Here is a 72089-nt window from a genome sequence, read left to right as displayed (position 1 = left end):
AGGGTAGAGAAACAGGGGTGTAGAAAGTTGGAGAAAGTTTGGAGAAAGACGCATACACCCAGTAGTAAAAAGTTGTACTCGGAGGCCCTAGCTAAATATCACAAAAATATAAAACTGGCTAGGAAAAGTAGTCTTGCCTTACAACTTGCAGATGCAGGGAACTCCTCCAGAGAACTTTATAAAATTCTCCAATCATTTGTAAAACCTGTGGCCTGCGAAAGCCCTGATGATTTTACACAAGTTTTATGCAGTGATATCTCTGCATTCTTCGAAAACAAAATTTAGTCCATATACCAGAAAATAACACAATCTTCAAACTGTAAGAACAATGTTAACCCCTCCTCTTCTAAGAAACCAGAGAATGGCAGCAGTGGATTTACAACGATTCCGGAGGTCAGTTTGTCTGAGGTCACTGCTTTGTATAGTCATATTAAATCAGGATCTCCAAACGATCTCCTGCCCGCGAAGATGATAGTTTCTCTAGGGAGCCTGCTTTCTCAAGGCTTTCGTACATTAATTAATCTCTCTCTTAAGGAAGGACAAGTGCCCGGTGTCTGGAAAAAGGCGATTGTGAACCCTATTCGTAAAAACGCAGCGCTGCCATGGTCAGATTTGAACAACCTCCGCCCGATATCCCTCTTACCCCATCTGAGTAAGATGACTGAGAAACATGTCAATACGCACCTGTCTATATACATCGAGGCAGCGAACGGTCTGGACCTTCTCAATCTGGGTCCAGACCAAATCACAGCACCGAATCAGACTCTCCTCTCCGTGATGGATACCATCCGGATGGCACAGGATAGAGGAGGATCTATGATTCTGGTGCTGTTGGATTTGTCCGCTGCCTTTGACACTGTGTCACATGACATTCTTATCAGTCGTCTGAAGAGGGTAGGGATAGGCGGAACTGTTATGGCATGGCTAGAAAGTTTCATCACTGGCAGCTCACAAAGTGTTCGATTGGGCTCCCATTTTTCCATCTCTAGGGAGCTCACCAAGGGGGTTCCACAAGGCTCATGCCTAAGCCCCACATTGTTTAATGTGTATGTGGCCCCTTTGGCTGAAATTGTGAGAGAATATGGGTTCACACCAATATCATACGCAGACGACACTCAGCTGCTGTTTCCTTTTCAGACAATGACGCCAGCAGTTAAAAACTCCTTCGCTGCAAGGATGAGAGCTGTATCCCATTGGATGACCTCTAATTGCCTGTAATGCAATGTGGGCAAGATGGAGGTCATGCTTTTCGGAGAGGCCCGCTCTTATGGTCACCTGAGTGGTGGCCTCGCAAACTAGGCTCTGTCCCCTGTCCTAAAGAGATAGTAAAAAACGTGGGGGTTCGACTCGATCAATCCTTGACACTTAAAGATCAGGTTAATTAGGTAACTGGATCTTGTTTTAGGGTCATTGGCCTCCTGAGAAGGGTGTTCCCCTATCTAGCGGACTGCCATAGGAAAACCCTAGTCCAGGCATTGGTAATCAGTAGATTAGACTACTGTAATGGGCTGCTCATTTCTGCCAATGAGGAACAACTTGGTAGGCTACAGGTAGCCCAAAATACAGCTGCCAGACTGATCTTAAATGCTCCATCTAGATCCCCCTCTCGCCCTCTGTTGAACAAATTACACTGGTTGCCTATTCGCCAGAGGGTGAAATTCAAGATATGCTGTACAATTCATAAATGCCTGTCTGGTGCTGGTCCTAAGTACCTATCAGAAATGTTTAGACCTTATGAGCCAGGTCGTTCTCTGCATTCTCAGACCCAATCTTTGACAGGGAGGCTGAGCTCTTTCTTATAGAGGCCCTACCCTCTGGAACTCCCTGCCTCTCACCCTTAGGCAAAATCCCAATTTGGCCACCTTTAGGAAATGCTTAAAGACACATTTGTTCCTGACCATGTAGATATCTTTTCCCTGCCTGATGGTTTTTTTATTTGGATATAGCTTTGGTAAGAACACAAGCGCGGAGATACCCCTTCAGGGGTCGAATTCCTGCACTATATAAGCAAATAAAATAAAATAAAAATAATACATGTGCAAAGCTCGCAATAAAGTGACATATGCTAACATTCAATGAAGAAAGTACATGATTGGTCGGTAAAAAAAAACAAAAAAAACACATACTGTACAATTTCAAAAAACGTATGTGCAAAATTTGCAATAATAAAGTGCACTTTTCATCTTTCGATACGTGTGCAAACGTTTCGCTAATAAAGTGCTTGTAGATTTAGGACGCAGATTTACAATTCACAGTGTCGCTAGTATTCCATCATTAATGACCTTAAAACACATAGTAGGGCCAAAAAAAAGATGCCATCTTTCCCATTTACAGTAGCATAAGAACTATTTGTACTGCATATATATACAATAATCGATTTCCGTGCAGATATGCATTTTAAAATATATGTGGCTACATAAAAACATACATCTGGACTTTCTAGGTTAAACATTATCTGCATAGCTGTCTTAGTGGTTGGTACCTCATATTTTAAAAAGATGTGTTTTAGATACAATTTCCGAAAAGAACTATAAAATTTACAAAACAACAGAAAATGATAACTACTCTGCTTAGAAGAACCCTCACAAGGGCATAGGGAGGCACTGTGCTGCTTAATCAAAGGGAATGCCACTAAGTGATGCACAATGCCCAAGCGTAAGCGAGTTAATACAAAACGATGGGAGCTTCTTGTGACTACTGTTAGATATGATTGGAAGCCTTCGCTTATGCTATATTCCTGATACAGAGTAAAAGTGCTTTGTTTTGTGCATTTGGCGATCCTGGCGTTACTTTTATATTTTAAAAAGGATTCTTTAAGCTCTTTTTTAGATATGGAAGCAGCCAGCTCTGGTTCGTGAAAGGAGTCAAATTCATAAAGTGTTTTATACCAGTATTGGATATGTCTGCGCCATGGTATATGTGAACAATGGTCAAGTTTTATACAATCATTTATCATGTCCTGGGTAAATTTGGTTTCAATTTTTGACCAGATTGATCGCCATAATGTCAGCGGGCGAAGGGCTGTTAGATCCTTAACATAATTTAGGCCCACTTCTCTATGAATTACCTCAGTAGAGGCTGAAGCCGGGGCACAGAGCATGCGTTTCAGAAATGAGTTTTCCTCATTCTGAATTAGCTTACCATTGTGAGTGTGGTAACCCCATACGCCCGCCCCGTATAGGGCTGATGACAAACACCTAGAGTTATAGATTGACACCATCTCCTTGATTCTGTGGCCCCCTAGTTTGGCAGCAAATCTAAAAACACTGTTAGTGTTCCTGACCATTTTAAAATGTACACTTTCTTGTTCATTGGCCCACCTTCCATCTCCAGAAAATGTAATGCCAAGGTAACAGAACTTTTTGACAGTTTGTAATTTCTCCCCATCTAAATAAAAAGTCCTATTTTGTCTGGTCTTCTTTCCAGTGGCGTAACGAACCTTGAGGGGGCCCCCCCTGCAGGATACGTGAAGGGGCCCCCTCCGGACTCAATCTAGAGCTCCCCAGTAGAAGTGCGGTGCTGACGGGCCCCCTGGAGGGTGAATACCACGCCCCTGCTTCTTTCCACATGACATTACAAATGTTTTACCTTTATTAATTAACAATTTCCCGCTAGTTATGAAAGTCTGGAATTTGTTAATAAGGCTTTAGAGACCGTTTTGAGTGCGGGACAGGAGGACCGTGTTGTCCGCGTATAAGAGTATTGGGATGGGGTTGCCATTAATAATAGGGGCATCCGCTGGGGTTGATCTAAGAATTTGGTCAATTTGATTTATAAATAGAGAAAATAAAAGGGGTGCTAAAACCCATCCTTGCTGAATGCCTCTATTAATCTTAAAAATGGGGGTACATTCATCAGCAGTTCCAAATCTGACTTTACTGGACAAGTTTTCGTAGAGTCTTGCCAAGAAATGGATAATCTCTGTCGGTGCTCCCATTTCTAATAAAACCGGCCATAAAAGAGAATGTTGAACGAAATCAAATGCAGAACTTAAATCGGCGAAACATAAAAATAAATTACCTTCCTTAGCTTTTGTGTATTTACTGATAATGAGCTCGAGATTTACACACTGCTCCATCGTTCCCATCCCCCTTCTGAACCCGTACTGTACTGGTGATAAGATGGTGTTTTCCTCAGCCCAGGTTTCCAATCTCTCTAAGAGGACTCTACTTAGGACCTTAATTGACAAGTCCAGAAGGGAGATGGGCCGATAATTGCATGCCTCTGACCTTGAGCCCTTCGTAAATAGGGGAACAATATTCGACTGGCCCCATGGCAACTTGTCTTCAATTGCAGCATTAAATAGGCGTGTCAATATGGGTGCCCATATATTAATCTCGTGCTTATAGAGGTCCACTGGTACCCCGTCGGGGCCCGGGGGTTTACCGCCCTTGGTCTTTTTTAGTTCCTCATATACCTCAGTCAAACTGATAGATAACTGCTTTATCTGCCAGTTCGATTTGTTTTCCGTAATTATATCTAAAATCAACCCATCTGAGTTAAAAATCCTAGAAAAATGAGCTATCCATGCGCTACAGCTTACATGGGAGGTAATTTCAGGGAAATTTTAATTCTTTAGGAATGGACAGTTGATGGTCTCCCAGAATAACTTGTTATTTGTTTGTGGCCGCCGCCATGTCCAGGTTAGACCAAGCCTCATTTTGTAATTCTTTTTTCCGAGTCGCCAAAGAGACCTTATAGTTATGGTGCTCCTCCCTGATTTTTGCTATATCTCTTGGTTTGACATCTAGGTGTCTGTCGAAATAGGGCCTTGAAAGAATCCATGGTCACTATATTGAACCCATAGTAAAACTAAGGCAAATTTGCTCAGAGAGGTAATGAGTTCCTACAAATCCTTCAAAGCAGTGTCAATGCTGCTTGGAAAACCGTGGTCATACCGTCGGTCACGCGGTGAATAATATTCACAAGTAATTTCCTTCAATTAGTCTAGAGGAAAAAAAGGGCAGAAAGGAGGGGACAATCAGTGCTAGGATCCAGATCATGCATCTAAGGTCAATGGAGTGGATAAAATACAGTGCCTAACTAAAACTGGCATGCCGCAAGAAGAACGCCTGATTAAAAACAGGGGGACTCATTCTCAGGAGAGATAATTCCGACAATCCAGTCAATTGTGAGCGGGGTGAACGCATCAAGCAGTTTAACATTAGAACAGTGCTTAAATCGAAGGGCATGGGCGACAGAAGGCTAAGTAAGTGCCACGCGCGGTGTTATTCATGCAGATAATAGGCATGAGGTGAATTTGTAAAGTGCTCGCTACGGGCTGCAGAGTGAGGCAGCTTGCACATAGTCAATGTTAGTGTGGCTGACGCAAAAGCCGCAGGTCCGTGTTTAGTGATGGTCCAAGCAATTACGGTGTCATTAGACATGCATAGAGCGGGATGTTGAGAAATTACTAAACATTTGAGCGAAGGTGACGTGACAGATTGTTAACCCAACCCGAAATTAAGACAACTAACAGCGTGCTACTATTTGAGAGACGAGCAGACATGAGTTACAATGGGCTTGCTGTATGTTACAAACAGAAGTAATGTGGAAAGTGGATTAAGGAAACGACAATGGCCCGTGCTATCAAGAGTGAGAGATGTCCTACCAAAATAATGCAAAGACTGAACATGACTTAATTTAACTTAACAGGGTAAGTCTAGTCACAAACCCCGAGTTCAATCGAACAAAGCTAATGTGGTAGACTTGAGAGCTGACACAGCACTTACCCTCGTTGGTCAAGCGTTCCTCTTCGAAAGGGGAGAGCAAACCGCTAGTCCATGAGCCCTATTTATGTTATGCAGGAAACGCCAGCAGCCGCGTGACGTCTCTCGTGCGGCGGCAGCTAAATACCTGTTGGTACTGAAGTCTGACTTAGCAATATAAGAAAGACTCAGGAATACATATTGCTATTGTTAAAAGAGTGTATCGGCTACAATTCTTCCTGACACTCCTCACTTGAAGCCTGGTAAATAATCGCAAAACTGGGTAAAACACGCATTGGTGCTGCGGATGCTGTAGAGATTGACAACAACAAATTCACACATATGTGAGCCCAAAATTACGGACATCTATACAGTTACTTCAATAAACATGGATTGCAAAAACATAGTTCCTCGTACACATAAGAGGCAACTACTCGCAGAGCTGCATCCACATAGTAGAAATGCTAGCGGAGAACATATCAAACTGACAGAGACACTCTTACAGTAATGCGAGCCCTATGATAATATTAACATTTATGGAAGTGCTTGGATGAATACCATTACACTATGCAAACCAAATGGTAGATTAGTGTTAAGAAGTTAGATGTCATGAATACACAAGTGGTATTGGACATGTGCAGGTACTACATTCAAATCATGCTCATGAATGTCTAATTCAACACGCAGCAAAAGGCATAGTTCATTTTAGACAAACAGTACATCCCAACCTATGATGGAGAAGTTAGAAGTGTGCAGTGTTAGGAGTATTAACATCATGGTTAATAAGGACCTGGTTACATATTAAGAAATGCCAGTTGGGCATTACTGGGGTCTAATTAATTCAAGCCATTGGCAATGGTGTCAAGACGTGCCATCCATTTTGATTCTCTAATAGTTAGGATTGAGGCAATACTTTCCCCTCTTGGTCACAGTTCAGCTTTTTCAATCACCAACCAATGCATTTGATCAGGACTGTGTCCCATCTGTGTGTTCAACTAGGGGCACACCTACGACGGAGCAACGGAACCTACTTTGATGGAACTGGCCCAGACTATCTGCACAGTCTACTTACAATACATCGCCCTACCCGGAATCTTAGATCTTCGGGTACGATGATGTTTAAAATTCCTAAAATAACCAGAGCCAAGATGGGTGGCTCCTCGTTCAGATACCTGGCTGCAAAAGGTTGGAACAAACTCCCCATCGAGATGCGGATGGAACCTTCTGAAACAAGATTCCGAGGAAAACTGAAAACTCTCCTCTTACCCCGTATCTGATCCCCTTCTCTCCTCCCTGGCCCTGTTCTTTTCCCCCTGCATTCACTCCTCCAGGTTCCTTTGCAGTTTTCAGCGCGGGGACACTCTGTTTTGAGTAACCAGGCGCTCTACAAATGGCTTCTATATTTGATGTTGCAATAGCCAGGCTTTAATTTTCTGTTGTGTCTGGCCAACATAAAGGGACCCGCATGGGCAGACTATCCCATAAATCACATTAGTGGAGTTATAATTGGTGAAGGAATGTGCCACCATACCTATATGTACACACCCCCTCACTGATTCATAGGTCTACACACACATCCACTCAGTCACCCATATAGCCACTCTTACACCAATTCCCTCGCTAATACAGCCCCTGATATATCTACTCATATAGCTACTCACACACTGTCAGTTACCTGTGGAGCTACTCACATACCTACTCACTCACCCATAGAGCCAATCACACAGCCATTGACTCACCTATATAGTTATAAACACCAACTCACCTATTTATACAGCTATTAATACATACTCCCTCACCTATACAATTTACTGACACAAGGGCACACTCACTCATACAGCCACTCTCGCAAACAGCTACTCACACAGTCACTTATACACTCCAACACTCACCTGTACACCTTTCACATATGATGTTACTCACTCATATACCACTGACACATCCATTCACTTACTGACACAGCCATACGCAACGCACACACCCATACAGCCCCTCATAGATGTACTCACAAACTCATACAGCCACTGATTCACCCACTCATTCATCCAAGTAGGCAGTCACACACCCCGTCCCCAAACCACAGAGACACTCATACACCCATATAGAGACTCAGACAACCAATCAATAACCCATACAACCAGTCATGTACCTACTCACCAAACCATACAGCCACTTACACAACAACTGACAGACTGATATAGATATTCACACAACCTATTCATTCATCCATACATTCACTGAGACACATATATTCACTCACTAGTACAGTCATTCACACACCCACTAAAACGTTCATACAGGCACCCATACAGTCATATATTTATCAATACACCTTGGTGTATATATATTTAACACTCATAAATGTTTTGGAGACACTCATAGTCATGAGTTGAAATCATCAGTGATGTAATTTGAGATGTCAATAATGCCCTGGACAGGATCTACTTATTCCTCGCCGGCAAAACACAGCAAGTCAGATTAACTCCCTTGCCTTCAGAACGGATATATGACGTTACCACGCGTACTTTTAGCACGCATACCATTACCACGGATTTTTTACAACGCAGGTCATGTGACAACGGATACCCTTACAACGCAATACACTACAACGCACATACTATTACAATGCATACCATTACAATGTAAGTATAGGTAAGTATATATATATTTTTTTAAAATATTTTGGTAATATTTAATTTAATTATTCATTATCAAATTATAAATAATTATTTTTAAAATATTTTATTTAATTTTTCATTATTTAAACATTAAATAATTATATTAATAAAATTATTTTTAATTGTAATTTTTTTGAATATATATTAAAAATACCCCTGTACCCCAAAACCCATACCCAGCCCTAAAACCTAAAAATACCCCTGTACCCCAAAACCCATATCCAGCCCTAAAACCTAAAAATACCCCTGTACCCCAAAACCCAAACCCAGCCCTAAAACCTAAAAATACCCCTGTACCCCAAAACCCAAACCCAGCCCTAAAACCTAAAAATACCCCTGTACCCCAAAACCCAAACCCAGCCCTAAAACCTAAAAATACCTCTGTACCCCAAAACCCAAACCCAGCCCTAAAACCTAAAAATACCCCTGTACCCCAAAACCCAAACCCAGCCCTAAAACCAAAAAATACCCCTGTACCCCAAAACCCAAACCCAACCCTAAAACCTAAAAATACCCCTGTACCCCAAAACCCAAACCCAACCCTAAAACCTAAAAATACCCCTGTACCCCAAAACCCATACCCAGCCCTAAAACCTAAAAATACCCCTGTACCCCAAAACCCAAACCCAGCCCTAAAACCTAAAAATACCCCTGTACCCCAAAACCCATACCCAGCCCTAAAACCTAAAAATACCCCAAAACCCAAACCCAACCCTAAAACCTAAAAATACCCTTGTACCCCAAAACCCAAACCAAACCCTAAAACCTAAAAATACCCCTGTACCCCAAAACCCATACCCAGCCCTAAAACCTAAAAATACCCCTGTACCCCAAAACCCAAACCCAGCCCTAAAACCTAAAAATACCCCTGTACCCCAAAACCCAAACCCAGCCCTAAAACCTAAAAATACCCCTGTACCCCAAAACCCAAACCCAACCCTAAAACCTAAAAATACCCCTGTACCCCAATACCCAAACCCAATACCCCAATACCTACCTTTAAACTTACGATGTAATGGTATGCGTTGTAATAGTACCTGAGTTGTAAAAAAAAGCGTGGTAAAGGTATCCGTGGTAATGGATCCTGCGTGGTAATGGATCCGTGGTAACGGTACTGCGTGCTAAAAAATCCGTGGTAACAGTTACATACCCTTCAGAACCTACAGAGATTAGCTGCAGACTGCCCCAAGGCTGCTGCCTGAGCCCCACCCTCTTCAACATCCACATGGCCCCTCTTGCAGCCATCATCAGAAACCATGGACTCAATATCATCTCTTACGCTGATGACACCCAGCTGATCCTTTCCCTAACCAACGAACCTTTAACTGCCAGAACTAACTTCAACTGTGGGATGAAGGCAGTGGCCACTTGGATTAAAGATAGCTGCCTCAAGCTCAACCTGGACTGAAGTACTAATCCTAGGACCCACCCCATCAGCCTGGGATAACTCTTGTTGGCCTACCACTCTGGGAACCCCTCCCACCAGGGGAGGCCCACACAGGTAACCTTGGCACCATACCAGACTCAATGAACCACCAGATCAATGCTGTATCCTCATCCTGTTTCCACACGCTGCTCAGAAAGACATTCAGATGGATCCCCACAGAACCCATAATGATAGTCACCCTGCACTCATCACCAGCAGACTAGACTACGGCAATGCACTCTAAATTGGAAAAAGGCCACTGTCAGACTGGTCCTTAACTTCCCCTACCACAGCCACATCACTCAACAACGCTGTCAGCTCCATTGGCTCCCAGTCAAGATGAGAATCCCCTTCAGGATCCTCACACTTGCCTATAACGCTCTCCATGATGCAGGACTAGCATATCTGAACCAACGCCTCTCTTTCAGCGCACCCGTCTGACAGCTTCGATCCACCCAAATTGCCTACAGATACACAAAACCAGAACCAGAGAAAGATCCTTCTCCTACCTTGTCGCCAAGACCTATAACACCCTTCCCCTCCACCTCAGTCAATCACCGTCAGACCACCATTGTGGTGGTCTGAATGCCGGCAGACAAGTAGGTGAATAAAAAAAACCTCTTTCTCTGCCTTTCTACCACCCTGTCCATGGCGGGGACCCCACAATGAGCAGCTCACCAGAAAGACAGGTCATAATATGCATGGCTGCATTGCCAACCACCACTTTCCTCACTTTCGCCCCGTTGGGGTCCAGGAACCTGGTGGTGGCAGCGGTCTTGTATCAGGCTGGTGGCAGTCTGACCCTCAATCTTGTAATGAGGTGGTCAGACCACCAAGGTTGCGGTGGTCAGACGGCCACCACGGACACAGTAGTCTTGGAACTGCCATAATGAGAATCAGGCGCTAAGTCCTTCATGAAAAATAATAGCCACTGTAGTGCGCCTTCTTCCAGAAACTGATATTTGTCCAGCTTTGATGTTTGTAATTTCAGCCTTCAATTTACATCCTTCTGCTCTACATCATTGTAACATTAATAGTAAGTATTTCCTGCTTCTCCTTAAGTGCAATGTAGCCATAACATCTGATCTTCAATTTAGGCAGGCACTATTTTGGTTAGCCTTTTTGACCTATCCGTCAAAAGGCACAGTTTTGGAATCTTGTACAAAAATCACTCAGAATTGATTTGAGTGGCAGATGTAAAAGAGCAGTCTTCACATTCATTATTTGTGTGCAACTCATTCCAAAAAAGTCATCAATATTTACTTCTTATTATTCTAAAACTCCAAGGATGACCATATTAAATTCTGTTGCCTCTTGTTGAGTGTTGAGAGTAAATACTACAGATCCACTACATAACTCTGGTAGGTTTTGAATGCCTGAAGCACAATGTACTACAGTCCTAGCACTATGTAAACTTTGGAGCAAATAACACAGTGCAAAACACAATCGGCTCTCTGCTTTTTTTTTTAATTGCATTTATTTCATGTGGTAAATGCAAGAGTACATTGAGAACAACATTAGCAAAGCAGTTAACACCATTAGTGTATTCCAATTGGTAACCTACAATATCTCCCACATTTTTCACTTTTTTCTTCTTTACATCTTCTTCCTTGTTTTTCTTTTCTTTCTTTTGAGGAGCATCTGTTGATTTTTTTGAGAGCTTCAGCTTAGGACAGATTATCCATTTGTCATATATAGGATACTGTCATTAATGAGGAGCATATAGGCTTTTTAACTGGTTGTACTTTCTGATACAATGTACATCGGCACCACTTTCTATTATCAAAATCCATCAAAAACAAACCAGACCATGTTCTAACTCACGACAAAGGCTACAAATAACATACACTCATCCATTCACCCAGGCACTACCCATCGGTCCTACAATGGTACAATACAGGTAAATACATTAAATGCCTTTACCAGTCATTTTTTACCATGCAAGTTTTTACCACAAATATGCTTTTACAATGCATGCCATTACCACACATTGTTGTTATATATAAAAAATGTATTTTTGGCGGAGACCCCCCACTCCCTCCCAACTTACCTTAAAAGCACGGTAAATGCATGTGTTGTAAAGGTATGCATGTGGTAAAAATATGCATGCTAAAAATGCATGGTAAAGGCACAACGAGGTGAAAATCTCATTGTAAAGGCTGTTTCCCCAATCTATGCACACATACAATCATCCAGTCACTACCTTTGCACTCATCCATTCAGTCAGGCACTACTCGTGCACTCATCCAATGACCCAGACACTACTGTTGCACTCATCCACTCACTCATGCAGTACCCATGCACTCATCCAATAACCTAGGTACCACCCAGGCACGATCCTTGCACTCATCCAATTACCCAGGCACTAAGCATGCACTCACCCAATCCCCCAAGCACTATCCATGCACTCACCCAATCACTTAGACATTACCCTTGCACTCATCAAATTACCCAGGCACTGCCCATGGACTCATCCAATCATTCAGGCACTACTTATGCACTCAGGCACCACTACTGCACTCATTGCAACATCCATGCATCAGTCATCCTTATACCAGTCATAAACTCATTTCAACATATGTACATACTTTATCTTTTTTAATTGTAAAAGGCGGTTTTAACAGGAACCTTGTTTTTGTTTTTAAGTGATTGTTTTTTAGTGCTTTTGTGAAGTTTTACATTTATTTTCTTCTTTTTATAATAACAAAAATTGCAACTGGGACACGAAGGATTAAATAAACGTGCACTAAAAAGTGCAAAATATATAAAAGGGGAAAAAATTAGCATGTATGCTGTTTTGCAGCATTGGGAATAGTTGTAACACACTGATCATTAGCACTTATAACAACACTACAGTCCATGCAGTATGTGGCTAGTCATGAAAACTCTAGAGCGATATCTGTTTTTGTAGTCTGCACCTTTGAAGAGACTTTCTGGCTGAGAATGTGTTGCTGCTGCCACTGATTTAGATGGTCCTCCAGCTTCCCTCAGCTTGATCACCGGTTGGAGATGTTTTCTATGATAGGTTGTAAGATGATATAACATGCATGTCGTCCCAAATGAATATTTCCTGTTCGTCCCTCTAGAGAGGGTCTTGTCACAGATAGTGCATTGCACTCGTTTTGCTGCACTTTTAGACTCCCCAGATAGGATTTTGAACAAATCACACTCTACACTGGCTCTCTTTTAAGGAGGCTCCTCTTCTTCTAAATATCCGTCTCTACCTCCCCCACATCCTTGTCCTGTTTTTGTTGCTGTAGACCCCATCTCCTTCCTGTGTTGCCACTTTTGAAGCAAAAAAAGACCAAGATCGATTTATCTAATCAGAATAAAGTTCTAGGAAAGAAGATTCAAGAAGGAGGAGTGGGTGTGTACTTCCTATTGATTTTGCTGAAAAAGATAATATCCAATGATATTCTTTGCTTTCCTCGCTCACGTGATATTTGCGGTAAACAGCATTTGCGGTTACCGCACAGAAGTGGAAATTCAAAATACAAGTTTAAAGCAGTTTTCTCTAAAAATGGAAAGAAAAGCAGAACTATAATAGTGGACACCTATGCTGAAACGTGTTCACAATACCTCTATATATATGTTTGAGAGTTGTTGAAAAACACACTGTATCCGCGATTACCGACGTCATCACGACTTCCGCTGTCTTTGTAAAAACTTAAAATAGCGGTTGAAGATTATTCTTCTGGAAATTCAAAACAAAAATAGGAGTTTGAAAAATACACTAATACAGATCTACTGTTAAATATACTGTAGAATATGTCTATATATATGTTTTATGTTTTACACTTTGTACAAATCACCTGCTGTTCGTGACTTCCGACGTCACTGCGATGACGTCGGTAGTCCCGAATATAATTTTTTTTTGTAAAGGTGATTTTTCCTAAATTGATGACTAAAACAATATCTTATTGAATATTTAGATTTAAACTTTATTTAAATAATGCCTTTAAGTGTATTTTTCAGTATGTGAAATACATTTACTGATCACAGATTCTCCACAGTAAATGCGACAATGTTGTGCCGACTCACAACATTTTAAAAAATAAAACCAGTTGTTAATGTACTTTCTGATAAATACACATCAAATCAATAAATGAGTGGTATATCATATACATATAATACACAATATCCAATTATAGAAAGAAATTACAAAAATCTTAGGGATTCACTTAAAAAATGGATTTTACAATTAAGAAATAGAATTTAAAAAATCATAGAAATTCACTGTAAAACTAAAGGTTACAGGGACACGATAGTTAGGAATAGCATTAAAAAATCTTAGAAATTCACTGAAAAAAACAAGGGTTACAGGGACATTATAGTTAGGCTGATATTTCACTATACAAAACCAGAGAAATTCAGCTGCGCTGACAAGAACTCCCGCGATGCACTGCTTTTGACCTTACATATTATATCACCCATGACATGGTCAGTCAAATCACTCATGACATCTTAAATTATGTCACTGATTACATCATCCGTCAAAACTTTGACACAACCCACTCACACCCCAATATAACCTTTCATAAACCCACTCCAACTTCTACATTAGCATTCTCAAAAACAGTGACACACGCACCAATACTTGCACACCCACTCGCTGATTCATAGGTCTACACACACATCCACTCAGTTATCCATTCAACCACTCATACACCAACTCACTCACCAATACAGCTGCTGATATATCTACTCATAGACCCATAGAGCCACTCACACATAGTCAGTGACTCATAGAGCTACTCAGACACCTACTCACTCACCTATTAAGGCAATCACACAGCCATGCATTCACCTACACAGTTATATATACACACACCCGCAATCATGTATTCATAAAGATACTAACACATCCTTAGTAAACTTTTCAGTCACTAACACAAGCACACACTCACATATATGACCACTCTCGTAATCACTCAGTCACAAATACAGTCACTCATATACTTCAACAGTCACCTATACTGCCTTTTACATATGCAGTTACTCAGCCATATGCCACTGACACAGTCATACACACACTCACTCACCCATATATCCCTTTACAGACACACTCTCAGTAACCCATAGAGCCACTGACTCATCCATGCACTCATCGTTAGATGCAGTTAAATATCACCTCACCCACCTACACTGACACCTATACAGATACTCCGACAACCCATCACTCACCCATGCAGAAACTCATATAAACACTCACATGCCTTCACAACCACGTAGACACCAACTGACAGACATATATATATATATTCACACAAGTCACTCACCCATACTTTCAATGAGACTCTTAACTGTTCACTTATACACATCCACTAAATCATCAAATCAGCTACTCATACACCCACTAATTCACCGATATATCTTGAGATGTATATTAAACACTCATAAACCTTTTTAAAAACCACTCACAGTCAGTTGATGATGTCATCAGTGATGTCCTTTGAGATGTAATGAGTGATATTACTGACCATGACATGAGTGCTATAATATGTGAGATTATGAGCAGTGCGTAAGTGATAGTTAGCATAGCTAACAATAACGTCTGAAAGTTTTGTACGAGTAAAATGTCAGCCTAACTATAACGTCCCTGTAAAATGTGTTTTTTTCAGTGAATTTCTAAGGTTTTTTATTATGATTACTAACTATAATGTCCCTGCAACCTTTGTTTTTTCACTGAATATATAACATACTAGCAGCCCGCCCCAGCGTTGCCTGGGGCAAGAAGGGGCTGGGGGCAGTACACCCGCTCCCGCCCCGGCCCCCTCCCGCGCCGACTCCCTCCCGCCCCGACTCACTCACGCCCCCTCCCGCCCTGACTCACTCGCGCCCCCATCCCGCCCCGACTCACTCGCGCCCCCTCCCGCCCCGACTAACTCGCGCCCCCCTCCCGCCCCGACTTACTCCTGCTCCGACATTTGCATTTGCATCACACAGTCTCACTTTCCCTTTCCTTACCAGTGCCGCCACTCCTCACTGCACAGCCGCTCGTCACTGCACCGCCCTCCTCCTTCGTCATCACGCACATCGCGTAGCGGGCAGCGCTAGGTCCCTGCCTGCGCTACTTTCAGGTGACTACTTTGTTTACAAACTTAATTTTTTTAATTTACTTTTTTTTTAAAATTTATATAGCCTATGTCCATCTACACACCCTGAGCATTCCAACAATGTATCGGGTGTGTGGATTGGCGCTGTGGTTCCCGAGTTTACCTGGCCAAAAGGTGCAAGTTCTCTCTTTATAATAGTAGTATAGATTTAGGCTATTCAGTCTTAGGTTTAAACCTATAATAACTGATAGAACCCCACCAAAAGGGAAATAGCCCTCCCTAGTATAAACATATAAACACTGAAGAAACACCTGCACAACCACAAACTAAATGACATTCAACGAAAGGAAAAGGAGTGTGAAAGAATAATTTTTATTTATTCCTGAAGGGGCCAATACAATGTAACTTTGTAATACAAGGTAGCAGCAAGAAAGTCTGCCCTAACACTATTATGCTTGAGTTGTGCTGTTTAGGGATGTCACTAAAATGTTGTTTCTTCATCCTTTTGCTTTTTTCAGTTGTGTGGTCTTTGCTCCAAAGATATAGGGCTTAGAAGCATGTTTTAGGTCTTGTTTAATTCATTTATAAACTGTAGAGAATCAGGAAATAACAAAATCATATTTGATTTTTGGCTATGCTTGATTCTTTCACTGGTAGGTATCATGGCTGGTTTCATAAGAATCTTTCCCAAATGTACCATCACATTTACCCACAGAATACGGGTAAAACCCCTTAATATATCGGCCCCCTTTTCTAGCGAGTCAGTATTGATAGTAGGTCAGTTGGCAACACTACAGGCTTTGAACATTCAATGCAAGGTATAGTGACAGGTAAATGAGTGCTGTGACCAAGCATCTGGGATAATGGTGAACACATGACATCAGACCTTTGAGAAACGTAGAGCGCAGCATCACTTGGAATGCTGCTGCAAAAAGTTCCTACCAAGCTCAACAAAGATTGGAGATATATTGTTTGTATTTGCAGTGATTCAGCTATGCATGTGAAAAAGTTATGTGATTACTTGTCAAAATCCATACCTCAGCTAAAGTGCTTCCCTGTAAGAGTTCCTTGCCACTTGCTAGATGGTATGCTGAAAGAATCTTTACAATACTCAGAGTTAATGAAGAATGTTATTGACTTCTTAGTTCATTCTAGTGCACTGTTTTGTTATACGTGGGAAGTAAAACACAAATATTTCTCATGTTGTGTGGACATCAAATACACTGTACATACACTCTCTATATATACCATGCACTATCAGTGCAGAAAACAAGCAATAATAAAAGAAAAATGTTCCAAAGGCACTGGAAAAATACTCTTTCGGTTGTTTTTAATGGCACAAAAATGTGTAACCACTGATAACCACTGTTTTTAAGGTATTGAAATGACTTGAAAACACTGAAAAAACCACCAGAATTAGAAACTAAAAACAGGAAAGCCTAAATATATATGTATATTTGTGTGTGTGTGTGTGTGTGTGTGTGTGTGTCTGTGTATATAAATATATATATCAGTGAATTATTTTGAGATGTCATCAGTAATGTCATCAGTGATGTCACTGACCATGTCATGAGTGATGTAATATGTGACATCATCAGCAGTGCATTGCGGGGGCACGACGTATAGTTAGCTCAACTAACTATAACAGCTGAATTTCTCTGCTTTTGTACGGTGAAATGTCCAAATAACTATTACCTCCCTGAAACCTGTTGTTTTTTCAGTGAATTTCTAAGGTTTTTTTAAATGTTAATTTCAAACTATAATATCACTGAAACCTATGGCTTTTTCAGTGAATTTCAAAGGTTTTTAAAATGCTAATTACTAACTATAACGTGCCTAAAACCATTGGTTTTTTCAGTGAACTTCTAAGGTGTTTTAAGTGCTAATTACTAACTATAAAGTCCCTGAAATCTATGTTTTTTTCAATGAATTTCTATGGTTTTTTAAATGCGAATTACTAACTATTACGTAATAGTCTCCTTATCCGAGTGGTGTAGAAAGGGGACCTGGCCTCTGACCAGTGCTCAGGAATTCCACTGCGTAGGACTTACAGGAGGTCCCAGGAGGGTTTCTTGGCCCCCAAAGTCCCTCAGGAGTAAAGTGGACTTAATCCCCCAACCCATAGTTTGCCAGGAGGTATGTTTGCAGAGTAGTGGAGAATGGCGGCATGGCCTCCAAAGACCTCTTACCAATAACACTGTGTGAGACTTAGTGGATGTAACAGGAGGGGTAGTTGTCCCCCAAGGATGTCCTTGGTGGCCAACTACCGCTCCTATTTCCTCCATTAAGTCACACACAGCAGCATTGGTAAGTTCTCATAGCAGGCCATGCCTCCTTTTCCCACCATTCTGCAAACACACTCCCTGGTGCACTCTTGGATAGGGATTGAATTCCCATTCAATGCTTGGGGTCCTTAGTGGCCAACTAGCCTACCAGTCACCTCTAGTAAGCCCTAGATAGTGGGATTGCTGAGAGCAGCACACAGGCTATGTCCCCTTTCTGCACCACTCTTCAAATGTGGCTCCTGGCACGCTCCTAATTGGGGATGAAGTCCCCTAGCCTCCTGAGGGTCCCTGGGGGCCAACTAGCCCTCCTGTTATCTCTAGTAAGCCCCACACAGCTGAATTGCTGATAGTGGTCTGATGCCACACCATTCCTGGTGCACTGCTGCTCGGGGGATGAAGCCCATTTTAGTCCTGAGGTCCTAAGGGCACATGTGGACCTCATCTCCCCAGGGAGAGGGTGTGGCCCTGGCAAAATGCCAGCTTTTTTCCCCTTTTTTTTGGTTGGAAGCTTCTCTCAATATTTTCTGAGCCCTGGGTACTGCATCCCCCAGGGCCTGCCACTTTTTTTTTTAAACAGGAAGTGGGCCGATTTCAGCCCTAGGGACACCATCACCTATGGTTTGGTCACATATTTATTTATTTTTTGTATTTTATTCTTTTTAAAGGAGGGAGGTCACACAGCCAACCTCCTGAGGCCCCTTTTGGCCCTCCATCTCCCAGGGCATTGCCTCATTTTTTGTTATGTTTCAGGAGAGGAGACCACATGGCCCCCCTTCCCTGGGCCACTTAGGGTCGCAGGGACCTCATCCCCTGGGGCATGGCTTTATGTTGGGAGCACTTCCATGAAGCGAAGCCATGTTTGCAATGACAGGGCAGGAGCAGTGCTCTTGCTCGGCCATTGCAAACTGCAATGTCCCGGGGGTTGGCACCCCGGGACATTGCTGGAGCTGACCCTGGGGGGTGGCGGTACACAGGCCCCTTGAGGGCCCCACAAGGGTGGCCGCACAGATTTAAAGCCCCGGGGAGGTGGTGGGTCCCGATGCCGCAGGTCCGCTGCTGACCCAGTCTTTAATTTAATCAATGCCCCGGGTAGGTGGTGGTCCCTTAGGCAGTATGGGGGGGGTGGGCAGAAGACCCCCAACCTTTTATTTCTATTAAATCCCCAGGAAGGTGGCAGTCCCCAGGGCTTTGGAGGCCAGCAAGGCCCCCCCACTTAATTATACCGATGCCCTGGGGAGGTTGTGGTCCTCGGGGTAGCGTGGGTGGCAGGAGCCCCATGCATAATTTATTTAAGCTCCAGGGAGGTTGCGGTCCCCGGGACAGCAGGGGGGGCGCATGCCCCCACATAATATTAATCATGCCGCAGGGGAGGTAGCGTTCCCCGGGACTGAAGTGGCCCCCACAGGCCCCCACGGGAAACATTCTTTACAACGCAACTATTACCACGCACTACCATTACAATAAAACTTTTACAATGCAGGGTCCATTACTCTGCATGCCATTACAACGCATTCCATTACAACGTAAGTACGGGTAAGTATTAAACTTAATTTTAACCCCTACACTATCCAACGCATTCCCTAATGTTACGCCCCCCTGGAGTTAGAATAGTAAATTAAACCCCTACACTATCCAACACTTACAATAAAAATACTTACCCATACTTACGTTGTAATGGCATGCGTTGTAATGGCATGCGTTGTAATGGATCCTGTAGTGTAAAAGTTTCATTGTAATGGTATGCGTGGTACAAGTATGCATTGTAACATCCTACATCCGCCCCACACATATTTTAATTATTGCCCCAGGACCTGGCCCACCCGAGGGCTAATTATAATGCACCCAGCACAAATCCCACAGATAAAAATAAAATAATGTTTTTTTTGGTCCTGGGGGTTCCTGACCAGGCCTAGGGGAGCAGGGTGTTTATACCCTGCCCCCCTTTCCTTTTTTAATCATTTTCTTCCCTTTTTTCTTGTGACTCGGTTTGACAGAGTCACAAGATGGCTGCAAATATGTCTTGGTTTGAAGTGTTCACAGTCAATCAAAATGAAGCTCGTGATCGGGAGGGTTCGCGGATCCACTGCGATCACCAGATGTCGATATTATTTATTTTTGAGTTTCTCAGGGACTACTAAATGGATTTACATCATTTAACAAACAAGACGCTTTCTGAACCAAGACCTACCTTTTTGTCAAATTTGGTATAATTCGGTTTAGAAGTCCGCTGTGTAGCTTTACGCTTTGCCTAAAGTTTCCTATGGAAAATAACATGGAGAAAACCGGTTTTGGGATCCCCATTTTTTCTTGGCTCCAGCTCAACGAATCACCACAAAACTTTTAAGACAGGAGCTGACCTGAGTGAACCATTAGTTGTGAAAATGTGGCTAAGATACATCAAACAGTGCTAAAGATATTGAAAAAAGGAAAAACGCTTTTTGAATAGAAACGAGGTCCAAAATATAACTATCTACTGGCGACTGTCAGTAGGTAATATCACTTAAAAAACAAATGTTACAGTGACGTTATAGTTAGGCTCAGTGAGTGGTTGCCTTAGTGGCTATATGGGTGGGAAAGTATGAGAGCGGATGTTTTGGTGACCAAGTGACTCTGAGAGTAGCTCCATGGGTGGGTTAGTGGGTGTGTTAGTACCTATATGGCTTTGTTATTGGTTGTTTGAATGGATGAATGGGTAAGTGAGTGTGTGGGAGTGGCTGTTTTGCACAGTAAGTATCTGTGTTGCTGGCTGTATAGGTGTGTGAGTGGGTATGTGACTGCTTTCATAGATGGGTGAATGGATATGTAAGTGGTTAAAAGGATTTGTGAATGGATGTGTGAGTAGCTGTATGGGTAAGTGAATGCTAGTGTGAGTGACTGGCAGGGAGAGATTTACCTTGCGTTCTCTGCATCGTCAACCCGGCGATGCAGCGAGGGCAAGGTAAATAGTTTTATAATTTAATTTATTTACTTTACTCCTTGCTGTTGTATGTCTGACTCTACTACCCTGCCCCTCCCCCATCCTACCCCACCACCCTGCAGCACTCCCTCAGCTAGCCACCACTGAGCCCTAGGGAGGTGGTAGTCCCCTGGTCTACAAAGAGCCCATGGAGAGTGGTCCGTGTGGCTCCCTACCAATATATTAAATAATGCCCTGGGGAAGTGGTTGTCCCTGGGGCACAAAAGAGTCTTAGGAGGGGGCCTGTATACCCCTCCTTATATTTATTTAAATACTCCCACATGCCCCAGCGGGCTACACTGTAAACAAGCGCAGGATACCGTTCTTGGGGTTTTTTTTGCAGTGGATTCACAACTCTGTTGTGATTTCACATCAAAATAATTTTTTTATGCTTTTTGCCTCTGGCGGGGTCCCTAGGCGACCCCAGCACCAAGGGTAGGATGTCAGTGTATTCCTACCTCACCCCTTTTTCCTTTTTTAACCTTATTTTGGGACTTGGCTATGTATGAATCCCAATATGTCTGCTAACACTTCCTGGTTGAAGTGTTAGAAGCCACACAGCTCTTTGCACAAGAGTAGGGGGATTCGCGGATGAGTTGCGGAGGAGTTGCATCCCTAAATACAATTTTTTTGAAAAATAACTCTAAAACTACTGAACAGATTTATGTTAAATAACAAAAAGGACTGTTTGTGGACCAAGGGCTATCTTTCTGTCTAAGTCTGTCCAGTACTACAGGCTGTAGTCGTGTTCAACTCCATTTAGGAGTTAACATGGTAACACACTTTTTTCCATTGTTCATGACCTGCACTTGATTGACTACGCCCAAACTTTCCAAGCACAACAAGAACCAACTTGACACATTTTTGGGAATATTTTGTGAAGATTCGTCAACCGGTGCTAAAGGTATATGCAAGTAAAAAAAAGCTTTTACTAAGGAAACTATGGTCCTAAGTATGACGACCTACTGGTGACTGCCAGTAGGATATATCAAGGTCATTATAGTTAGGTTCACCTTTTACCCACAAAAAAATTGAAATTCAACAGTTATTGTTATACTAACAATTATGTATAGAAACTAAAACTTGTGGTCTAAAGTTACCTAATGGCCCATGTTTTCAATCAACTATTCAGTATTTTAAGATCACGCCACTGTCTCCCCTGGGGGTTTTGGGCGCAGGGCGCATGGTCTCCATTGAAAAGCCAGGTCCTTAGGATATGTCAGGACTAGGGAAGAAACAAGCAGAAAAAGGCAAAAACAGAGGGCAGAAAAACAAGCAAGCAAAAAAGGCAAAACATAAGGCAGGAACATGAGCAGAAAGGGCAAAATAGAGCAGAAGAGGACAAAACAAAGGTACGACAAAAATGAACAGTAATGTCCAGAGGGTAGAAAAACAACCAGAAAAAGGCAAAACAGAGTGGATGAGATCAAAACAGAGGACAGGAAAAATTAGTAGAAAAGGCAAAACAGATGGCAGAACACTGAGCAGATAAGACACAATAGGGCAGAAGAACAAGCAGAAAAGGATAACAGAGTTAGAAATTAAAAGAGGAGGCACAAACAGTGGGCAGCAGGTAGACAGGCAGCATAAGATAGCGGACTGCTGGCACGCTGGATATGAACATACATGCAAAGGGAGCTGTGTGAATACCTGCTTGCTGTGAGTTATAGTTTCTTCAGAAAAATATAACTATAACTGCTGAATTTCTGTGGTTTTGTGTGAGTAGCACATCAACCTAATTATAATATCCCTGTAGCCTAATGTGTTTCTGTGATTTTCTATATTTTTTGGACAAAAAGTAATATACAAATGGATCTGTGGGTACCTGTAGATCCATGGAGGATCTGCGTCCTCAGATATACAAAGTATTATTTCATTAATAGGCCCAAAATTACCAAACTTATTTTCACCGAACTGATAAAGGGCTCTTTCTGGACCAAGGGATAGCTTTCTACAAATTTGGGGTAAACCACTCAGCGGTTCAGCCTGTAGCCGTGTCTATGCTAAAATCCCCATAGATATTGCATGAGGGAAACTTGTTTGGTTACCCCCTCCCCCCATTTTCTTGGCTCCTGCTTAACAAATCACCCTGAAATGTTCCATGCAGAACTAGGTTGAGTATTGCACATTCTAGGGAAACCTTCATGAAGATTGGTCAAACAGTACAAAAGTTATCCGCAAAACAAAAAATGCTTTGTCGGTGGAAAATCTTAAATTTTTGTGGTAAAGGCATATTTGTTGCAATGCCTCCAGTGTTGAGGCAAGCATGGTCCCACCAGCATTATAAAGACTTTTTCTCATTGTAAACTCAGGAGGATAGTGCTGTCGACTCAAATCCCCTTAAGGCTGATTTATCCCAGGCACATTCAGAATGTCCCCTAATGCATTTTCTTGAGTTTCCGCAAGATATTCACGATCATTTGTTTCTAGAATGCCTCAGGTGTGTACCCCAAGTCAAATTTGTAGGCTATCACTGTCACCAATTCCAGGAGAATATTCCTTGATTGGGTTGAGTCTAGTAAAGTAAAGTAATGTTTTTTTATTATGCATGATTAATTAAAAACGTTGCATTCAGAACATTACAGGTTACATTTCACACATATTGCATTAATAAAACTATAAAAAATAAAGTGCAAAGTTTGAAAATGCTTTTGTTTTGTGATTAAAAGACCTAAAATTGTTTTGAATGATATAGCACCACTGGCACCAATTTACAAGCCTATTTAAAGTTAGTTAAATAAACTTTCTAGTTTTAAACCAGTAGAGTGAACCGGTACAGCATCTACAACACTCTCCAGTGGATCTTAACTGTTGGTAGCAAGTTTTTAAGTCTCAATGCTGTTAGTTCGTGAAATTTTGTAAGGCGACAGTGTAGCTGTACTGAGGTTGGATTGAAGCACAGCATCACTGCTTGCCTACAGGACCTTTCCAGATGTCCTTTAGCTTCTTGCATATACATATGATATGGATCAAGGACTCAGTGTCATTCGCACACAGACAGCAAAACTGATCGCCTCCTCGTCTTTCCCACGGTGGCAAAAACGGATTGATTGGGCCAACTCCCAGCTAGGATTTGACTTCTTGTGATGATTTACAGCCCTAACTTTAGATTTTTTTAAATGTATTTTTAAAGCGTTCCGATGTGGGAAATTGTGGGTGCCATCTAGCAGGTGCTGGAAATCTATCGGAGTTCTGCTGCTCAGCACTAAGTCATCTGCATAAAGCAGGTTTGTCAGTATCATGCCACCTACCTTCGGGGCATGTGAGGAGCAAGCATCAAGTTCTGCCAGCAAATCTACCAGGAAAAGGCTAAATAGCAGCGGGCCAGGACGCATCCTTGCTTTAATCCCTTTGTAGTGGTGATTTTGCTCGAGAGATGGTTGCCCGTGCCTAATTTAATTCAAATCCAAGGGTGTTGGTGTGTAGGTGTATGAGTTGGTCTAGAAGGGGTGGAGATATCCCCCATTCCTTCAGCTTTTGCAAGAGTTTAAAATGGTCAACGTGATCGAAGGCTGCTGAGTAATCTATGAAGCAAAGTTATAGAGGATATTTACCTTGCTTCGCTGCATCCATGAGCATGGGTAAGGCCTTAATGTTGGTTATGGTTCCTTGCCCTTGACGGAAACCTGTTTGAGTTGTTGGTATAATACTGTTTGTTGGGGTACAGGTAACCAAGTCTTTAAGTACAATCCCTGCATAGTATTTAGCCTCAGTATCTATCAAGGCTATCAAGCGATAGTTGTTTCGATCAGATCTCGCTCCTTGCTTGAATATAGAACTTATGGTTGAGCCTCTCCATGACTCTGGGATTGCTGTAGTTCTTAAAGCATGTCCTATTACGGGGGCTAGTGCGTTTCTCCAGTAGTCAGAATCCTGTTTATATAGCAATTGTGGTATGCCAGTCGGGCCCGGTGCTCCTTCCCGTCTGCCTCTGGATATTTGTTTGCTTATTCCCTTGACCAGAGGTTCTTTTTGCATGTCTTCTACACTATATGGACGATCATGACTTGATGGAAGAGCTGCCTCAAGCTGCGTCTGGTTAGATGGTTCGGTGCCCGCATCACTTAGGTGGTGTTAATTTCTTCCTGCCCTAATTAGATTTTTTGTGACAACGTGACTCGCTGAGGCCATGGAAATTGCTGGTTCAGGTTTCTGAATGTTAAAATGTTTAAATAGATAATCAGCCCAGGTGGCTTCAGTGATGTTGGAGTTGATGCCATGATGGTATGGGTGCTGCAATTTTTTGAATGATTGCCAACAATTTTTCTGGTTTGCATCATACTTAAGTTTCGCCCAAAGATCATTATGCTTTGCTCTTTTCTTATCCCATCTCCTTCGTTTTAGTGTGGTATTTAACTCATGGTATGTGCCTTGTAAACTCAGATTATTTGAGGATTTACGTTGTTGACTTAGAGCTCGATTTATAGTTTGCTTTAGTATTTTAGAGAAATGGAGTTGCTGATTTCTGGGGTTTGGCAAGGTCAGGTTGCTGAATGTGCTGTTGCCGATCTTGAAGATAGCTATTTTGTTAAACAGCGTCAGAGTTGTAAAGGTAAAGTCTAAGGGCCTCATTATGATGGAGGATTTTCCGCCTCCTCCAGGCCGGCGGAAGCCACCTCCTGCCCGGAGGAGGCGGAAAATCCTCTGCGGACTCACCAAAGACCCACCACCGCATTACGATGGCTGGTGGGTCTTGGTTTCTGTCCGCTGCTTTTCCGCCGCGGTCGGATTACAACCGCGGCGGAAAAGCTCTCATTTGGCTGGCAGTGTCTGTCAGACACCGCCAGCCAAATTAGGAAGCATTTGTAAACATGCTTTTCCGCGGCGGTTTTTCCGCCGTGGAAAAGCATGTGTACTTTTGTTTTTGGGGGCCCGTTGCAGGCCCCCAGGGTGTTGGCGGGTGAGGGGTGCACATGGGGGGTACCTTTAGTACCCCCCAGCATTTACATGTACAAACCGCTTTGTGCATGTAAATGTTAAACATGCACTTTTAACATTGCGGCGGGTGCTGCTTGAAGCAGCACCCGCCGCAATGTTAAATATCCAGGATGTGACCACCAGGGTGGCGGTCACATCCTAATCGCACATGAGGGACGCCGCAGCCCATGCGGACGTTCAGTCCGTCAGCGATCCTAATGAGGCCCTAAATGTGATGATATGTCAGTTGAGTGATACGTAGCTGCAGGTGGGCTGTCATCTTTGAACTGACAGTTTAAGGCTCTCATATTTAGATGTTCTAGGCCCCTAAGTAAGTTCAATGCAATCTTAGAAGGCTTGGTAGACTGTATTTGGCCTTGTTTTCGAATTCCACATGTGCTCGAGAGGTCCTGCATTGGATCTTCTTCCTTCGTGGACCCTAAAAGGTGCATGTTAAAGTCACCAGCCAGAATTATAAGATCTGCAGATTCTTCTATCATTACTCTCTTCAACTCCATTACCAGCTACTTCACTGCCTTTGATTTTTGTTTCGGGTGAACATAAATACTTTTTAATATGATGTCCTGTTTGGACTGGTTAAGCATGAGTGTTACCTTTGCAGCTTGAATGCTGCTTGGTGGTGTTAAATGTATGGTAACCGGGAGAAACTTTCCAATTTCAGTTATTGAAATGAGAAATTGTAAGCCCCCCGAGCGGCGGCCAAAGGCTGATACCTTTGTCACCGGAATGAATAGGTGGTGTAACCTTGCAGTTCAAAGGGTTTATCTTCCCAGGTCTCCTGAAGCAGGTTTATATCAAAGGTTATCAGGGACTTTATGAACTCTTTATCATGCATTTTAGAGGCTAGGCCGTTATTGTTCCAGACACATAAGGCAATTCCATTGCGTTCTGTTTGGGAAAGCTGTTGAGTCTAGTAGGGACCCTGAGCTTACAGTTGACTCCCCTGAAGGCTATGGCTGAGCAAGGGGAGAAGGCCAGAGAGTTTGAGAGGGAGAAGCTAAGACTAGCTCACTAAAAACAAAAGGAGAGGAAGTGGGAAGGAAAGGAGAAATGTACCTGGGAAGAGAAGTTGCCATACAAGGAAGATAAAGGGAGAAGAAACAGAGAGAGTGGGATGGGAAACAAAAGCAAAAGGAAATAGAACTTGAGAGGGAAAATATAGTCCTTTAGAGAGAGAAAAAAACTTTAGTTGGCAGCAATAAGAACTCTATCAGGGATACGCGTCTCTACATCCAGATCAGGACAGGGTGTGACAAAGTTTCCAAGAGATCTGATACATGGGTATGTGGACGTCCAGAAAATCCTGAAATTGTCTGTGAGCTTTGAGGTCACTTGTAAAATAAAGGGCTAAAGCCAGCTCAGTACCTTCAGAGGTTTCAGGACTGCAAGAAAGCAGATTGTGTTCTGTTTGAGACCTAAATTACATGATTGGAACGAGTGGTTAAACTGGAGGTCAAGAACTTTCAATCACTTAACCAGTTGATGGTAACAGTGGGACCATAGGAGGAGCACTCTACGACACTTAAGCAATACCTGTCTGACCTGACAGAAAGGGATCCATAGAACCTATTGGTGTTAGCTGACAAGTTGTCAGCTAACAGGGTTCGCAAGGGGCTAAACAGCATGGTTCTAAGCCAAATGGGGAGAGGAAGCAGGACCAGGGTAAATCCCATGGGACCCGAGGAGGGTCAGGCGATATGAAAATGGTGATGGAGAGTCTGGAAGGGAACACCATGAGAAGAGAGAAAAGAGAATTTCTTCAAAGTCCAAGATGGTGATTTGCTACAAGTGCCATCAGGTGGAACACTTCAAGAGGGATCATCAGGCGAAAGATATTGACACAGAAGCACTCATGATAGCAAGCTTGTTACTCCTGGATGAAGGGAACCAAAATGGCCCGGTTGCGCTTAACTTTGTAGCTATTAAGTCCTTGAAGAGGCAGTCAGATGCTCTGTAGCATGTTTGTCCTAATATGATGAGGTTTGTGTAAAAGGTAGTATTAATGAGAAGAAAGTGCTTTCCTTCGGAGATACTGGAGTCGTCCACACCATAGTTGAGAGGAAGTCATTTAAGACTGAGGAGATACTTCCTGGTACCAAGGTTTGGTAGCTAGTGGAGATGGCATGGAGTACACACTTGCCAAGATTGAGCTAGAGTTTACTGGACTTGTAGCCATGGTTGATGTTAGGATAGGAGAAGAGCAACGGGCTGGATGTCTCTTGGGATTGATTTGATTGCCCCTGGCTTTGAATCAGGATCAGACACCTTAATGGCTTTGACCATGTCAGTTGTGTAGATGCTAGCACAGACTACAAGTAAGTCTTTGTTAGACCTGCCATCCTTAGAGTGGTCTTCCCCTAAATGTTCTGCATGCTTACCTCCTCTTTTTGCTATATATTTTTGTTGGCCTTAGACTCTGAGCACTTTGCCACTGCTGACCAGTGTGGAAAGGCATGTGCTTCTCCCATAAACATGGTAACATTAGTTTAGACACAATTGACATATTTAGTTTAATTGTAAGTCCCTTGCAAAGTGGTATACCATATACGAAGGGCCTATAATATAAATGCTACTACTTATTGTGACACCCACACAAGTAGCCTTTCAATTGTATTTTAGGACTGCCTTTGAAAGGCCTGCAAGTGTGGTTTACTGCCACTATGAATTTGCATTTAAAACCACATGCCAGGCCTTAAACTTTTCATCTATTACAAATAGGTCACCGCTTAAGTAGGCCCTATGTAGCCCTAATGGCAGGGTGCTGTGTAAATAAAAGGTAGGACATGCACTTTTATGTTTAGGTTTTACATGTCCTAGTAGTGACAAACAGCTACATTTGTTTTTCACTACTGTGAGGCCTTCTCCTCTCATAGGCTAGCAGTGGGAATTCGCTAATACACATTTAAGCTGTAATTCCCGATTAAAAAGGAGTAGCAGTAACACAAAAGGGGGAGGGGTGGCATGTAGCAGATAAAAGGTCCAGCACCCTTACTCCCAAGTGAATAGGATAACTGTTTCAGGGTTGCAAAATGATACATGTGAGGGGATCTTCATATTCAGAAAGTAGTGCCCTCACATACACGTAAGGGTGCCCTGCTTCATCATCAGGTTTTTGCTCCTCGTGGGGTTGGCGCTGCAATACTCCACAGGCCCTGCAAACTAAGCTCTTTGTTGGAGAACATGTAGTCAAATAGCCGTGAGTGCAGGTATGTGGGGTGACCTAAAAATACATAAGGGGTACCAAAAAAAACTAATTTATTCTGAGGTCCCCTTGGTAGGGATAAAAGCAATGTGTTAAGTGTTAGCTTCTAATAATGAGGAGAAATAATACATTGATGGGTAAAAATGCTGTAAGTCGTGTAGGTCGAGATGTTTCACGCCTTAGTGGTCCAGAAGGGATCCATGGTGTTTCATCAGGACCAAAAAGAAAGATACATAAATTAATATCCCTACCCTAAGTCAGGGTTGGGAGAATGAGTGCTGGTATCTAATGACTACCAAATAATACTCACCCGAAGTTGAAAGAGTATCTAATTGTGGTAAAATAGTTGTGATTGTTCTATGTTCCAGCCTGAAAAGAAAGGGGGTAGATATTCGTATTTTAAACATACCCTGGGTTGTACTCAGGGAGTCAATACCGGTGTGCAGATACTATTCATAAATGAAAACATGCAGGGAGTGCTTTACAAAGCTCCTGTTAGCATCATGTCACAATTCCCAACAGTATACAGATGAGTGACATTGAGAATCAGAAACTGCAAAAGTGTAACAGACACATAAACATATAGTGAATCATTCAGTGGGTGCAGATGACCTCCAGGAGTAGATTAGGAGATACTGGGTGCCTTCTGATTATATAGGAGCTACCGTCCGTCTGGTGTAATGAGCAGGCTGTGAGTTCAGGAGGTACAGGTGGACTCAAAGAGAAAGTAAGGAGATGATGTGCTGAGGGCGGCTGTCAATCCTGCAATGCATAGCCTCTAGTGATTGTATTGCTCCTCCCCATGTGTTCAAACTGCTTCCGTTTCCAAGCTCCTGATGCCGGCAGCAAGGTTGAGAGATGCTGAGGCACCAAAACTTGCCTTGTGGACCTGATGTGCGCTGTGTGGACCTGCTCGGGAGACTGATCCTGCCTGAGGATTCTTCTGCGTTGTCAAACGGACCCCTGTGTGGCATACCTGCATCATTGCCTCCCTAGTAGGTATGGGCGGAAAATCCGTTTCGCTCGCGGATTTTGCGGATTTTCGGGAAATCCTCAATCCGCGAGATTCGCGAATCTCCCGCAAAATCCGCAAATCCGCGAGCAGCGGATTTTGCTCGCACTGCTCGCACTGTTCGCGTGAGTTCGCGGCTTCCCAGTACAACTTCGCGCCCCGCGAATAAGTGCTAAATTGCAGAAATACGATCTTAGCAAAACTGAAACTACTTGCCAGGTTCAAAAGTTCAGGCTCATCATTAGTAGTCATTTCCTGTAGTGCTTCCTGAGGGGCCCCTCCAGAGTTCAGTTGCCAGTTGCAACTATTATGTGACCCTGCTCTGAACCTCAGAATAGTTACACATATGCCACAAAGGTCCTGAATTACAGCTAAGGGAGACAAGCAGGAGCCAGGCTGGAAGTTAAAATCCATTAATCAGCCCCTAATTCATTATTGTCAGTTGGGGCAGGGCAGGTGTTGTAACTAATTTTGCAACAATGAAAGCACTTAGCAAGTGCAAAAGATCACTAATCAGGGCGCACTAAGGAAGCAGGTGCCAGCTAAAAAAATATTCTGTGACACATTAATCAGCCCCAAATTAATTCAGGTCACTTGAGGCAGGGAAGGTGTGCTTTGCTTTGCCGAAAATAATGTACACTGGACAACCAGAGGGTGTGGTGATGAAACAGAGGGTGGCATGGGTGGGCCAGAGGGTGGCATGAGTAGTCAGAGAGTGGCAGTGGTGACAGAGAGTGGCAGTGATGAAGAAGAGTGTCCCAAACAGGCTGGACACGTAGAAACAACAAGTTCGCAAAACTTGCGACCCGACAGGTAAGTTCGCAAATTGCGAAATTGTAAAAACCCTTGCGAACTGGCAGAAACACGGGCGAACACAAAAAAAAAAAATCCGCAAATTCGCGGGAATTCGCGGATTTTGCGGATTGCGAGTTCGCAAATCCGCAAAATTCGCGAACGCGAGATCCGCAAAATTCGCCCATGCTTACTCCCTAGTTACTATTAGGAGTTCTATGTGCATCACTTGATATGTGTTCCATGTTACATCACTTGTGTATGTATTCCAGAATAGTGGAGTGGTCAGTTATCTGTTGGACCAGGTTGCAGCTAGACCTGCCCTTTGTACCTGCTTGGAATAAACATCATATGAACAAGATACTTGGATCAGTCTTTATTACACCATGATGCCCGGAGGGGGGTCTGCCCTGCGGAGAAGTGACTGCTGCTCTATTTGGTGGTGAATGGTCTGCAAAGCTGGGATGTCATGGCTGCCAGTCAGCTGAAGATGAGCCTGCCTGCCTGTTAAAGTCACAACGGGCGTAGCTCATTGTCTCCCTAAATTTTTTGAAAATGTCAATATCAGTAATGCCAAATCAGTCGGAAAGACTCTTGATATTGTGTCAGAGGTGACTTTGTGTGTGTGAAAACAGGGAAAAAAAATCTTTATTTAATCAGCCCCCTCGTCTAAAGGAATCACCAATAGTAGGAAGGCCAAACCAGTCTGGCAACAAAGAGCATTCTCCCTGAGATATCAGGTCTCAGCGCCTTGAAGGTGAGCGGACTCTCTAGAGCTCTGGGGACACTTTCTATTTATTTTTTTGGGCCTTTATATTGCCGTTATTCAGGAGGCCTCAGAGGACTCATAGTGGGTTGCTACAGTCTACCACAATGTCTCGCACCGTGCTGAGCACTCGTCTGCTCTACGATGTACCTGCCCTAAAGGGGATTATTGTGCTTGATTGGGTTGCAGCACACTGTCAGAGCCCCTGGATCTTGAAGCCTCGTGTGGGGAGATACTGGCTGGCTGTCACTAGAGTGTCCCCGGGTGAGAGGGGAAATAATTTTTACTTGTTGTACCTGGCTGGGGCTTTAACAGCGGTCCCCCACGACTGATAGCTACAAATACAACCATAGCTAGGTTGGGGGTACTGGCTCTCACTGATTGCGGAGGTTGACTCTGTTGAGGTCTTTCTGGGATGCTTTGACTAAGGGCAAAAGATTCACCTACGCTCAATGCCAAAGCAGTACTGCAGCACTGAGAGTTAACATAAGGCATAAGGGCTTGCAGGTAATCTTTAATCTTCTCCTCCGTGGCTGCTCCCCTTTCTTGGGACTAACCTAGTAACGGTTGAATAACTTCACTCTCTAGTTGACATCCCTAAAGTAAACAAAAAAGTGCTGTTGAAGGATAGAGGTACCTCCACGCCAGCAGCCAAGGAGAAAGGAGAAAAAAGAAAAGAAAAGAAAAAACCCCAAAGGAGTTAATACTTATAATGAGGGCTCTTGCAATGGGTCAATGGTTTCAGTCCTCCTCTCCCCTCCATCTAGCAAAGCACGCTGGACTCCGCAGCAAGCCTTAAAACAAAAAGATATTCAGCTCATATGGCTCCACAACAATTTCAACCTCTTTGAGCTCAGAAGAAGAGGCATTCAATCCTACAAGGGAGCCTAGAATGAGGCGCCCAGCCATGGAGAGTATACCAAAAAAGTGGTCGGATGTAGAAACAGGGCCAGAGGAAGAGCACATCACAGAAAATGAAGCATTAGAAATTTCCAATTCAATTGTCCAGGCTCCTGAGGGCAGAGAGCACAAGGAAGAGGGGCAGCCTACCGGGGTAGTTCAAGGGGAGAAAGACACTCACCCTTTTCAAGAACACACAAAGGAAACCACAGTCAATCAAACCTATGAAAAAATGAGTACCAGCTATTTTCCAAAGTTAAACATCATTAGCTGCATCATCGCAAGGATCTCCCACTAAAATACAGTTTTGTCTTTTGCAAAGTGATCAGCCCTCTGCTGCGCATCCAGCTCCCTTGGAGAACAAGGAAGACACAGGTCCCTACAAGAGGAGAGTAGTGTCTCTACGGACTCTCAGCTGCAGCTGGAGTCACCTCCACATCCGCAGCCACAGCCGCAGTTGTCAAACAGAAAAGGAGTAGAGGCAATAGGGTAGCAATCATGGGCAAAGAAAGATACTGGCAGGCTCTCAGACAAGCAGGCCAAACAACTGCAAGAGGAGGGAACTCTGCTGCAATGCAACATAAAAGTCATGCTAAATCGTATCTTAGGTGAAATAAGGGTGGTCAAGATAACAAAAGCCAATGAGCTAGCATGATTAGCATCCCTCCATCATCACCTGTCAAAGACTGAGGAGGCAGTTGGTTGCTTCCCAGTAAGAATCCAAGAGTCCAGGATCTTGCAGCTTGAGGACCAGATGAACACTATGCAGCAACAGATGAATTTAGCCAGGAACGAAAAACCTTCACTTGAAAGCAAACTTGAAGAGCTTGAAAACCATTTTCTGTGCTCTAACCTGTGTTTAAGCAAACAATCACAGGGGATTGATTCAATTAAGGTAGACAGAGGCTGGAATCGAGTTAAATGATAGCAAGTGACCTGTGTTTAGTCGGAGAGCCAGAAGGGTGTGAAGAGACACAAACTCTTCAATGGGTTGAGACTTTTATTAAAAACAATGTTTTACCAGAATTTGCAGGAGACCTCACTATCACAAGAGAGCATTGGTACCCTCACACCCATTTCCCAATTTAAAGCTGGCACGAGCAAAGCTTGTGAACCTTGCCGACTACCTCATTAAAGAGTAAATACTATACAAAGCTATCCAGAAGAAACAATTTGTGATTAGTGAAGCATCCAGCTGTCTTGCGGACATGTCAGCAGCCGCTGCACACTGGTGAAAGGAGTATGTCAATTTACGGTATCTTTTCAAGGCACAGGGCAAGCAGGACAAACAGGCTGAAATAGCACAGCAGTCCAAGTTAAGGGTGCTAGTGAGAGGAGAGTTTCATATGTTTCATATGTTTGCGCGCATAAGGCAAGCTCGTCTGCGCTCGTCCGCGCCGAGGACGGGCCATGGGCCACCCCCCCTGCTGCTCCACTACCAAGACCTACCAATACGGTGAGACGGACATACACCTCTGCCGAATTACTACAACTTAGGCCTACAGCTGCCCTACCTCATGTCCTACCACATCTCAGGTACTCCAGCACTATCCTGGGCCCAGTCCCATGTCCTACTTGCACAATAGCTGCTGCGAAACCCTCTACAACCGACCCTCCTTTGGTTCAAGCTGCATTAATAAATGCAAGATCCCTCCCCAAGCACAAATTAGAAATCGCCGACCTGATTGACGCGCATAACCTAGATCTCTTGTTCATCACAGAGACTTGGGGGGACAAAGCCTCCGGACCAGACTTTAGAGCAGCCACTCCTACTAACTACAATGTTTGTAGATTAGACAGGTCAATAAAAAAAGGGGGTGGCATTGCTATAATCTACAAAGACCACTTCAAACTTACGACAAAACCTTTTATTTGCCCTGAATATGAGTCTCTCATTTTTACACTATGCCTCTCGGCCAAATCAACCTTCAAGGGCATGCTAATCTATCGCCCTCCTGGGTCAAGAGCCAAATTTCTCGCCAATATAGGCAATTTAATCGAAGCATCTGCAGACTCCCCTCACTTCACCATACTAGGTGACTTTAATTTTCACCTAGAAGTCACCAACAACCACGATACCACTCAGCTACTCACAGACCTATCAGCTGCCGGCCTGATACAACTGATAAACTCTCCTACGCACCAGGCAGGCCACACATTAGATGGTATATTTACCAATAGTCCCCTTGTAACTGTCACCCAAACTATCCCCCTCATTTGGACAGACCATGCAGCGATTTGTTTTACGGTTGAAACAAACCATACCAAACCTACTCCCACTGCCCCCAATCAATCTTCCTATAGAGACTGGTAAAACTTCGACACAGCTCAGTTAGCAGAGAGGATACAGGAGAACCATATTCCCGGGGAGCAGGACCCCATTATAGCGTCCTCCAATTATTTGACGAATCTAGATACGGCCTGTAAAATACTAGCGCCGATAAAATCCCCCCATCGAAACAGGAAAATACCTTCAGCCCCGTGGTTCACTGAATCCCTCCAGACGCAGAAACAATACTGCAGGAATCTTGAAAGGCAGTGGCGTCGCAACTACAACTCCGCAGACAAAACGACCTACAAAAATGCCCTCTCCATCTATAAAAGACTAATAGTTGCTGAAAAAAAGTCTCTACTATACTTCCCAAATCGATCAGGTGAAAAATTCAGCTGGAGAACTATTTGGGGTGGTCACCACTTTGTCTAACCCCCCTGCCCGCGCCTAGAAGGTGCCCAGTTTTTAGCAGATGCTCTGGCCAGTTTCTTTGAGAAAAAAGTTAGTTCCATTTTCCTTACCTTCTCTCATTCCTCCCCTTCACCTTCGCCTATGGCACTCCCCATTAATACTTCACCCATTCTATCAGTTTTCGACACCATTGACCAGAAGCATATTCAACGCCTGATAACCAGCACTAAATCCGGATCCCCCCTAGACCCATGTCCCCCTGCTATCCTGAACCTCATTCCATAAGCAATTTCCCCCGCGTTGACTACCATCTGCAATGCCATGTTTTCAACAGGAATATATCCCTCAGTTTGGAAGGAGGCTATCATTAAGCCACTTCTAAAAAAGCCAACCCTGGACCCTCTGCTCCCCTCCAGTTACAGACCCATCGCATGTCTCCCCTTCCCAGCCAAGCTCTTCGAAAAACCATGAACATTCAATTTTCGAAATTCATCAATGACAACAATCTACTTGATGACACTCAGTTTGGCTTCAGACAGGGACACGGGACGGAGACAGCACTGCTAAAGGCCGCTGACGAAATTCGAACGACAATGGACATGGGAGGAGCGGCAGTCCTAATACTCCTAGATCTTTCTGCGGCTTTCGACACGGTCGATCATGTCACTCTGATCGACCGTGTCTCAGCTCTAGGAATTAGAGGCAAAACTAAAGACCTGATTGCCTCTTTCCTAGCCAATCGCCCCCAGACTGTCAAGATGGGTAATTTCACCTCCCAGACCTTCTCCCTCCCATGCGGCGTTCCACAGGGCTCCTCGCTAAGTCCAACACTTTTTAATATCTATGTATCGGACTTAGCGAGGGTGATAAAATCTTATGGAATTGCCCTTACAACTTACGCCGACGATACCCAATTAGTATTATCGGTGCACAACAACAGAGCATCTATCGCCGCCAACTTTCAAGAGGGAATAAAGGCCATAAGCTCCTGGATGTCATCAAACTGCCTCAAACTTAACTCCGACAAAACGGAGGTGATGACATTCGGGAGCTTGCACCCAGCATGGTCCCCTCAATGGTGGCCACCTCAGATGGGTTCCCCCCCCCCAACCGGTGGTCAAGGTCCGAAATCTCGGAGTCATTTTTGACAATAAACTTACTTTCATCCACCACGCCAATGCTGTGGTATCATCTGCCTTCTACACTCTAAAAAAAATAAAAAAATTACTTCCTTACTTACCACAGTCCGCAGGCAAAACACTCATCAGCACCTTAGTGTTCTCAAGAACCGACTTTTGTAACTCTCTTCTCCTGAATGCTCAAGAAAAGGTTCTCAACAAGCTCCAGACAGTACAAAACGCGGCGGCCAGAACCCTACTATCCATTCCTAAGTTCACTTCAACCTCCGCTCATATCAAAGAACTACATTGGCTTCCGGTTAGGAGCCGAATCAAATTTAAGGCTCTGTGCATAGCCTATAAAACCCTGAATAATGCAGGACCACAGTTTCTAAAAAGAGCTCTCCGCCCACTGGAACAACGCAGGACCCTTCGATCTTCCTCTGCCTACCTGCTGAACATCCCTAGGACAAGAAAGGCCAGCTGGGGAGACAGATGTTTCACAACCGCCACGGCCAAACTGTGGAACACCCTACCACTCCATATCAAAACTGCCCCCACGCTCCTCAAATTCAGAAAGAGCCTTAAAACATGGCTGTTCTCTTCTTCCTAACTCCTCTGTCACACCATCAGTGAGCTCTGTAAACACTAGCGCCGAGACACCCGTATGGGTATTTGCGCGCTTTAAAAATTGCAAAAATAAAATAAATAAAATAAATAAATAATATAGAGAAATTCTAAATAGAATATATTGATATGATTGAGGACAGGGGGACAGATCACCTCATGGTGCAGTGTCAAGGTACCCAGTTGGGGAGGGAGAAGAAGGGTATTGTGGACTATTCCCCATCTCCCAGGGTGGTGGGGGGTTATGAGGTTACAGGTGTAGGTGGGTAGGTGGGTGTGGGCAGCAAGAATATGGGCAGAATCAGAGAGGGAAAGGTTTTGGAGAGTAGAATACTGACAGAAACATCTCAAATTCAAAGAAACCATATCAGGGATGGACCTTAAACTTTGCATAATTACAGTCTATGTAAATAGTGGATTGAATAAGCAAAAGTATGGCGGGATAATAAGATTGCTAATTTCTTTTTCACCAAAAGCTCTCTTTGTTCACCTCAAAACAAATACTCCAAAGGTCTGTATCCCTAAAAAAAATTCTAATTGGTATTTGGCCACTGCTGGTATGGCAATAAGCGGGGTCGCTATCTATTTTAGCCAAGGGATAGATTGGGAGTTTATCCACGTCCAGAGAGATCCTCATGGTCGTTGGATATGGATCACTGCCAGTATAAATGGTAGAGTTTTTAATTCGGTTAACTATTATGCATCAATCATAGATGACCCCACATCTATTATGAAGATCAATTATCTAATTAGGGGGGTTATGGGCCCTATCATATTGGGGGGATTTTAATAATATCCAAGATCTGGCAAAGGATACTCTGAATAAAAATAAAAAAAACAACTGAAGCCTAAGACAAAAAAAGTAATAGATGCAACAAAGCAAGATTACCAGTCAAACAATCCATGTTGTAAAGCCCATTGGAAATTCTTGGAGTATGTCTGCTATTCCCGTCGATATCAGTTAGCATCTCGTATCAACTTTTTTCTTATTTCCCCCTCTTTGAACTGTTCCAGTTTGGAAATATGGGCTTAATCATTCTCAGACCACTCCCTAGTCACAATGGAAATAGAAATAGATGTAAGAAGGAGGACAATGTCCAGGTGGTTCTTTCAAACCAGTACAACAAAATGTATAAAATATTTTTCTCAGGACAAGGGCACAGCTACACTTTTTTCAGTCTATTGCCTTTCTTAATACAAAGATAATTGGTCAGAAATCTTGTCCTGTTGCTTAATATGGAAATACATTTTGTAATTATATCTTACATTTGATGTGATTAGATCTACTAAAAATATGTTCATGTTTTGCTATTTGTTTATGAAATTCTTTAATTCTTCAGCTAAATGATTTATTACTGTACACCATAATAGAAATTGTTGTTACTCTGACATGTGGATTTAATGCAACTTGTAGATTAACAATTGAAGTAGAACCTTCAGGATTAAAAAGAAAATAAATATGTATTGCTGGTAAAATATTTGGTTAGTTTTTTCTTTAGGAACAACATTGGTATTCATGTACCATGGACCTTGAGATTGTTAAGAGATGTTTGGACATAAAATGCATAAAACAAGCGCATGATCAAAAATGTCAATATTCTGGATAGTAGGATCAACAACTTAAGGTATTATTTGACGTGATATTAGTAAATAATCAATTCTAGAGTAAGAAGTATTAGGATTAGAAAAAAAGTTAAAAGTTTTTCTGTTGGATGATTTAAATGCCGAACATCGATAAATGTAGTCCTTTTAAAAGGGCTATAAAAGCAAAGTAAGCCTTTGGAGCATGTAATTTAGCTTGAGAAGTTCTATTAAGTAAAGGATCGCATATAAGGTTAAAATCACGTCCAAATAATAAGTGGAACATTCCCCAATTTTAACACTTTGAATGTAAAAAGAGACCAAAAATAAGGATCATCCTCTGTAGGACCATACACTTTAATTAGATGAAAAACAGTAGTATCAAATTTGATTTTAACTATGAGATAGGGCCATTAGAATATTTATGTAATATTTGAAGATTTATTTTTTTGCAAATGGAATAGCAACTCCATTTTTTCTATTGAGAGCAGGAGAAGAAATAACATTACCAACTTCTTATTTATTCATGTAGAATAAAACAATATCACCTATATGGGTCACCTGCAGTAAACATATAGCTGCGTTATGTCTAGCTAAGTAATCTAAAATCTTAGTTCGTTTAGCAGGCTGAGGTAAACCTTTAAAATTAAATTAAACAATTGTAATTCCTTTGATATTATTCATCAACAGAGGAAAGTGAAGACAGTAAAAAAGATCAAACCAGTAAAACTGAGAGAATGAAAAGGGGGGGCATTCGGCCCCCCGCCCACATGGCGGTGCGGCAATCCCCTCTCCCCTTGCCTCCCGGTGGTGGGGGGGCGTGATCTCCCGGTGTCCAATGATTACGCGGAAGGTGTGCACCACACCACCGGTTAGCCAGCGCCCGATCCCTGACCCGGAAGGCGTTGTGCAGACTTTCGGGTCAGAGGGGCGGGCGGCTAGGGGGCGGGGGAGAGGGCGGCCCTCCCTCTCCCTGCGTCCCCGGGAATAAAGGAGGGGGGAGCGCTCAGGTGGCCCTTCTTGTCGCCTGACGCTCCCCCACACTGGTCGTGCCCCGCGCTCGGGCCTCCTAATTTTCTGTTCTTATTTTGCAGGTCAAGGATTGCCGCTGGAGTGTGTGTGAGCGCGACATTAGAAGCAGACAGTCGGAGCGTGGATCATACGTACCAGAGCGTTCATCTGATATACTGGTATACGGTGGATATTTGGAGTACGGGACGTAGAACACGCAGGACGTCGACGGTAAGAGGAGAGCGGGGGTCTTGCATTTCATTGCTTCTTGTGGCCGCCGGGTGGGTCTACGATAGAGTTTGGCCACCCCTAACAATCGGAATAGCCGGTGTGTTGTGGTCGCAGTTGTGTGGTGCCCACAGTCCCCTGCGTATCCTCCAACAGGTGAAGGTACAAGGTGCATGGGTTGCGAATCCGAGCAGTAAGAGTGTAGGACAGTGGACAGCAAAATGCCGGGAGCTAAGGGGGCTAAGGGGACGAAAATGGAAATGATGATGCAAGCCATGATGTGTAGAATGAATGCCATTGATAAGAGATTGGGTAAGGTTGATAGCCTTGAGGCTCGCGTGATGGAAAGGATTGATGATATTGCAGGCCCCCAAGGTAGGCCTAAACGGCAGATTACTGCGCCTGTGCCAGATGAGGATTCCAACTCCTCACCCAAAAGGAGCAAGACCAAGAGATCGAGGCGCAGTGCACCCGCTCCTGCCCCTATGGCAGTTCCCACTACCCCAGAGCCGGTAGTCCCGGCTCCCGCGGCACCGGCTCCTGCCTTGCCATCGGGGGGCCCTCCGGTCGGGCCGGCCCCACCTGCCCCTGTTCGGCCGCTTCTGTTGCCTCCCGTGCCAGCACTCATAGGGCCCCCCACTGCCGGATTCTGAAGCTCCAATCCTGCCCGAGCTAACGGCGCAGATAGCGGCTACACTTCCTTGGCTGCAGAAGGGGGTATGTTGCCCGCAACATTAGATCAAACCGCTGAGGCGGCCAAGATGGTGGAAAAGATTAGGGCGGCAACAGTTGCGGGTGGGGTTGCAGGCTCCTCTTCTCCTTCTTCTGCAGGCATAAATACCGCCCAACCGAATGAAATCGACGGTGGACCGGCTCCAGTGTCCGGTAATGGTAAGGAGGTGGCTTTGCCTCTCTTGGGGGACGGTTCGATCCTGTCTAGGAGCGAGGATATAGCGCAACATGTTTCTCGAGTGGTAAAGGAAATGATTTGGGCGGGAAAGTATATTTATATTTTCTCTCTGTTATTGGACAATAGGGAAATGGAGAATGCCAAAGTACTTAAAGAATGGATGCACCCTAGTGAATGGAGAGTACAGCATGCTAAATTTAGGGTGGAGGAGACTCTGGTTAATTGGATCAGGGCCTTCTCCATCCTTACGACTATCACTGTTGAACGCCCTCCTAATGTACAGGGAGCAATGGCTTACTACCAGAGCAGGATTGTAGGGTGGAGCGAGCAGTACCCTGGGGAGGCATGGAAGGAATATGATGTAAATTTCAGGAAATCTAAGGAATTTGACTTGTCATTGACATGGGACAAGGTTGACTCGCTGTCGTGGCATAAGCAGTTCTCGGGGAACACGGGCAGCACAGGGGAATGAGATCCCGGGGAAGAATAGGGGGGGCGGCTGGGAAAGGAAGGGTGTGTGCTGGGACTATAATAAGCGCTCCTGTGCGAGGCCGGCCGGCACATGTAAATTCAGACATGCCTGCACCATTTGCGGTCACACCTCCCATCCTGAAACAACATGCAGATCGAGAAATGGTAATCAAAGTCAGAGAGGGGGCAAGAAACCAGAATAGTGTAGAAGGCACGGTTTGTCCCTCTCCCATTGACGTCTTGGCAATGATCCCATGGTTGAGCAGATATGCCCAGACCACGCAGCGGCCGCCCTACTACAGGAAGCTTTCTCCCAAGGTTTCCGGATCCCGGCAGGGGGATACACAGGCAGCACTCATTGTAGGAATCAATTATCGGTGCAGCATAACCCTGCAGTAGTGATTGCTAAGATTGAAAAGGAGCTGTCCATGGGCAGGATAGCTGGGCCATTCCTGGAAGTACCAGTGGCCGACTTTGTGTGTTCATCATTGGGTGTGGTACCCAAGAAAAAAAAGGGCGAGTTTAGACTGATTCACAACTTGTCGGCACCAAGAGGGGCATCCTTGAATGATGCTATAGATGAGGGTATTTGTAGTGTGAAGTACGCTTCATTTGGCCAGGCAGTGGACCTATTGCGGGGGTTGGGGCGGGGCACACTAATAGCTAAATCGGACATTGAATCTGCTTTTCGTCTCCTACCGGTGCATCCTTTGGACCACCACCTCCTTGGTTTCGCCTTTGAAGAAAAATTTTACATGGATAAATGCATGCCTATGGGTTGTTCCATTTCATGTGCATACTTTGAGACTTTTAGCTCTTTTTTAGAGTGGGTCATGAGACAGTCCATGGGCCACAAACAGGTCATGCATTATTTGGAAGATTTCCTTTTTCTGGGAGCGGCGGGGACTCGGGAGTGTGCATGGGCATTGCAGGAATTTTGTATGCTCATGCTGGCTTTCGGGGTTCCGCTGTTAGATTCCCACTGGTACAAGCACTGCAGGGATGTAGCATGCACCAATCCCCTTTACCAGCCCCGTGGACCCCCACAGGTCAAAACACTATGTGGGCACCAGGGGACCCAAAAAGAGGGTGGTAATGTTGAAAAGACACCAAGTCTTCCACCCTTGGCGACGAAAAGAAGACAGCTCCCTCCTGCTTTACGCTTCTGCACCAAACTGTAATAAAAAAAAAAAACAATCCCTTCATATATCACTGCTGACAGATAATTCACCAACCCTCCATGATCATGCCTTGGATTACACACAATCCCCTCTTACCGCTTTACTGTGCAGGCTTTGCTTCGTAAAGAATAGGAGTTAAATAGGCACAGCACTCCAGGTCCTGCAATAATTGTAATGTGACTTGCAGGGGAGGAGAGGACGCTGTCGTCGCTAGGCCAAAGAAAAACAAACAAAAGGATAATGGCCAAGAAGGGGAAAAAAGGACACCGCCTAAAAAACCCCTTCGTTTCTTCTACAAAAAATAGCGGACCCAATTGCAACTCACGCCGAGTCTAATCTAAACTCAGCGCTGCCTTCGCGGAGTGACCCAAAACGTCACTTCCGCTAAAAACGAAGCGGAGAGCGGCACCAGCGAAGACGCGCTGGAAAAGCCGGCGCTCCGTTTAAAACTCCGCGTTGCTTTCTCTGACGAGAGAAATGACACAGTGCAATGCTCGTGTAAGCGGGGGCCCCCGGACACACGTACAAAAAGAATAACAAGAAGGCAGAAAAAAATGTAAACAAAACGGGACGGAAGGGGAACCCAGGACACCCTTCTAACTAAGACAGGGGATGAAAGGATCAAAGAAGGGAAAAACGGAAAGCCTTCTCACGAGCCCGTGAGAAGGGGGAGGGACACAGCCCAAGGGAATGAGGGATTCAAACAGCAGGGAAGAACTCGATCCAGCAGCAAACCGACAGCCAACAACCAGGGTAGAAATCCAAACACTGGAAGATATCAAGCATCGAGCTAAAGGTAGGACCACCTTTTATCCTACTTCCCAGTCATGTGATCACAAGGCATGATCATAAACAAGGGACTAGCCGATTCCTAACAGTACCCCCCCCAATGATCCTCCCCACAGGGCGGGGTTTCGAGGGGTGTTGCCTGTGGAACATTCGGACCAATCGTGGAGCATGCACCCCCCCTTGGCTGGTTCCCATGTCCTGTCCTCTTTAGTATACCCTTTCCAGTCCACCAGATATAAAAGGCGCCCCCTAACCCGCTTCGAATCTAGGATAGCCTGCACCTCAAATTCCTCCTGCCCATCCACCATAACAGGAGGTGGCGGTGGTATCGCCTGTGCAGAGGGCACGTAGGGTTTCAGTAAAGATGTATGAAACACGGGGTGTACTCTATATTCTGGGGGTAAACTAAGCTTCATCGCCACAGGATTAATGACCTGCAAAATGGAAAAAGGGCCCACGAATCTGGGCTGCAGTTTGCGAGGACCTTGTAACTTCAGGTTGCGTGAAGCCAGCCACACTTGGTCCCCTGTCTTATAAGCTGGAGCATCGACACGATGCTTATCCGCCTGGACTTTCATCGCCGTCTTCGCTACAAGAAGACTATCTTTGGCCAACTTCCATATGTCTCTTAACCGCTTGCACATGTCATCTATGGCTGGCACGCGACCCGTGGGCTGTATAGCTACAGCTCTAGGATGGTACCCAAAAGAACAGTAAAAGGGTGTCATGCCCAAGGCGGAATGCACACTGTTGTTGTAAGCGAATTCCGCAATGGGCAGAGCCGTCACCCAATCACAGGATAAGGACACAATCAGACAACGTAGATATTGTTCCATCGTCTGATTGGTGCGCTCGGTCTGACCATCGGACTGAGGGTGGTAAGCCGAAGATAAACGTATCTCGGTCTTAAGCACTTGACACAACTCAGTCCAAAAATGGGATACAAACTGCGCCCCCCTGTCGGATACAACCACCACTGGCAATCCATGTAAACGCACCACCGAAGACATAAACACCACCGCCATCTCCTTCGCAGTTGGGAGTTTAGGTAGCGGTATAAAGTGGGCCATTTTGGTGAATAAGTCTACCACCACCAGAATGGTGGTGCACCCTGCTGCCAAAGGTAGATCAGTTACAAAATCCATGCTTAATGTATGCCATGGACAAGGGGGTACCTCCAAAGGCTGTAAGAGACCCGATGGTTTACAATGCGAGGGCTTGCTGATCGCACACACAGCGCAAGCACCCACATATCCTTGAACGTCCTTAATCAATGACTCCCACCAAAACCACCTCATACATATTTCCTTAGTCTTCCTTATTCCCGGATGAGCTGTCAAGGCAGAGGAGTGACACCATTCCAGCACCTCATCCCTCAACACCGGGGGTATAAACAACCTGCTTTCATGGTACAAAAGTCCATCCTTCATCGATACCAGGGGTAGAGACAACCAAGGTGCCAGATCTACTTGGCTCAAACGTTCCTTCACCAGAGCAGGAAATTCTTCCACTACCAGAGCTCCTATTATTCTTTCCTCGGCTATCATTGCCCTGCTCTCCTTCTCGGAGCCATCTTCCTTTCCCGCAACGTGTATTCTGGAAAGGGCATCAGATTTCACTTGTTGGGCTGCAGGCCTGTATGTTATGACGAAGTCGTATTCATTGAAGAATAAGACCCATCTCATCTGACGAGGAGTCAATGCCCTAGCAGAACGAAAGAATTCCAGGTTTTTATGATCGGTGTAGATCGTAATAACATGTCTGGCCCCCCATAAATAATGGCGCCATTCCTCAAACGCTAGTTTGACCGCCAGCAGCTCGCATTCTGCCACAGTATAATTGCGTTCGGCTGGCAATAAGGTCTTAGAAAAGAACGCACTTGGATGCATATGGCCTGTGGCCTCATCTTGCTGGGATAAAACCCCACCCACAGCACACAAGGATGCGTCAGTTTCCACAAAGTATGGCAGGGCAGGATCAGGATGCACCAATACCGGTGCAGTAACAAACTGTCTTAACAACGTACGAAAGGCATCCTGAGTCTCATCTGTCCAATCAAAAAGAACACCCTTCCTCAAAAGGCAAGTCATTGGGGCCACAATGTCAGAAAAATGCAGTATAAATCGCCGGTAGAAATTGGCGAAACCCAAAAGCACCTGTATTTGCTTCACATTTGTCTGTACTGGCCATGTCTCTATAGCCTGAATCTTTTTCGGGTCCATTCGGATACCTGCAGCAGAGATCACAAACCCTAAAAACTCCACCTCAGGGGTCCCAAACTGACACTTCTCCAACTTAGCGTATAAATGATGTTCCTTTAATGACTGCAAAACCTGCGTCACATGCCTGGTATGATCAATCTCCTTCTCTGAGTATATTAGGATATCATCCAAATAGACAATAACTGTCTGATCCAAATACTGGCCTAGGACTTCGTTAATAAAAAACTGAAACGCCGCTGGCGCATTGCACAAACCAAACGGCATAACCGTATATTCAAACAAGCCGTACTTTGTTTTAAACGCCGTCTTCCACTCAACTCCTGGCCGAACCCTTATAAGATGGTATGCGCCCCGCAAGTCTAACTTGGTGAACACCTTCGCCTTGCGGAGCTGATCCAGCAACACGGAGATGAGGGGAAGAGGGTACCGGTTTTTGACAGTGGCCGAGTTCAACGTTCTGTAGTCCACACATGCCCTTAAGGAGCCTTCTTTCTTCGGGATGAAAAATATAGCCGATGACACTGGCGAGGAAGAATGACGAATATAACCCAAGAGCAACATTTCATCTATATAAGTTTTCAAATGCGCCTCCTCAGGCTCAGACAACGCATAAACCCGACTGCATGGCAACGGTGCTCCGGGTATCAAATCGATCTTGCAGTCATATGACCTATGTGGAGGAAGACCTTGAGCACACACTTTGTCAAACACCTCCTCATAAGATGAATACTGAGGAGGAACAACACTCTTTTCAATCAGGGCACAAGACAAGGGATTGATCTGTTCCGCTGCCACCACATAGCAATTCCTTAGGCAATGTACTGAGTCCAACGTAACCAATCTCTGAACCCAATCAATCCTTGGGTTATGCTTTTGCAGCCACGGGACCCCTAATACCAAACCAAATGAAGGGGCATCGATCAAATCAAATACCACACTTTCCACGTGGCCGTTCTCACACAACAAACCAAGTGGAACGGTCTGTTTCGTAATACACCCAGATGTCAACTCTGTCCCATCTATCACCCTTACTGGCTCAGGCTGTTCCTTCAGGCGACAAGGAACCATCAACTTTTCAGCCATCGAGATGTCTATAAAGTTTCCGGTCGCCCCGGAATCTAACAATACTGACACCGGAATGCGTGTCTGTGTTGGAAGCAGCAAATGGGCACTAATCACAAAATGCCTTGAAGCTTGATCTAGGGCCCCTACCACCTCAAACTGCTCTATTCCGTCCACACCTGAGCCTTGGTCCACATATATGCACGCCACCTTCTTACCGAACCCTACCCCTGAGGGTTTCACTGGGCAATCACGTGCGAAGTGGCCCCCCTGTCCACAATACAGACACTGATTTAACTCTCTTCTTCTTTTCTTTTCCTCTGACGTCAGGGGTCCCCGTACTCCACCCATTTCCATTGGTTCAGGGGCTGATCTACTCTCCCCCGTCGCCTTCGCCTCTGGTTTCATATAACTACTACGGGGTGGCAGAACCCGGTTACGTTCTCCACGTCTTTCCGTTACCCTGTGATTCAATTTCACTACTAAATCAATAAATGCTGCGCAATCCTCAGGCGGATCAACCACTTGTGACATGATATCTTTCAACTCCTCACAAAGACCCTGATAAAACAGAGATGTTCTTTTCTCTATGGGCCAATGCGTCTCGGCTACCAATCGATTAAAGTTGGCAATAGAAGACAATAAGTCCTGCCTGCCCTGCCGCAGCTTTAACAGCTCAGCATCGCTGGCCTGCATGAATGCATGCTTTGCAAACAGACCCCGCATTAAATCCTTAAATGCCTGATAATTATATAGCACACGATCATTGCTTTCTACCAGAGGAATTGCCCATTGAGCCGCGTTGCCAGCCAGGTATGACAGGATAAAAGCGATCTTAGCCGAGTCATCGGGGAAGGCGTTAGTCCTGCACATAAAGTGCAGCTGACACTGGTTCATAAAAGTGCCAAACTTATCAGGTTCTCCTGAAAATCTCTCAGGCGGGGCCAAAGGAACTGCCACGGGAGTCGTCACTGTTACTGCTATGGGGTTGCTACTACTAGCCGTACTTGCTCTGGCCCCACCTGTATATTGAAAGGTAGCTGGTTGTAACACCGGAGCCGTTCCCCTGCTAGAGACCTGTTCTCTTGCTCTAACGGCCACCAGTTCCTGCTTTAGCCCTATGTTCTCCTGCTGCAGCTCCTGCATCTGAGCCTGGAGTGTATGTACCGCTCCCATAATATCCTGCTTAGTAGGAGTACCCGTTCCCCCTCCCAGGGCTTTCCCATCGTCATCCATGCTAGTCCGGGCACTGCTATTATAACGTGGGCTTGATATTCTGTTAGATTCCCACTGGCCCAAGCACTGCAGGGACATAGCATGCACCAATCCCCTTTACCAGCCCCGTGGACCCCCACAGGTCAAAACACTATGTGGGCACCAGGGGACCCGAAAAGAGGGTGGTAATGTTGAAAAGACACCAAGTCTTCCACCCTTGGCGACGAAAAGAAGACAGCTCCCTCCTGCTTTACGCTTCTGCACCAAACTGTAATAAAAAAAAAAAACAATCCCTTCATATATCACTGCTGACAGATAATTCACCAACCCTCCATGATCATGCCTTGGATTACACACAATCCCCTCTTACCGCTTTACTGTGCAGGCTTTGCTTCGTAAGGAATAGGAGTTAAATAGGCACAGCACTCCAGGTCCTGCAATAATTGTAATGTGACTTGCAGGGGAGGAGAGGACGCTGTCGTCGCTAGGCCAAAGAAAAACAAACAAAAGGATAATGGCCAAGAAGGGGAAAAAAGGACACCGCCTAAAAAACCCCTTCGTTTCTTCTACAAAAAATAGCGGACCCAATTGCAACTCACGCCGAGTCTAATCTAAACTCAGCGCTGCCTTCGCGGAGTGACCCAAAACGTCACTTCCGCTAAAAACGAAGCGGAGAGCGGCACCAGCGAAGACGCGCTGGAAAAGCCGGCGCTCCATTTAAAACTCCGCGTTGCTTTCTCTGACGAGAGAAATGACACAGTGCAACGCTCGTGTGAGCGGGGGCCCCCGGACACACATACAAAAAGAATAACAAGAAGGCAGAAAAAAATGTAAACAAAACGGGACGGAAGGGGAACCCAGGACACCCTTCTAACTAAGACAGGGGATGAAAGGATCAAAGAAGGGAAAAACGGCAAGCCTTCTCACGAGCCCGTGAGAAGGGGGAGGGACACAGCCCAAGGGAATGAGGGATTCAAACAGCAGGGAAGAACTCGATCCAGCAGCAAAACGACAGCCAACAACCAGGGTAGAAATCCAAACACTGGAAGATATCAAGCATCGAGCTAAAGGTAGGACCACCTTTTATCCTACTTCCCAGTCATGTGATCACAAGGCATGATCATAAACAAGGGACTACCCGATTCCTAACATCCGCTAGCGCCTGGGAAGACGGTTGGCCCGTCCACCTGTTTGGAATTCCTGGGTATCGAAATTGACTCATTGGAAGGGTGCTTCAGGTTACCCAAAGACAAAGTGTGTAAGTTTAAGGCGGCTCTGCGCCAGTGCCTACTCAAAGAGAAGGTTACCTTACAACAGCTACAGGAGATGGTGGGTCATCCCAATGGCACGCCCCTTCTTTCGGTCGATTGCCCAAGCCATGAAGGGATTGCAAGAGAAACATCACCGCACTAGGTTGTCATCCAAGGTTCGCCAGGATATGCGGATATGGATGGCATTCCTGGAGGACTTTAATGGCAGGATAGTGTGGCCCGCCCCCCCCCACGACATCAGCAGAGTTGGGTTTATGGACGGACACTGCTGGTAGCGTGGGCTTTGGCGCCATTCTGGGGACCAAGTGGGTCGCCCAGAGATGGCCTGAGGAGTGGGGGTCGTGGGGTTTGACCACCAACATCGGATTCCTGGAATTATTCCCAATATGGGTAGCATTGATGGTTTGGACGGAGCACCTAAGCAACCAGTCGGTAGTGTTCTGGTCGGATAACATGAGCGTGGTAGAATGCATTAACCAACAAGTGGCGCGGTGTCCATTCATACTGCGCTTGGTAAAGGAGATTGTGCTACAATGTTCGAAATGGAATGTGATTTTCAGAGCCAAACATGTGGCAGGCGTTCTCAATAATGCAGCTGATGCCCTTTCTCACTTTAAAATGCAGGTATTCAGGGAGCAGCTTCCAGCAGCAGACCCCTCGCCAGCACCTTTCCCTGTTGCTCTCTGGCGGATTGGTGCCCCAGACTACCGCACCTCGTGGCATCTAGCTTAGCCCCCAGGACCAAGACAGCATACGAAGGGGCGTTCTTGTCTTACTGTTCTTTCTTAGGGCACAAGTGGGAGGTTAGCTGGGCGCAGGAGGACGGTTTTGCTGCATACCTAGAGTTGATGCACAGGGAAGGGCGCTCGGTGGCAGCTGCAAATAGGCGCAGGGCGGCAGTTTCCTTCTTTGCACAGGCCAAGGGCATGAGGGACCCTACGAACACTTTTGTAGTGCGCAAGGCGTTGAGGGGCTGGCGTCGCATACAGAGACACTCGGCGGATGCGAGAAAGCCGATTGGGCTGGTAAGGCTCACAGCCCTATTGTTGGAACTTCAGGGCGTCTGTAGCTCAACATGGGAGGTGCTGCTTTTCAAAGCTACATTCACAGTAGCGTTCTATGGAGCTCTAAGGATAGGCGAGCTGGTAGCAGCGTCAAAAGGTGACAAGCAGGGCAGCCTTCAAGTGGCCTGCGTGGTGATCAAGAAAGATACAATGTGGGTGACAATTCAAAGATCGAAAACTGACCTGGAGGGACGGCCGGATACCATAGTGCTCCACCGGGCTCGGACCAACCCTTGTTGCCCGGTCTCGCATGTAGAGGCTTTTAGGAGGCAGCGGGAGGGTTCGCTGGGGTGGGGGCACTGTTGTGTCACACGGATGGTACACCATTGACCAGGTATCAGTTTAGGAGAGTCCTGGAGCTGGAGGTCGCAAAAGCAGGCCTGAATCCCACGGAATTCGGTACCCATTCTTTCAGAATTGGGGCGGCAACTGAGGCAGTCGTACGGGGACTCCCAGTAGAAAGGGTTAAAAGGATTGGGAGATGGTCGTCTGAATGTTACAAATGATATGTACGTTTTGACATGTTATAACATGGCAGGATGACTCACGCTTGGTATTTTCTGGTTTTGCAGTTTCTCAAACCTGTCACGCGGGGGAGGAACTCGCCGAAAGTTGGCAAGGAACGACAGCATCGCAACACAAGCAACGAGAAGATCAACGGACATTGGTGACTTGGATTGTGGGCAACTCATGTGCGGCGCGCTAAAAACGTGTTTCTTTCAGGTGAAAGGAAGAGAAGGGCTGAGGAAAAGGGGTTTTCTCTTTCCTTCTTTGGGAGGGGAGGCTTAGGCATCAGACAGTTTAAAGACTACTTTCTGGAACTATTATCTCAGCAACCCGCCCCCCGTCAGTGGTGATACTTCACCTGGGGGAGAACGATTCGACCAAACTAGGGAGGCGCATCCTGATAGAAGAAATCATCTCCACTGCGGGGTGGGTGTCCAGGTCATGCGCGGGTTGCACAGTAGTTTGGTCACAACTTATTCCTCGGTGGCAGTGGCGAGGGGGGCGCTCAGTCAAGGCGTTGAATCACTCGGTAAAGAGGATCAACACACAGCTGGACAAATTATTTTGAGCCCCCTGGTTGCAGACGATTCCCCACGGGTGTATTTGGGTGGGAGCATTTCTACCTACGGGACGGGGTACAATTGACTGAGACTGGGAATGTCCTGTGGTCAAAAACGTATTAGCATGGCTAGAGGGATTTGCGAGGTGAATATGACCTTTCTTAGGAGTAGGAAGGGGGGAGGCCAGATCGTCGGGTAACAATGCTGGCATGTGACGGTAAGGTCATGACCGGTGAGCAGCTATTTTAAGGTCTGAGGGGGCGGCATCATTCTTTGGAGGTGTCCGCCCAGGGGGAGGAGGGGTCACTGGCCCCTCCTAGAACTTCAGGGGCAGGTATAACTGGTGACACGAGTTGGGGCCCTCCTTCAGTGGTTAAATGGAGTTCACGGGGTGGACCGAGTAATTAACGGGCTCGGCTGCACAGGTGGACCCGGTAATTAACAGGCTCGGCTACTGCTAATGCGCACTTGCGGTAAGGGCGCAGCTTGTAAGACCTGACACCGGTTAGCGACCTTGCCATATGGCCATAAATGTTAGTATGCAAAAATTTTCAGATGAGTATGTTAGATTTGGTTAGGAAACAAGCTGTATTAGAATCTTGTTAAGGTTAGCCGATCATACTTGTCGATATGATTGTATCTAATGTTCCTGAATATTTTTGCCTAAAAAATTGTATATTTTGTTTAACAATTTTATTATTTTGTATCTTAATAAATACGGCCAGGGGGTCTTGCGATCCCCCGCCTTCCAAAGACAAATCATGTTCCGTGTCAATGTGTTCTGGGTTGATTTGGGTATACAGGGAGGGGGGCTGTAGCCGTCACTGACCATGTGAAACGGGGGGGCATTTGGCCCCCCCACCCGCATGGCGGTGCGGCGATCCCCTCTCCCCTTGCGTCCCGGTGGTGGGGGGGGCGTGATCTCCCAGTGTCCAATGATTACGCAGAAGGTGTGCGCCACACCACCGGTTGGCCAGCGCCCAATCCCTGACCCGGAAGGCGTTGTGCGGACTTCCGTGTCAGAGGGGCGGGCGGCTAGGGGGCGGGGGGAGAGGGCGGCCCGCCCTCTCCCTGTGTCCCCGGGAATAAAGGAGGGGGGAGCGCTCAGGTGGCCTTTCTTGTTGCCTGACGCTCCCCCACACTGGTCGTGCCCCGCGCTCGGGTCCTTCTAATTTTCCCCACCCACCATCCCAGGAACAAAGCTGTGTTGTACATTATGTATACCTGTTCTGATGTTAATTAATTTGTTTTTCCTGTTTAGGATGTATTATTGAAGCATAAATGTTGGTTACAATGTTTTGTTGCATAGTGTTTGTTGTGTTTATTTATCGTGTATTAAATATTTGCTTCCTGTTTGGGGAGTGGTGTTAAAGTATGAATAATGTTTGTAATTTTCTTTAGGCCTTTTTTCCCCTAGTAGACTGATGATGGTATGTCATGATATGTTGATTTAGATAGTGTACTTGTCCTTTAGTTTTTTTTCCACAGGTCGTCGTATTTATTAGGGTATTGGATATGCGGTAAGGTCATGACCGGTGAGCAGCTATTTTAAGGTCTGAGGGGGCGTCATCATCCGTTGGAGGTGTCCGCCCAGGGAGAGGAGGGGTCACTGGCCCCTCCTAGAACTTCAGGGGCAGGTATAACTGGTGACTCGAGTTGGGGCCCTCCTTCAGTGGTTAAATGGAGTCCACGGGGTGGACCGAGTAATTAACGGGCTCGGCTGCATGGGTGGACCGAGTAAATAATGGGCTCGGCTGCATGGGTGGACCGAGCAATTAACGGGCTCGGCTGCACGGGTGGACCCGGTAATTAATGGGCTCGGCTATTGCGCATGCGCACCTGCGGTAAGGGCACAGCTTGTAAGACCTGACACCGGTTAGCGACCTTGCCATATGGCCATAAATGTTAGTATGCAGAAATTTGTAGATGAGGATGTTAGATTCGGTTAGGAAACAAGCTGTATTAGAATATTGTTAAGGTTAGCCGATCATACTTGTCAATATGATTGTATCTAAGGTTCCTGAATATTTTTGCATAAAAAATTGTATATTTTGTTTAACAATTTTATTATTTTGTATCTTAATAAATACGGCCGGGGGGTCTTGCGATCCCCCGCTTTCTAAAGACAAATCATGTTCCGTGTCAATGTGTTCTGGGTTGATGTGGGTATACAGGGAGGGGGGCGGTAGCCGTCACTGACCATATAGGAAGTAGCTCAAATGCTAAGAAAAATGAAAGACAGAGACAAGCACAAAAAAGACAACATGTAAACATAAATAATACTCTTGAATTGCACACATGCATGACAAGATTGACCTGACCATAAATGTCCTTATACGAAACCCAGTAAAATAGGTTTGTGTTCAAGTAAGAGACTCATTTATTTTCATAGGTTGCTCAGATTGTTAATCTAAGAAGAGACGAAGATCTTTATAATGCTGCAATGACTTCAAAAAACCTTCCTTCCAAATACGCATAGAAGACAGTTCAAACAGACCATATGTATAACCATAGCTTATAAGTTTTAACAGAAGATCAGTGAAATCATAGAAAATATTAACAGCCCTCCTGGAAAAGTTTTGGTGGATGAAAATGTTGTTCCCATTAACCATAATTTGAAGCAGAGGTTCAGCTGATTTGTCTGCCTCTTCCTACATTTAATCAACATTATCGTGATGCACACATCACCCACATTAACTCAATTAATTTTTGGGTAAATCAACTTGATATAATGAGGTGATATTTAAGGCAGTCCCTCTGTGGATATCTATAATGGAAGAACTACAATCTTTGAGTTCTATTTAGGTCTTGCCTTCGCAACGCGCATGTATTGCAAAGGAAAATGACCTTTTCCAATCGCTTAGGCTTTTCAGCCAAGCACGTGCACGCGTTCCATTGCCTTCAATGGCAATGCGTGCACGCCAGGAGATTCACTCGAGGAAGCGCGCGCCACCATCTGGCAGCAATTATCGCTCCCGCAAGTGAATCGCGCCCGCCCCATCCTCTCCCCCCTGCGTTAACGAGACAGTATAAGACGCTTTTAAATGTTGATAGGTGTTTTGCTTTAAATTTCAAAATGCATTAGTTATTTTGCCCTGAAGGCATTTGAGAAATGAAGCGTGCCTCGGGGTGTGTGGCTCGGATGCAGATGTGCTTCCAAGGGACAGACAGCATTCAACCCCGTTGGCCCTCTGTGCTTCAGGGAGCTTCTAGACACGCCGTGGAATATACTGTCTTCCGCTGGCTTCAAAGCAATGGCGCACACAGATCACTACACCAGTAAATCCTCCACCCAGAGAGGACTTCTCGGCGTTGTACCAGTTCATTCAAACCACATGGCTGCTGGATTTCGGACAGGTAAGACCAATAGCGCTATGTTGCATCAGCAGCGTTCAGATGTTAACAGCGCTTTCTATAGCAATGTTTATCCAGTAGTGTAGCTTCGCAGCGCTATATCCAAGTTTCGAATATTCCATCATAGACGATAGCCTGCTTTCCATTTCAACAGGGTCACCATTAGTGTGACGGGGTTGATATATCATGTAAATGTTCAGTTGTGATAGTGGTTACTGTCGGACAGTGTGTCTAGCCAGGAGCGTCCCATCACAAAAAATAAGCACGTGCTTTGCCCTGCTTGAAGTCTGTGTGCTATGTTTGCTGCTTTAGTGTGTTATGTGTTGTCTTGGAAGCAGGGCTTTAAGTGGGACCTTCAGGAAACAGCTCAAGACCTGGCTGTTCGAGTTGTAGCGGACCCCCCCTCCCCCAGCGCCTTGAGACCCTCTGGGTGAGTAGTGCGCTATATAAATGCATTGATTGATTGATTGATTGATTGGGATGAAAAAACTGGGCGGGGGGGTCTCTCAAAGGACCGTGGTCAATGTAATTGAGGGCGTGGTTTGAAAACACATAAGCAAAAAAATCTGTGCTTAGCATAGTGTGCCGCCCTACTTGTGTTTTGCGGTTTCTGTCATGGCATCCAGAAATATGATACAACAAGTAACATCATATCTACGACAAGTCAGGAGTATTGCCTTTGTCAATGGTTGTTAGTTGAATAAGATAAATAAGTAGCAACTATGGCTTGTATATAATATTAAGAAGGCTTCCACTTAAAGCCCTGGTGATACCACCGCAATGTTGCTGCTCCTGAGTTTCAAAAGGAGAAGGGAAATCCAGAGAGAAAATAACTCTTTGAAGGATTTCCTTTCCCTTACAATGCTCACCTGGCATGACATCATGCCGTAACTTCTCCACCAGTGAGAAGTGAGCAGAGCACCATGCGCACATGATGTGCCTGCTGTCACTGCAGTCTGGAAAAAAATGGTCACCTGTGCCAGGGCACAAAACAGAGCCCGATAGAGACCAATTTCGAGGCCCCCTTAAAAAAACTGCTGGTGCTCAGACCTGGTGAGACCCAGCCCACTTAAAGCCCTGCTTGAAAGAGTGTGTTATAGTCTGCAGCGGTGCAACATGTAAAGATAAGATGCCCCTTCGGCTAGCTGCCTCAGAAAGGCCTTGGGCTGAGTGAGGCCTTCTGAGGACAAGGGCCCCCTTGCATCTCAGGGGCCACAGGACCTACGTGACTCCCATGCAGAGTGGCGCATCCTTTACGTCCTTCTGAATAAAATCAGCAGCACCTCTCTTCCAAGGTACCACTTGTGCCAGTGACCTGCATTCTGCCCGGTTGAAACAGGCTGCTTCAGTCCTCATAGGTCATTCTTATCAGGCTGTTAGAATCTTCTCTTTAGAATGATCAAGGTTTATGTACATCTACACTAGACCCGATGAAGTAAGTTTTTTACTTCTGCACAGAGACGTTTTAAGGCCTGAGCAAAGTGGCATGCGTTGCAAAGAAAAAAGACCTTTTCCGATCGCTTAGGCTTTTCAGCCAAGCATGTGCAAGCGTTCCATTGCCTTTAATTGCACCACGTGCACGTCAGGAGATTCACTTGCAGGAGCGCGCGCCACCATCTGGCAGCAATTATCGCTCCCGTGAGTAAATCGCGCCCGGCCCCCTCCTCTCCCTCCCCCCATCCCCCCCGCTGCGCGAGGCAGGGGGAAGAGGATAACATGGTGCAAAAGCAGTGCAATTTACCATAATAACGGCCAGCAGTGCATAAACAGCATTTCACTGACATAAACCGGTACTAAAGACGCGACTCTTGCCCCATCCAGCCTGTGGAAATGTTTGCCCCAGTCGTGTAGCTGCAAGCCACTTACTCAGTCCGAGAAGAGTGATCTACAGTGGCTGTGGCTGCCTCACATACGTCGAGGGCAGTTTACAGCTGGACTGGTTTGGCATCAAGTTTACGGTCCGTATTTCCACTAATTTAAATTAATGCGCACCGCGTAATTGCCAAATTCGTCCTGCTCTTTCCTAAGGGGGGCTTGGGGGAGGGAGCCGACCGAAGGGAGGTCTCCTCCCCCGGGCGGTTTGGGAGGGCTGCGAGGGGTTATTTCCAGAAGTTGCCAGAATGTTCTAGTTTTTGGGCTGGTCTAGTAGGACCAGCCAGCCCAAGTATAAATTCCACCTTTCCCGCTAACCGCCACCATTTTAGGTTTGGTGACCTGGTGGCTAGGTGCTTTAGCTTTTTTGTGAGAGTATCTTGGGTGTGTGTGCGATTCTTTTTCATTCTTTGCCTGTAGCGATCTTACTTTGAGCTTAGTAATGGAAGACGCACGAGTTCTTGAGGCGATGCGCTTATTGGCTGATGCTGGTCGGTTGGATTTGCTCGCAGGAGGTGGTCAGGCTAGGCCTCAACGCCAGGCCTCCGCCGGTGTGGTGGCCGCAGTAATGGCATGTTCGTCGCCGAAGAGGAGACGTCCGAGTCAGGTAAGCGAGAGGGGCCGCTCCCGGTCTAGGAAGCCGGTCTCACAACGGTCAACTCGGGGAGAGCCCGGTCCTTCTGAGGCTCCGGAGGCCCCGGGTATGTTGAGTGGGGGGAAGAGTGTGCCTTTGCAAGCCCCGGAGCTTCGGATGGGTGTTGCTTCTGGAGCGGGGGATTTTCCGTTAATGGCGGGACGGGGGCAGGGGTCGAAGAAAGGGGGCAGGAGTGGACGGGGAGGAAGCAAGAAACGCTCTGCTTTGGACCCGCTGTTTGAGCGGCGGGGGCAGTCTTCGGAAGGTGCCTCTGTGCGCGGAGGTCGTAGGAGTTCGGTGCAATTTGTGTTACAGGACTCCGAGCGGGACCAGGTTGTACTTGGGGCCCAGGAAGACATGTTGGTTGTTAGTGAAACTCAGTTCGCCCCTGAAGATGGTCAACGGTTGTTGTTAACCCCTTTAGGTCGTATTCCTCACAATGTTCGGGTTGGGGAGGGACATGAGGGGGGAGCAGTTGGGCCCAGGACTGGTTTGTCTTCTGGTGTACAGGTTGTGGCTCCAGAGGCTGAAGCGGGGGTGGGTGAGTTTGGAGGTAATGTGGGGAGTCCGTTATTGTTTTCGACCCCGGGCTCGTCGACTGGCGAAGTGGTTTCTGTGGGCGGTGGATCTAGAGGTGAGGGTGAATGGGCCCAAATGGGCGAAAGTGTTTCGTTTGGTGGTGCGATTTCTGGTTTGGAGCAGGGTGAAGGTTTTCGGGCGGAAGGTGGGGGTGTTCCATTTCTGAGTGGTGGGCCTTTTCAATCGGTATTACAGAATCGCCAGCCAGCTTTTGGTGTAGGTTCTGCGGTTTTTGGCACGTCTGGATTGGGTATGGGTAGGTTTCCGGCTCCTGGGGCCTTGAATGCGGCGGGGGTTGGCTTCCAGGGCACTTTGTTGGGCCCGGATAGAGGTTTTGGACAGGTGAGTGGCGGGCCTATGCAAGGACCCAGGAGTTCAGCTCCGCACTTATCTGGGGCCTCTGGGGGTCCGTATTTCATGTGTGGTTCTCCAGGCTGGGAACATTTTGGCGCAGCGGGCCTTGCACAGCGTAGTTTTCAGAGGGATTCAGCAGGCCAGGACTCAGTCTATAGAGCCGTTAATCGCGCTTCCTTTTCGGCACCGGCACCTGATAATTTGGATCATAGTGAAGACGAGGAGGCGGTAGGTGGTTCTCCGATTCGGGTGGTTCCTTTGAGGCATGAAGCACGTGGCCGTTCTTTGGAGAGAGGTCAGAGGATGGCTGTTGATTCTACTCGGAGGGAGAATGTGTATGGTTGGTTTGTGGATGGTAGGAACCCTAGCACACCAGTCCAAACTTTTTCTTTACAGGACGAGGTTAGGCGCGGAGTTCCAGACTTGGCAGGGCGCAGTCCAGTCCCTTTTCGCCAAGGGGAAGTGAGGAGAGTGCCTAGCGCGGCCCTCTCTGTTCCACCGAGGGAGCCCGACGCGGCCAGCACACTAGGGTCTGGCGTGACCCCGCTGGCCCCAACGAGTAGCAGGTACAGGTGGCAGGCCTTGCCGGCGGCTATGGAGCAACAGAGTCAGCGCCCAGGGAGGTACAGGCGTGTACAGTCTGCTCCCCCACCTGGAGTTTCAAAATCTTTTAAATGTACAGTGGTTGATACCGGGTTGGGTAAGACCCGTGGTGAATTGACGCATACTAGTGTGGACTCGGTGGTATTGGACTATGATGAGGAGAGTCCCGAGGAAGGTGAACTGCGGGATCTTGAGGGGGGGGTGCCCTCTCATGCTTCTCATAGTGTTTTACAGGCTCCAGTGGTCCAGAGGCAACTGCAGGGGAGAAGAGAGCGCGGCCCATCGGGTAGGGCACCTCGGAGACCGGATGCATTGTCCTCGGCGCCACGGGCGGAGCCATCGAGAGCTGTATCTCTGTTGCCAGGTGAGCAAACGGCCCCACAGGCCAAACCTGTTATGGTGTCAGTGGGTACCGGTGGTGAAATTGATGTGGTCATTACGGATGGCCGTCTGGTTAAAGGTTGTTATGTCAAAGACACTGCAGTGGGCACTGACGAACTGTTTATATCAAATAAAAGGGACTGTGGTATAGCTGGTGCTTCCAGCAAAGTTACACAACAAGGGGACAGTGGTGTTATAGCTGGTGCTTCCAGCAAAGTTACAGACAAAGTGGACAGTGGTGTTATGGCTGGTACTTCCAGCAACGTTACAGAGATAGGGGACAGTGGTGTTATGGCTGGTGCTTCCAGCAAAGTTACAGACAAAATGGACAGTGGTGTTATAGCTGGTGCTTCCAGCAATGTTAAAGAGCCAGTGGCTAGTAAAGAGTTGAAAATCAAAAAATTGCCATACATGGGGGTTACGAAGCCTCTGGGTGCTCATCTAATGCTTAGTACTAAGGAAAGAATTTGGAACGGTGAGTATGTGGAGCTCCTTAAGCTTCTCCACCGGGAAGTCCGGTCTAAGGAGGGTTCTAAAGAGGAGGAATTCGAGTTGGCTAAACGCCCTAAAGTACCTTTAAATATTGAAAATTGGACAGCTGCGTTTTTGATTTATGCCAGTGTGTATTGCGAAAAGTTCCCTGAGCGCAGCGTTTCCCTTTTTAAATATATGGATGTGATTCATAAAGCTCAGATCACCGGGGGTGGTTTTGCCTGGTCTCAGTACGACGAGGAATTTAGGGCCAGGATGGCGTGGGACCCTGAGGCGAAATGGGGTGAGCTCGATAATGATTTATGGCAACACACAATGGGGTCAGCAGCTGGGGGGAAGACTGTGTTTACGGCCAGTGGTTTACCACTAGTGTATCGGCCCTTTCAGGGGAAGCCCACCCGGGGAGGGGTGGGGGCCAACACAAACATTCAATCAGGATCTGGTTTCTGTTGGGAATTCAATAGGGGTTCCTGTATTAGAGAGTACTGTAAATTCAGGCATGAGTGTTCAGGTTGCGGGAGGAAACACCCGTTATCCAAATGTTGGGATAACCAGCCATCGGGCAGCCAGCAGGGGAAGCAGTCGGGATCAGGAAATTCCAACTCGTCAACACAGTTTTCAGGGGGTCGGGGATCCAGAGGTGCTAAGGGTTCTGGGGCCAAAGGCTCGTACACCGGTTAAATTGGACAGGTTACGGATTGCCTTGCAAGGTTATGACGATGAGTATGCAAAAATAACGTTATTAGACGGTTTTCAGTTTGGTTTCCGACTGGGTTATCTAGGATCCCGGGAACGGAGGTGGTCTGCCAATTTGAAATCGGCGTCGGAACACGCCGCAGTTGTCCAAGACAAACTTACTAAGGAGGTTCAGGAGGGTAGGATGGCTGGCCCGTTCAAAGATTGGCCGTTACTCGATTTGATTGTTTCTCCAGTCGGTGTTGTGCCTAAGAAAGAGTCGGGTCAGTTCAGACTCATTCAACATTTATCATGGCCTGAAGGATCCTCAGTTAATGACTTTATTGACCCGGAGGCTGTGTCAGTCTCCTACTCTTCGGTTGACGTAGCCATGTCAATAGTTGTGACCGCGGGCGCAGCCGCTGAGATGGCCAAGTGTGACATCAAATCTGCTTTCCGCCTGTTGCCTGTCCACCCGGATGATTGGTGCCTTCTTGGTATACAATTCGCGGGTAACTGGTATGTGGACAAAGCTCTACCTATGGGCTGCTCAATATCTTGTGCTCTGTTTGAATGTTTTAGCACTTTCTTACAGTGGTATTTTTCACATCAGTCCGGTCATTCCCTGGTGACACATTACCTTGACGACTTTTTCTTTGTTGGATCCCCGGGCTCCGCGGAGTGCCAGACCGCTCTGGACACATTCCATGGGCTCATGGAGGATCTCGGAGTTCCTTTAGCTCCGGAAAAGACAGTGGGCCCCAATACGGTCCTTTCCTTCTTGGGTATCGAAATTGATTCTGTACTTATGTCTGCTCGCTTGCCTGAGGATAAAAGGAGCAACATGGTGCAACTGCTAGAAACAATGTTGGCCAAAAAGAAAGTGTTGGTGAAGGAGATTCAAGTGCTTTTGGGTCATTTGAATTTTGCTTGTAGGGTGGTGAGAGCAGGTAGGACTTTTTGTAGGAGACTGGGTAGGGCATTAGCAGGACATCACTTGCCTCATCATCGTGTGCGTTTGTCTGCTGGTGTGAAGGAGGATTTGAGAATGTGGAAGTTCTTTTTGACTTCTTTCAATGGTGTTCCCTTGGTCAGAGACGTTGATTTCCAGTGGGACGTACAGATGTTTTCTGACGCGGCTGGCAGTGATGGTTTTGGCCTTTTCTGGAATGGCAGATGGTGTGCGGAACGTTGGCCGGATGAATGGTTGAATGGTGGTCCCAGCATCACTTTCTTGGAATTGTTCCCTCTTTTGGTGGCCTTGACACTGTGGGGGGAGGAATTGGCCCACAAGAAGGTGTTGTTTCGTGTGGATAACATGGCTGTTGTGGAGATAGTGAACCGACAGTCTGCCAGAGACGAACAGGTGTTGAAACTGATGAGAGTTTTCGTTCGGGGTTGTTTGAAACACGACATTCATTTTCGTGCTTTACACATTCCTGGCGTGGACAATGACATTGCGGATGCTCTGTCTCGTTCACAGTGGGGGAGATTCCGTGGACTGGCGAGGGATGCAGACAGATCCCCGACTCCGATGCCGACTCATCTGTGGCGCGTAGGCGAGGTAGGGTCATACAATTGGTGGTAGGTTCTTTATCTGTGTCCACACGTACTGCTTATTCCTTGGCCTGGAAGGAATTCTTGGACTCTGGTGCAGTCAGACGGGAGGATCTGTCGCAGCGGTCGGATGATGTCGTTAATTTTATACTGGACCTCATGGATAAGGGCCTCACTAAAGTGACTATAGCTGGGAAACTAGCGGGCAATGCTTTTATGGGAAAGTTGTTATGGGGTTACACCCCGTCGGCAGGAGAGATAGGCAGGAGGATGCTTGAGGGATGGGCCAGGGAACAGGGACATGTTGTTCGATCCAGGGCTCCATTATCTTGGCAAATACTTGCTAGGTTAATCACAGTCTTGCCTTTGGTATGTTCAGATGATTTTGAGGCATGTGTTTTCTCAATGCTCATGGCGTTTATGTTTTTTGGTGCTTTTAGGGTCTCGGAGTTGTTGGGGTCCAAACATAAGGGTGGTTTACATTGGAGGGACGTTTTTTGTTATGATGAAGGTGTTCATGTCTGGTTATCCAGCTCCAAAACTGATCAAACGGGTAAAGGAAAAGGGGTTTGGTTACAAGCGCGCGACCCAAAGCTCACTTGCCCTTTATTGCTGACGCGGCGCTGGCGTTCATTGTGTGGAAGCGGTGATGAAGCCCTCGTATTCCAACACATTAATGGTTCCCCTGTCACAACTTATCAGTTACGGATGGTTTTACGTAAAGCTCTGCAACACATTGGTCTTGATAGCAATTTATATGGTACTCATTCTTTCCGCATAGGTGCAGCCACGGAGGCCTTTCACAGAGGTTGGACTGAGAGGGATATTATGCGGTTGGGGCGCTGGTCTTCTAATTGTTTCCAGCGTTATGTGCGGAGCCCGGCAGAGGAAGCGCAGGCGTTACCATCCTAGTCATGTGTTCTAATTGTGTTTTCTTTTTCAGGATCCGTTGCTGGACCTCGCTCACCAGTGGTAACGGTCTGGATAGTGGGGCATTCCTTCGTTAAATGGGCCAGAGTCCAGGTGGCACGGAGCTACTTTGGAGAACAACTTGGCTTTAATGATCGAATGTTTAACGTTGTATGGAAGGGTAAAGGTGGGATGCTCTGGAGAGAGTTAATCCCTTGTTTAAACAGTAACATGGTGGGCGGTTTATGCCCGGATATTTTGGTAATTCATTTGGGTGAAAATGATCTTTGTGCCACGAAAGGGGTTGTCTTACTGCGTGCTATGAAGCGGGATTTAGGCCTAATTAAGGACCTCTGGTCTGGGTGCCATGTGTTTTGGACAGAGTTGATACCGCGTAGGACATGGAGAGGGGCTGTGAACCCCAGGGCTGTAGATCGGGCGAGGAAGAAGGTGAATTCAGAGGTGTCTCGTTGCTGCAGGGGCCATGGTTTCAGCAGGATATCGCACAGGGACATTAAATTTGAGTCAGTTGAGTTTTTCCGGGATGACGGAGTCCATTTGTCACGGGTGGGTATGGACCTTTATCTATTAGAGCTTCGTGAGGGGTTAGCACGGGCATTGGCCATGCAGCGTTGATTCCAATTATCTTTTCGTTCGCTATGCGGTTGGGGGGCAGAAAGGGAGGCGCCGTGTGTTCACCCCCCCCCACTTGCCTACCTTTCTGGGTGGCGGGGTCTTGGTGTATCAGTTCGGTTTCAGGCAGATTGTTGGTTGTATTTTCGTTAGATTTTTCTTGGACTGGGGCCAGGGCAGGTTGGTCATGGTTTGACCGTTCAGTTTGAAAAAGGGGTATCTGCAGGAGTGCAGGCTCAGGCAGGGTCGATGATTACGGAGGACATGACAAATGTTAATTCAGTTGTGGTTTGATGAATAAAGTTTTATTGGTGACGTATGTTTTATATATATGACGTAATGTTGATTGATGACGTAATGTTTTATTATGACGTAATGTATAATGATGTTATAATGTGTATTGATGTACTGTGGGGAGGGCCCAAACATGTTAGGGGTGGGGGTTGGGGGCCAGTTTGGTTAGTTATTTATTTATTTAGCGAGGTTTAGTTTTGTACGGCGTTTGCCAAGGTTTGCATTTGTAATGTGCACCTGTTTCCTAATAAAGCGGCCTTTTACACACACACAAACAATTTTTGGTCTACTTTTCTCTCACCCCTCGCCCTCCCTCCCAAGGGGGGCTTGGGGGAGGCAGCCGACCGAAGGGAGGTCTCCTCCCCCGGGCGGTTTGGGAGGGCTGCGAGGGGTTATTTCCAGAAGTTGCCAGAATGTTCTAGTTTTTGGGCTGGTCTAGTAGGACCAGCCAGCCCAAGTATAAATTCCACCTTTCCCGCTAACCGCCACCATTTTAGGTTTGGTGACCTGGTGGCTAGGTGCTTTAGCTTTTTTGTCCCACCCTCCCTCCCTATTTTTCTGTAAGTTTTTTCTCCCCCCATGCTCCCTCGTTTTTTGCCCCTTTTTGGGTTTTTTTTTCCCTTTTTAATATTTTTCTTTTTTCAAAAGGCTGTTTTTATGGGTTACCGGTGTGCAGGGGTTGTTTCTTGTACTTGTATTTGTCGCTAGGAGCAGGTGCAGTGCGGGGTCTTGGTGTATCAGTTCGGTTTCAGGCAGATTGTTGGTTGTATTTTCGTTAGATTTTTCTTGGACTGGGGCCGGGGCAGGTTGGTCATGGTTTGACCGTTCAGTTTGAAAAAGGGGTATCTGCAGGAGTGCAGGGTCAGGCAGGGTCGATGATTACGGAGGACATGACAAATGTTAATTCAGTTGTGGTTTGATGAATAAAGTTTTATTGGTGACGTATGTTTTATATATATGACGTAATGTTGATTGATGACGTAATGTTTTATTATGACGTAATGTATAATGATGTTATAATGTGTATTGATGTACTGTGGGGAGGGCCCAAACATGTTAGGGGTGGGGGTTGGGGGCCCGTTTGGTTAGTTATTTATTTATTTAGCGAGGTTTAGTTTTGTACGGCGTTTGCCAAGGTTTGTATTTGTAATGTGCACCTGTTTCCTAATAAAGCGGCCTTTTACACACACACAAACAATTTTTGGTCTACTTTTCTCTCACCCCTCGCCCTCCCTCCCAACCTGCCTCGCTTCAACTCAGCCATGAGCCAGCCCCAGTTCCACAGAGGAACATGTCGAAACGTAATTTGTCGCGCATACACGCAGAAAGTTACATAGGCCCAGGCAGGGCAAGCAAACTCACAGGCACAGTTTCAAGCACAAGCAGTCGTATTCTGTGTGGCACACGCAGCCTCTCATATGCACAAAGGCAGGGTCACCGGCAACCCTACAAGCGTGTTCATAGCCACGCACGGTCGAACGCCCATATAAAGTCACACCCACAAAGACAAGGCAAAGTACACTCAGAAAGAACATGCACACACATGCCCATATGCAAACAAGTGCCCAGCCAAATATACATCCACACTACGCACGGCCAGGCCCTTACGAATACACACAAAGACACACAGGCACATAAACGCAGTCAGTAACAGGCACATGCTGAGAATGCGGTTGCACACAGACAGGCACATATTCAAACACAGAAAGAAGATACACACGCACAGACACATTTAGTTGCACAACACAGAAACATGGACACACCCACCCAAGCACAAGGCCGGGCCAGCCACGATAAATTACATGACGTAAACTAGTAAAGGTATTTTTGTGCAAAAGGAGTCACAATTCGAAGCCACAGAAGGGATTTTTGGAAAGACCTGGGAAAGATTTCTTTTACTTGACACGCATTTAATAAACAAGCTCCAGAGAGTGTCCAGTGATTTTTACAAGAGTTACACACTGCTCTGCCACTTCCACTCACGAATAATGGTTTTTAACATTTCTGCTTCGGAGTGAGACGCACTGCATTCATTTTCCTCTCCTTTCTGCTTCATTTGGACCAAATGGGCAGTGGAAGAAAATCAACTCTCAGCCATGAAATATTCTATCATACTGCTTTATAACCACCGTATTGAGCAGTGAGTGAAATGATATAGTGTTGTTTAACACTCCCACAATGTCACTTCCCTATGTAACATTTATTTATTTTTCCTTTTAAAAATTATTGACAAATACAGTTTAATGTATTCTTCACGTTTTACTCAGCGCACGCCTTGTTACGAGTTAACTAGTTACGTAGTGATTTATTGTAGCGAGTGCACATAGCACATAACACAAACTTGACCCAACAACACACCTTGGTTCTGTAACCAGGTCTTTGCCGGGACATCCACATTTCAAGCGCATCTGGGGTTTCTACAGGGACCCCAGACAAGCAAGATTATCCCCCACCTACCCTTTACTCATCCCAAATCTCCTCCTTCTACTGCTATGAACCCAAAAAAAACACGTTCTAGACCCTTCTCTCTCCTATCGCTTCACTATCCTTTTCTATCAAAATAAAAGACCCACATGCCCACCGCTCGAATTAATTTCATATTTCTTTATACTAATTCTCCACTAATCCAGCTTGGGTTCCGGAGTAGTGTGCTACCTACCGAAAAGCACTTCAGCACCTCATCGGGGGTAGCAAGTGCCATATAAAACTAAGGACTCTATATTAAATGGGTTAACTCTTAAAAAACACATTTAGGAACAGGCAAGGACATCTCCTCATTAATCTCTTATAAATTCTCAAAGGCAAAAGGTGGAGAAGTGTGGCTCAATGGTTAGAGCGGCAGACCCTGATGTAGAGGTCTAGCCCGGGACCCGTCAATTCCCTGCCTCGGCAGGTCTTGGGCTCAAAATTCCACGGACCTGATAATTCTCGCCTCGGTGCCTATTCCAATCATAGAGTCCCACTCTGCAACTCTGGGCAATAGCTTGCTTAATCTCCACAACAGCCCCCACAACGCTAAGGATGCCTGGCCTCCACCTTGGAGGTGCCCAGGAGTGGACACCTCACCGGGAAAGCCAGGATGGGTTCCACTGCGGTATTCGTACAATTGCTTTGAGACCCTTGCGGGTGAGTAGTGCGCTATACAAGTATCAATTTACATTTTTACATTTACATTTACCTATTGGCTATGCCAATGCTTGTTTTAGGTTTGGCGTCAGCCAATACCTTTTGATTTTATGAAAAGCATATTTATAATGAATTACTTATATAGACATCAGGCAGTCCTTTTTGTTTATTGGTTCTGTCCTACCCACTGTTTTCCGTCCTCTACAGTATGCAGGATGGGGTGGATAGTCAGCCCGCTTCGAAAACAAAAATATGTTTGCTTTAGGCAACTTGTTTTTATATTGGCAAGTTCCCGGGTCTTCCTCCAGCAATAAGGTTTTACAAAATCCATGCCAAAGCAAAGCAAGCATCGAAAGGCTGGAAGCCAATACCAAAACTATAGGGGCCCCATTTATGAGGGCCCTTGCGCCATTGGAACTTCACTTTTCATGAAGTTCCGTGGCGCAGAAGCCTGCGTGGTATTTATCAGGCAGCAGTACGCCAGTTTTTGTGGCGTACTGCTGCCAGATAAATATCAGTCCCTTTAACGCAGTGTTCTGCGTTAAAGGGGCGTGCAATGGGTGTTGCTGGGGGCGTTCCCAGCAACATCCATGGCCTTTTGACACTGCCCCAGATTTACGAGAAATCGTAACTCTGAAGCAGTGCCAAACGCTTACGCCTCCCCAGGGGAGGCGTAAGGGAGGCGCAACAGGGAGAAATGTCTTTATTTCTCCTCGTATTTCCTTTTTCCATGTGTGCTGCATTCTACAGCACACATAGAAAGAGGAAAAGCCTCTTCTGATTATTTTTGTACAGAAAGGTTTCCCTTCCTGTACAAAAATAATCTTCCCCGCAACGCAGGCACCCTTGCACCATTGTGCAAGGGTGCCTGCACTGGCGCAGGCAGCCCATTGTGCGCCGGCGCTTGGAGAAAGGACAGGAATGCGCCGTATCTAACAGATACGGCGCATTTCTGCCCTTTTCTTTTGCCGTAGGGAAGCGCAGCAGGAAGGCCTTCTGCGCTTCCCTACGGCAAAAAGTCATAAATGAGGCCCTAGGTTTACCAATGCTTCTTATTGAACTCATTTCACTCCTTAAACGAGTTCACCTTTGAACTCACATCCACGTGATTCTCCTTGGTCATTATTTGGAAATTCTGGCATACTTAACGATAAACTAAACTGGGTGTTGTAGTGTGAGAATTATCAATCCAGCCAGACCTCACTTCTCTTTGTAATATATTTGTATTAGTATATTTAATCTGTTGCACATGCAAAAGTGTACAAGAGTTAGAATACATTGGCATATTAGCCTTGCCGTCCACTCGGAAAATGTTTTAAAATGACGTGCTCATCTCCAGGCAGTAAATGTGATTTAACTTTCAGCAATAATCATAGCTGAATTTACTGAAACGCCACTACGTTTCTCTCTTTTGCAGTGGCAGGAGGCCTGAGATATGTCCCAAAACCGAGAGAAATTATATTATAGTAGTACGGAGGCGAATTGCCCTTGTAACATGAAAAACATTATTGAGCCCCAGAAATAAAGCGGTTGCATCCGTGTTTAGCAGGAAAAGAGCAAAAATAGAAACCAGTGATTAAATCTAAGAACAGCTGAGCCCATCAAAGGCACTCCAAAAAGTGCAATCCTACTCGGGCTTTATTTAAACTAACACAGGCTCTTCATAAGAAATGGCAAAGCAGATGCAGTTTCTATATGCTTGTGAATAACAGTTAAAGCATTTAAAATAAGATAATTTTGCCATCTGTGTCTGAAATCTTCAGAATTAGGATGTATCTGCAGCGAAAATCTATTAATCTTATTCTTAAAGATTGATGGGCCCCGTTATCCATTCAGGTCCATGTCTCCTAGTAAGCAAATTCAAGAATAACATAAAAATAGTTTTGGTTCGTAGATGAACTTTGGAAACCTCATATTTTATCTATATGTCAGATTAAAGCTAAATATTTCAGTTTTCAAAGGCCAAGGCAAAATAGGCCTCTGGTAGTAGTGCGTTCAAAACAGATGCATTATTTCCGTTAATTTTAAGCACACAGAATAGGTTTCAAAATCTCCGCGGGATTTGCAGTAGAAAATTCCTTTAGAGGTGGAAGGCTATTTCCGTCCCCTGGGTCAGATTATTCAGGTCAGCCAAGACAAGATATCCACGTATATATAATTATGTCCTTCGGTCAGCTTAATTTGAGCCAGTGCTTTCCAGTGCTCAGCAACTGCACTTAATCAGCAACACCAGCGTTTTTCATGATCACCATTTAAGGACATTTATGGTAGGCACAGGAAGATGACATCATTATCGAGTGTGCAGTGATTACCTGGATGTTGAGACTCCAGACTCCAACCTGGTTCCCCAGGTCCGAATTTGCCAGCCCTGGCCATTACGCCACATCCTTTCCCCAGTTTCATAGTCAGCAGTTGGTTCTGTTTTAGGCCACGCTAACAGGAGAAATGGGCTGGTGCAAGCTGCGTCCTGACCAGAGACCCAGCACTTTTTTTTTAAATTAACCACTGGTTGGTTCTTCAATGGAAGGAGGGGAATAGGAGCCCCATCAGTAGTTCTTCTTTTTAAACAAAGGCTGTGGCTAAGTGCCTGGAAGATGTACAAGTGGGGACGCACATGACGGTTCTTCACTCAGTATACCCTGCTTTGTAAAGTTCGAGTCTGGTGGCATGGTAGAGTAATTCCTCCACCGCAGAGGTCTATGTTTGCCATTATGGCCATAAGTTTAATGCTTAGTGGTATGATTCAACCTTTCATCTTAGTGAAGTTTTCAAAATGAGTACTTTTTTTCTGGGAACCAAAAAAAGGGGAAAAAAAACTAGGAATTGTCTAGAGGAAAACATGCACTCGCCAAGTGTTATGTTAAGTCCCTGTCCATCAGAAAGTGAATATGTAAACATGTGTTAATTACACCACTCACCCAGGAATCTCCTTGACACACATCCACCTTCACTGACATACTTTACAAGCATTTGAAGGAATAAAGGCTGAGCTACTTTTTTCTGTAATTTTCTGTCCACCTTAATTCAACACAATGAGGAACAGCATATCTTCTATAAGGCCCTAACGATTGTTCCATTCTATAGCACTTTCTGGAGAAGGTAGGTCTTTTGGCATCTGATGCCCGATCTCCTTGTGTTGGACAGTATAGTGGGATCGACGTGGAAGAGCATGCAGGACCAGCAGGTGCTCCAAAGTATTCAATAAAGCATTTGGGATGTGTGTTTTTGTATTATAAAAAATTAGAATAAAAACAAGTTAAAACAATATGAAGGGGTACACAATAGTTTGCTAGTGAAGTTTTGTAAAACTAACATTTCTACATCACAAACTTGTAAGGTTGTTAGATTGTCAAAATGGTATCTGTTGGTAAAAATTCCCCGAAGATTGTGTTTTTTTCCAAAGAAACATTTATTTGGGAATTTCTTTCTGGTCAGGGTGATTTATCTAGATTTCACTGTCTTCGTCCCTCCTTCAATATGAGTGGCTAAACTGTTCGGCGGACGAAGGAATACAACCCTCTACTTAAAACATAGTCCTCATAAAATATTTACCTCTCGATGAGGCCACTTCTTCTTTGAGCACCTATGTGTTATGCTTTTGTGTTTTTGATATTACTCAATCGTTGAGATTATCTTTGTGGACATAAAGAAGGAAAGTAGAATTGCTAATTGTATGTCCAACAATAGCTTTTCTTCCTTCCGTAGTACGGGTGTATTATTTCCCTTGTTGTGTTACACTTATCTACTGGTTGTTAAGGTATCCTCAGTGCACCGGGAACCTCGCTGATTCCAGCTCACTTCATCTGACAGGTTTTACCACTTTCTTAGGTAGCTACTCCTTCAGACAAACTGCATCTTACAATTATACCATTCTTTTAACTGCAAGTCTTATCTTGGTACTTCCTCTGATTTTCCAGAATGTTGAAATATGATTACTTAGGCCTACAAGATTGTCCTTTCATTAGTTTCTTTAAGTACCACCTCTGCCTCATATGCTTAGCATGAAAATCAATTGGGCTAGTTATGAGTGATCCGTGAGGCCACAGCTGTCCTCTACCTCAGGTGCATTCATAAATGTATGGCACAGAAATTATGTTTTTATGGGTGTCATTATGGGCAGATTATGAGCACCTGAAGACTGTCTTGTGGACCACCAATTTACTTGTCGCTTCATGCATATATATAATCACTGAAAAAACCATAGATTTCAGGGACGTTATAGTTAGTTGGACATTTTAATTGTACAAAACAAAGAAATTCCCCTTTTATAGTTAGTTGAGCTAACTATAAATCGCGCCCCCGCAATGCACTGCTGATGATGTCACATGTTACATCATTCATGACATGGTCAGTGACATCACTGATGACATCATTCGTGACATCTCAAATTACTTCATCCAGTGAATGTGTGTTTCTATAGAATGTAAATATGCTTTATATATATTACCTACTGGCGGTAGCCAGTAGGTAGTTATAGTTAGGATTATTTTCAATAGAATATCTCAACATTCTATAGATGGCAGACAAAGTGCATTCTCCCCCCGCCACACTGCATGCTTTACAAGGACCCAACCCCACATCAAACTCGGGAGTCGTACTTGATTTTCTGCAGTGTGCTGCTTGTTTATTAAAAATTTTAGTTCTCTGGTCAATTACCTCATTGACCCAGCAATGTCTTTATTTATTCATACGTATTCCAATACAGTACTTAAGAATAAACTTGCACTTATAATACAATATATACATTCACCGCCCATTCCACTGGGCCTTTTATTTGACTTCAGGGTTGCGCCAGCAGGCCACAATCCAGATCACCTGCCCCATAACGTTAACCCCCTTCTGGTCAACAGAGCCGCAGGTGAGGAAAGCGCCCACTTGGGCAACCAGCGGCCTCTGGGGTAGGGCTGAAAAGCCAAGGCCACCAGCAGGTCGGCCCCAACTCTCCCGCCAGCCCAGAGTCCATACTGATTTAGCAAACCTGTTCAGAGTTAACTGTCTCTAGACAAGAAGTTCCTGTGGTATTCTTGTGCGGAACCCCGCTATTGCCCTAATTGAATCCTTATTAATAGGGATGGGTGGGTGGGTGTCTTCTCTTGGAGACGTCCGACTCCTGGATGATCAGCGGACAAAGAGGGGGCCTCTAGGCTGGTCGCGGGCTTTTAAGCCTCGCGCCCTACTAACGCTTCCGGGGCGTACCTCGACCTTTGTTCCCATTGGCCCTGACGCGACGCTCACTTCCGGGTCACGCAAACCGGAAGTGACCCGGCTCCGGGTCGGCCCTTTGGCTGCCACTAACGACGCCATTCCCCGATGGGGTTGGCGCCTTCCATTGTGAATAACTTTGGCGCCGGTTGAATTTGCCTGAAAATTACCTCAAATTTGCCTTGCCGCGCCCCGGTCCTTCCCT

This window comes from Lissotriton vulgaris, chromosome 3_1, assembly GCF_964263255.1.
Source record: "Lissotriton vulgaris chromosome 3_1, aLisVul1.2, whole genome shotgun sequence".
NCBI lineage: Eukaryota > Metazoa > Chordata > Amphibia > Caudata > Salamandridae > Lissotriton > Lissotriton vulgaris.
The sequence above is the reverse complement of the archived record's forward strand: the minus strand, read 5'-3'. Positions refer to the sequence as shown.